Here is a 60,948-nt window from a genome sequence, read left to right as displayed (position 1 = left end):
ATAGACACACAAGTCCAGGAAGCACAGAGTCCCAAACAAGATGGATGCAAAGAGGCCCACTCCAAGATATAATGAAAATGCCAAAGGTTAAAGATAAAGAAAGAGTCTTAAAAGTAGGAAGAGAAAAAAAAGTTAGTTACCTACAGGGGAGTTCCCATAAGACTGTCAGCTGATTTCTCAAAAGAAATCTTGCAGGCTAGAAGGGATTGGTAAGAAATATTCAAAGTCATGAAAAGTGAAGACCTATAGCCAAGATTGCTCTAGGCAGAAAAGATATTATTTAGAATTGAAGGGCAGATAAAGAGCTTCCCAGACAAGAAAAAACTAAGGGAGTTTATCATCACAACCATTATTATATGAAATGTTAAAGAGACTTAATTTAAGAAAAAGAGGAAGATAAAAACTATGAACATTAAAATGGCAATAAATACATATCTATCAACAACTGAATCTGAAAAACAAACTAAGCAAACAAGAAGAACAGAGACAGAATCATGGAGACAGAACATTTCGATGATTGCCAGATCAGGGTGGGACGGGAATGAGTGAAGAGATGGGGGTATTAAGAAGTACAAATAAGTAGTTACATATTTGAATAGCCATGGTGATATAAAATACAACATAGAAAATGGAGTAGCCAAAGAACTTATATGCATGACCCATGGACATGAACAAAGGTGTAGGGATTGCCTAAAGGAGTGGAGGGTGCTGGGTGGAGGGAGGCAAAAGGGAAAAAATTGGGGTAACTAATAGCATAATCAATAAATATAATAAAAAAATAGAATTGTTTCCCAGTTTTTAGGTTAACCTGTTTATAATAAAGTAAATTTTATGGATATGCATATATGTACATGGAAAACCTAAAAATCTCAAATATGAGCATTAAACTACATCAATGAGTATGTGGTATTTGTATATATTTCCTTGTAATTTGGCATATTTAATTAGTGAAAGGAAAAATATGAGTGAAAAATACTCAGTATTATGGACCTGTCCTATCATGTAATCATTCCTTTTTCATGGATACTGAGGTAGTTTTTAGTTCCCAATCAAACCCTCAGAGCTTCAGGAAAAAGCTCAATTTTATGAACTTACAACATTAGGAAATACAGCATTCCTTCATTTTCTACATGACAAACTAATTTTAAGTTTGCCTTCCCATCTTGCCAGAGGGGAAATAAGTGCCAATGTGTCCCTTGTAGACCTGTTCTCACTTGACTTCGATTATAGTTTGTAGATTTTCCAGATGCGGGAGGACATGGTGATTACAGAGAAGAGGTCATATTTGTCAGTAAAATGCTTTCGTTCAATAGGATTCAGCAGATGTGTCCACTGCCTAATGCCCATGATGCTTCCAGAGTCCGTATGGTGCTTGGAAATAATCCTTTACCCAGTGAAGTGAGTACAGAAAATAACCACTGCCCATAACACAGGGTAAAACCTTTATTTGGGTTTCCAAGTGGTCTCTCCTCCCCCCTGCATTAGTCTTGTCCTGAAGAGGATGACTTCATTATTTATCATCCTTTAAATTGCACTGATCCTGCCTCTAAAGAAAAGAGGTCTGGACCCAGTTCTGAGAGAATGATGTCATCTTCCTTCTGAAAGTGAGCTTTGCATCATGTGGAGCAGAGCCAAAAATCTTCAATGAGGCACATCTGGGATCCTGAAGTGTCTTTTTCCTGTGATTGGGACTCAGAAAAGGTTGTACCTTTCTCCGAAAATTTTAGGGACTGTAGGAGTTGCCCTAAAGGCTTGGGGTTTCTAATTGACAGTGACCAGAGGGGAGGAAGGAGGGGGATAATAGGGAAAAAAGGGGAAGGGTCTAGTCAAGGAATGTGTATAAAGGACCCATGGACAAAGACAGAGGCGGCGGGAGGATTGAATGTGGGTGTGGGTGGGTAGGGCAGGGAAAGTAGTGGTGGGAAAATGAGGACAATTGTTTGAACAATAATAAAAGATAAAAAAATAAAAGATAAAAAAATAAATGAGGCCAAGGGAATGAGATGGTTCTCCAGTTGACGTTGTGTGGTGTGTGACTCAGTGTATCTCTTTTTGAGGGTCTCATTCTGCAATCAGAACCTGGCGGCACTCATCCCATCATTGCATAATGTAAGATATGTCCATCTGATCCAGATCCTGTGATTGATGTCTTTTGTGTTCAGAATGATGCTGAGAATAGTCTTTCAGCTGTAGTACTTCTATGGCAGTCTGTTCTTTGTGATTCTGGCATTTGTCTTGGCTTTGGGGTAAGACAATAGTGTGAATATTGAGGAGGCCCCCTCCTGGAGATAGTGATACTGGCAAGTAGTTTGCAAGTGTCAGAGTAAAGGGAGAGTTCTGTCTGCCCTGCCTAGCCTGCATGGGCCGCACCATTGTGACACAAGGGACAAAGGACACAAGGGACAGGAGGAAGAAAAATGATGAGACCAGCCTGGAAGAGTGGATAGGTTGATTTGGTGCTGCTGAATTGTCAGACCTGGTGTCCCATTTGGGCCATCTACCAAGGAGTTCACAGGCTTACTTCTGCTGTGCTGTGAGTATAGAGATCTTTGGTTCTGAAACCACATGTATGCGAGGAAAAGGGGGAGACATGGACATCATAAGACAAGCAATTCTGGCTGTTTCTCATACTGTGTAAGACAAAGGAAGTATTAATATAGGCCTTAATATCAGCATGGTTATATATATGTAAATATACAAACCAATTGAGGTCATATCACACTCAACAATAGATTAATTGAAACTGACTAAAAAAGTGCACGTTTCAGAATACTTTTAATTACAGTAATGCATTAACAAACAAGTTCTCTTGACCAGGGTGACATTTTCCTCTTCTTTGATGATCTATGCATAAGAATAGAATATAAGAATCTTACATATACCTGTATAAATCTGAACAGGGTTAGTAAGTCTTTGAGGGTTTCTATGCTGATAAACCTATGAATGTGCTTCCTAGTATGAGCATTTAACATATATTAATTAAACCACTATTCCCATAATTTAGGTAGAAGGAGCTCAATGGGGATGATTTTGTTTCTCAACTAAAGACATTTGACATGTTTATAGATTTTTGGGGGGTGTCACAAATGGTGGGAGGGTAAGTGGGTAGGGGTATCTAGTTGGTAGAGGCCAGTAATGCTGAAAAATATTCTACTAGGCTCAGGATTGCCCAATATAGTAGAATTCTATGACCCAACATGACAACAGTGTTGTGGTATAAAAAATCTGACAGTGTTTTCAAAATAGGTATCAACTTTCACATTTTCCCATGTTTTTGCTGCTGGTGATTTTAAATGGACATACCACTGACAATCTGATGTGAAAATTCTTCCTTTTGTCTTTACCATGCCATGCCTTTGCCCCTTGATGACTGATAATTCAAATTAGATCAACTCTTCCAGCAACCTTTGAGGGGGCAATACCATAGAAATTTAGTGCTATAGACAGAACATACTTGAATTATTACATCCTGAATACCTGTTTGTTTAGCCAGTACTTTCCTGGTTGTAGTATCAGGGAATTGGTTCCTCTCCATGGCTTGAACTAGGATGTTTGATTGAGACCTTGTGATGGATATCTGGTTTTATCTGGCTTCTTTTGGTAAGTGTTCTAAAGAATAAAACAGGAACAAAAGGCAACTTCTAGGACAGTGTTCACATTTGAACTGGACACTCAAATTTGAGAAGATAAGGCGGTCAGCTGACCATACTTACTCCCTCTGAATCCCCTGGGATGACAACCATGTTTAGAGCAGCAGGGCCAAAGGCCCAGAGCTTTGCTTGCTGAGGTTCAAGCCAACTGTGGGACCACATTTATGTTTCCGACACTAGGGTGCCTAGAACAAATTGGAACTAGGTCCTAAGATAAGGATTTTTGTTGGAGAATTTGGACACAGCATGAGGAATCATTTTTACTCTCAATGGGACCCACTGAAGAAATGCACTTGGATCTGTGGGCTGTTACCTTGACTGGGAGGCTGTTGCTGGCGCTGTTCTTGGGCTTGGTCTTTTTTTAAGGACCATTCAGATCCCAATTTTCTCTGTTTTGCTATGTGTGGTTTTTTTTTTAAAGAACTTATTATTTATTTATTTTTAGACAGAAGGGCTGTATAATTCCCCTGTGAAGCCATCGATCCAGGACTTTTATTTTTTGGGAGGTTTTTTAATTTTATTTTTTATTACTGCTTTGATTTCATTCATCTGTCCAGATTTTCTCTTTCTTTTTGGTTCAGTTTTGGAAGATCGTTTGTTCTAGGAATTTTTTCTGGGGCAGGCCCTGGGTGAGGAGTGGCTGAATTTGACCTGTGACTCCAGTCAGGCTCTCCTGTTCCCTCCTACCCCTGACTCTGGGGCACCTTTCAGAGTCAATGTTGGTTGCCTCAAGAAGTTTAGGAGGGTAAGGCAGCTATGGCTTCAAGGTTAAATCTGATTCACATTCAAGGCAGGAACAAAATAATCCACAATCCTAGACATTGTAATCCATTGGTCTTCTTTTGAGATATGTGTAATCACTTTATATAATGGCAATAAAATAAATGGAAAAAAATCAAACTTATTTTTAAAGAAAGTTAAAATAAAATATTTTCTGGTTTTCTAAACTTACTAGACCCTCGTTAAAAACAAACAAAAACCTGTAATTACTCTGTAAATAGAATAAAATGGAAGCAGTTAATTTCATGCATGAAAATAATCTACAGGTATAGAACATTATAGAAGAAGTATAATCCCATGCACTTTTCATTTTAAATGTTACATAATCACTTATTAGCAATGAAAATAAAATAGGAAAGTTATATTAGTAGAGAGAAGAGGAGCATCTTGCTATGACTGATTCTATAGTTGTAGGCTCAGTGAAAGATGGGGTCAACTAGGAGGCGACTCACTTCTGTTTTTAAGCTGTGTAGACAGCTTTTAGTGTAAAAACATATCTTGTGGTTGCTGGAAGATGGGGGTGAAGTTCAGAGCCAGGTAAGGCCCTCTGTGGAGAATGTTCTGTTCACCAAAAAGGGATTCTTTGGAGTGTAATCTCATAGGGTGATCTGATCATAAATTCCTCACTGGGCAGGTCAAGGTGGGTAGCCATGCACCAGGCATATAAAATTTTTTAAAGTTAATAAATTTTTATTTAAGGAATTTCACATGTTCTGAGTCCTTGGTTCCTCATGAGTTTGAATCTTATAATTCCTTTTTTGCTCAATCCAGTTAGTTGCCATGACAGTTGGTCCTATATAACAGAAATAGAGATGATCATGTGATGACAAACTATTTGGTCACTAGCAACCTAGAAGGCTTAGCTAGACAAAGGACATCTGGAAGATTCCAGAAATCTAAGACAGCTATTTCAAAATCTCACTGATTACCAATGGCTATTACAAAATTACATATAACTTGTGTTATATTTATATTGGACAGTGCTGATCTAGGCAATGAAAATAAGCAAGGGTTTGTAAAATGTTCCCAATAGACTGAATGCTAGCAATGTAGCAGAAAGAAAACCTAGTGAGAAAATGTTTTGTGGTCATGTCCGTGGCAAATGAGAAACTGTATTCTAAAAGCTTTGGTAATGAACACCAGGCATATAACTTCTTTAGTAAAAGGTTTCTCTTTGCCTTAAGCAAGCCCTGTCCATTGTTCCTGTGCATCCAGGTTAACACACACTTAAAATGCCCCCTTTCAGAGTTCTCCTTCTAATACCTAACCACCCTTTCAGGTCCCTCCTTCTAATGTGACCACCCTTAAGAGAGCATGTAATCTTGTTAACTACCTATAATCCATCCTCCCACCTTTGTGGACTCTTCCTCAAGTCCCTCCCTAGTTCCAAAGGCATAAAAGAAACTTCAGAACTGTCACTCTCAAGAGTATTTGAGATCTTGCTTCCCAGCAATTGTCATCAGTTTGTTTCAAATACACTCCTATAATTCTCTGCAGATGTTGAATGTTTCTTTTTTTAAAAGATTATTTATTTATTTACCTTTAGAGGGGAAGGGGAGAGGGAGAGAAACATCAATGTATGGTTGCCTTTTGTGCATCCCCTGCTGGGAGTTGGCCTGCAGGGAACCGGCCTGCAACCCAGGCATGTGCCCTGACTGGGAATCGAACCGCGATCCTCTGGTTCGCAGGCCTGTGCTCAATCCACTGAGCTACACCAGCCAGGGCGATGTTGAATGTTTCTTATGTTGAAAATTCTTAGCTATTTTTTCCCTGAATTTCTAGAATGGAGTGAGACCAGAGAGTCTTCTCTGGAACTGCCCTTTATGCCTCTAAAACATGTGATGTTTGACAAGGCAGGGTGGAGGACCAGAGCATGGGCCAGTGGAATTGCGATCCATGACTTGTTGAATCAAAGGACAGTCCTAGCTGCTACCGTACCAGGACACACTCTTGATCTTGCAAAAGCTCTGCTGTGTCAGGATGGGGCTGACCTACCGGCAGGAACTTTTCCTAGAGTCCTGATCCTTGGGAGGACTCTGGATCCCGATGCTGCTGTTTCCTTGGGAATCTGTACATCCAAAGGATGCCCTGGTGGTCCTCTCTGGCCTCTGGCAAATGTCCTATTGGCAGTATCAGGGACATAAAGATGTTTTTCAAACCTTTACATTCTTCCTCATTTTTCGTATCTCAGGTATGATTTTTTAAAAATTAATTCTATTTTAATTGTTTAAGTATAGTTTTCTGCCTTTTACACCCATCCCAGCCCACCCCTCATAGCCCTCCCTCCCTCCCTCCTGTTTCCACCCCCTCCTTGTTATTGTCCATGTGACCTTTATACTTGCTCCTTGATTTTTTTCTTAAGCTATGGAAATGTCTCTTAGCCAGGAGATCTCTGAGCTTATTGCCATGAGCTTTTCTCTAAATAGGCTTTGATAATAATGTGGGATTCTTTCACATTTTCCAGAAAGAATTTTGGCTTCTATTATATTTTGTAGGTATCTAATTCTTTGCATTCCTTGCTGGTCTTCATGTCTGATTTCTTTCTTTCTTTCTTTGTTTTTTAAGATTTTATTTATTTTGAGAGGGGGAAGGGAGGGAGGGAGGGAGGAAGAGAGGGAGAGAAACATCAATCTGTGGTTGCCTTTTGTGTGCCACCTACTGGGGACCTGGTCTGCAACCCAGGCATGTGCCCTGACTGGGAGTCAAACCGGTGACCCTTTGATTCACAGGCTGGCACTCAATCCACTGAGCCACACCAGCCAGGGCCTTGTCTTGTTTTGAAGAATTTTCCTCTGCCTTTCCTTGAAGGGTACATTTTCTCTAAATCAGGTATCTGGTGAAAAAAAATTTTTTTCCTCATATAGTTCAAGGAGGACTTGACGTCTCCACTGAAACTGTGGCACCTCCCTTTTAAATGGTGCTTTTATCTGACTGCAGTGAAACCTGCCCAGTTTGGAGATGCTTCATATTCCTCCTTTCAGTTCCTATGAGATTGGTTTCTTTTTTCCTTCAAGAATTTTTAAATAAGCACTTAACTCAACCACATCAGTCATTGTCTTTAAAACTCCCTTTGTTTCATCTTTCACATGGGCTCTGTTTTTGGGTGAATTTATTACATCCAATTCTAAGCTCCCATCATCCATGTGTTTTCTCCAGGAGTAGAAGTCTGGTCTTTCATATTCCACAATGTTAATCTGAAAGTTTGATCTGGCTTTTTTCTTGGAGTTTTGTAATATTCTTTTATTCTGTATGTAAATGTATTCTCTCTTGTTCACTCATTTTTTCTTTTTTAATTTTTAAATATATTTTATTAATTATGCTATTATAGTTGTCCCATTTTTCCCCCTTCACTCCCCTCCACCCTGCACACCCCCTCCCACCCACACTCCCCCCACTTTAGTTCATGTCCATGGGTTGTACATATAAATTCGTTGGCTTCTACATTTCCTATACTATTCTTACCCTCCCCCTTTCTATTTTCTACCTACTTTCTATGCTACGTATTCTCTTGTCGCGGTCCAGCCACAGCTCATCTAAGGGTCCCTCAGGTGAGAGTAGGCGTCGGCGCTGGGTAACAGGCAACTACACAGCTCAAAGGCAGGTGAAGCACTGTTCCGTTTATTGCAAGTACAAGCTGATTTTTTATATTTTCATTTTTGGCATAGATTAACATTTACAGGTGTACAGCATGATCAGTTAAGCAGAAAAAAATCAATACAAAGGTAACCAGGAAAAGTACGAAAGTTCCCATAGTTTCAGTTATGTTAAACAAAAGTTATTTTGACCAGGAAAACCATTAATCAGACAATTTGAAATAGTTCTATGTATACAGTTTAAATGTCTTATTGTTTATTAAAGTTCTCAGAAATTGTCATGGGCAACAGGTACGCTAAAACCAGCAGAGGTCAGGAAATTCATTATAAGCCTTTGTAATATCTAACTTAGCTATCTATCTTGCTGTCTAAAATGTTTTTTGTGTACTGAGGACTAACTCCTTGGTAGTAGTTTCAAGTGCTTAGTTTGTAATAGCTAACCAGCTTCTTCTGTTTTTATGCCTGTCTAATTCTAATTGATATATATTCCTATTCAAGGTAAAGGAGGGGCTGTTACTCTAACAACTCTTTGACAAACAGGGACTATTTTCTAAAGGGGTTTTTGCTATTCTATGAGGCAGTTCTGTGGGAATACATATTTTTCCCCGAACTGTTCTTTCTTGGGTGGCTTTCACAGGAACAAATAAGTAAAGTACGATGCCTTAATTCAGCCAGGGTGATATTGCTTAGGACTTGAGCCAACTGTTGTTTTTTTCTCTGAGAGTGGTCATTAATTCTAGGAGATTCCAAATTATCAGAAGTGCAAAGGTTAGAATACTAAGAAAGAGTAAGAATAAAAGCAACACCATATATACACTAATGCCACGTCCGTCCTGCTGGAAAACGCTTCTGTGAAGCCGTCATCTCCAAGTCGTGACTGTGTCAACCGACATGGTTAGAAAACGCTTCTGTGAAGCCTTTGTCCCGAAGCCGTGACTGTGTCAGCCGACCTGGTTAGCATTGGACGTGGCATTCTCTGAACCTTTTTCCCCTCTTCCCCATTCCCACTCCTCTGTTGCTAACCCTCCATGTGATCTCCATTTCTGTGCTTCTCTTCCTGTTCTAGTTGTTTGCTTAGGTGGCTTTTGTTTTTGTTTTAGGTGTGGTTGTTAATAACTGAGTTTGTTGTCATTTTACTCTTCATGTTTTTTATCTTCTTTTTCTTAGATAAGCCCCTTTAACATTTCATATAATAAGGGCTTGATGATGATGAACTCCTTTAACTTGATCTTATCTGAGAAGCACTTTATCTGTCCTTCCATTCTAAATGAAAGCTTTGCAGGATAGAACAACCTTGGATGTAGGTCCTTGCCTTTCATGAGTTGGAATACTTCTTTCCAGCCCCTTCTTGCCCATAAGGTCTCTTTTGAGAAATCAGCTGACAGTCTGATGGGAACTTCTTTGTAGGTAACTGTCTCCTTATCTCTTGCTGCTTCTAGGATTCTCTTCATTTTAATCTTGGGTAATGTAATTATGATGTACCTTGGTGTGTTCCTCCTTGGGTCCACCTTCTTTGGGACTCTCTGAGCTTCCTGGACTTCCTGGAAGTCTAGTTCCTTTGCCAAATTGGGGAAGTTCTCCTTTATCATTTGTTCAAGTAAAATTTCCACTTGTTGCTACTCCTCTTCCCCTTCTGGTACCCCTATAATTCGGATATTGGAACGTTTAAAGATGTCTTGGGGGTTCCTAAGCCTCTCCTCATTTTTTTGAATTCCTGTTTCTTCATTCTTTTCTGGTTGGGTGTCTCTTTCTTCCTTCTGGTTCACACCATTGATTTGAGTCTTGTTTCCTTCCCATCACTATTGGTTTCCTGTACATTTTCCTTTATTTCACTTAGTGTAGCCTTCACTTTTTCATCTAATTTGTGACCAAATTCAACCAATTCTGTGAGCATCCTGATCACCAGTGTTTTTTTAAAATACATTTTATTGATTGTGCCATTACAGTTGTCCTATTCCCCCCTTCATTCCCCTCCACCCTGCACACCCCTTCCCCACCATTTCCTCCCAACCCCCCTTTAGTTAATGTCCATGTGTTACAAGTTCTTTAGATTCTGTATTTCCCATAGTATTCTTGCCCTCCCCCTGTCTATTTTCTACCTACCATCTATGCTATTTTCTGTACCTTCTCCATCCTTCTCCTCCCACTCCCCTGTTGCTAACCCTCCATGTGATCTCCATTTCTATGTTTCCACTCCCAATCTAGCTGTCCTCTTAGTTTGCTTTTGTTTTGGGTGTGGTTGTTAATAACTGTGAGTTTGCTGTCCTTTCACTGTTCATATTTTTTACCTTCTTTTTCTTAGATAAGTCCCTTTAACATTTCATATACTAAGGGCTTGGTGATGATGAACTCCTTGAACTTGACCTTATCTGAGAAGCACTTTATCTGCCCTTCCATTCTAAATGAAAGCTCTGCTGGATAGAGCAATCTTAGATGTAGGTCTTTGGATTTCATGCCTTGGAATATTTCTGTCCAGCCCCTTTTTACCTGTAAGGTCTCTTTTGAGAAATCAGCTGACAGTCTGATGGGAACTCCTTTGTAGGTGACTATCCCCTTATCTCTTGCTGCTTCTAGGATTCTCTCCTTCATTTTAATCTTGACCAATGTAATTATGATGTGCTTACTGTGTAAGCTTCCTGGATTTCCTGGAAGTCTATTTCCTTTGCCAGATTAGGGAAGTTCTCCTTTATTATTTGTTCAAATAAGTTTTCCACTCGTGGCTGTTCCTCTTCCCTTTCTGGTACCCCTATAATTCGGATGTTGGAATGTTTAAAGATGTCCTGGAGGTTCCTAAGCCTCTCCTCATTTTTTGAATTCCTGTTTCTTCCTTCTTTTCTGTTTGGTTGTTTCTTTCTTCCTTCTGGTCCACTCCCATGATTTGAGTCCCAGTTTCCTTTCCATCACTACTGATTTCCTGTGCATTTCCCTTCATTTCAATTAGTTTAGCCTTCATATGTTCCTCTAATTTGTGGCTAAAATCAACCAATTCTGTGAGCATCCTGATCACCAGTATTTTGAACTGTGCATCTGAAAGGTTGGCTATTTCTTGGCCACTTAGAATTATAGGCTCTGGGGCTTTGAGCTGTCCTTGAGTCATAATGTTTGGTCTGTTTGCACCTGTTATGTATGAGGGGTGGAGCCTTAGGTGTTCACCAGGGCTGGGTGACCCAGTAGCTGGGTTGTCATGCTGTATGTGGGGGCGGTGTCAGAGAGGGAAAAAAATGGTGCTTTGCTCCGCTCCGCTCTCTCTCAGATTTCTGTCCCCTCTGCTGCTTCCCACAAGCAAATTTGGCCCCTCTGGTGCTGGTTCCCGGGTGTGTGGGCCCGTGTACTCTCTAGGACCCTGTGGGTCTCTCCAACGAACTCTCTGTGGGCCTGGGAGCCTCTCCCGGCCCCTCAACACTGAGAAAGTCTTTCTGGTTAGTGCTTTCAGGCTCTAATTTCTGTTGCTGGGGCCCTAGCCTGAGCCGTCTGTCATTCGCTACTTTGCTTGGTTTATCTGTGTGCAAATGTGTGACCACAGTCAGCCAGCTGCCCTGCACCCTCACTGGGTCCGCCCGTCGCCACCCCATGCCTGGGATCCACCAACTGCCTCTGCCTCCACCTCTGCTTCTGGGTCGGTGGGATGGACAATCTTTCCTGCCCCACCCAGCTCCGCCGCTGACTCCGCCCCTCTTACCAGTCTGGCTGAGTGGTTCATTGTTGTCGGACTTCCATACAGTTCAATTTCCACTGTTTTGGCTGCATCTTTGTTTCTCAAACTTCACTGTCTATAAATTTAGTTGTGGGAGGGGGCACAGTGTTTTCCCCTATGCCTCCATCTTGGCTGGAAGTCCTCTTGTTTTGGTCACTGTGACTTTTTATTAAATCTCGAAATCAAACAGGTTAAGTTCCCCAACTTTGTTCTTCCTTTTCAAAACCAGTTGGATATAAAACAGGCATTCTCAATCTTGTCTCTGTTGATATTTTGTACAGGATCACTCTCGATGGGAGCTCTCTTGACCATGTAGGATGTTTAGCAGCATCCTGTTCTCTATCTAGTAGGTGCCAGTTGCATCCTTTCCTACCATTACAATTAAAAATGTCTCTAGAAGTCAGCATCATGGCTGTATAAGATGTCTCTTATTTTAGTCCTTCCAAACAATAAAATTTTGGCTCACATCCATGGGCAAAAGTGCCTTTGTGGGAGCTGTGGGATCCAGCACCATATGCTAAGGGACTCAGGAGAAGTCTCACACAACTGTGCATCAGGTAATAGGCAGACTGATTGTGGTCCTGGTTGTGGACATTGCAGTGGCCTGTGAACCAGCCCCAGTCCCTCTTGGCTGTAGTCCAGGCACCTCTGCAAACACTGATGAGAGAGCCTTTGCGGAAGTCCAAGATTCCAGAACAGAAGTTCCAGCACACCATTGGAACAAAAGATGGAAAAATTATAGGTTTGGATGCACTGGAGTGGATAAGAATAGCTTGACTCATATCACTCCTTTACTCATATCACTCCTTCCCCAAAGCAGCACAGTTTAGGGCCAAGAGATATTTTTTAGTCCTGTGATTTCTCCCACAGGGAAAAAGAAGGGTGTATGAGCGAGCACCTGCTTCTCCAGCTGTGGGAATGTTGCCAAAGAGGCTCATTCTCTCCTGCCCCATCTAGAGGGCAAAATCATAAGCCAAGTGACTGGGAGGTTGAAAGAATCTGGGAGAGAGACAGATGGGACTCTCAGAGGGCATTAAAGTGATGTGGGTCTTATAACTACATCCCAGACTCCATCGACAGGCCTGATCATGAGCTGCTAGGAACACCTCACTGAAGACCCCACCCCCACCTGGCCCAGGTGGACCCCCAGTGCTCTGCATGCCTTGCCCACACACACTATGTACAGCAGTTTTAGGTTTATGGAAAAATTGAGCATAAAGTACAAAGAGTTTTTATAAGCACACAGTTTATAACATACAGTTTATAACACACAGTTTATAATTGACATCTTGCATTAGAGTGGCACATTTCTTAAAAATGATGAGCAAATATTGACACATGATCAATAATGAGTCCACTAGCTCCCCCACGTTCCTTTCCTTGCACTGTGGCCTGGAATCTCTTTGAAGGCAGTAATCTGGAGACAATTGTAGGGCTGACCTTGTTTGTTTCCTGTTTCACAGAACCACTGTCCTTTATTGCTTGTTTTCCACTGTCTTTCATGCCACTGTGTGCTTATTTTGTCATTTTTTTTCCTGGTGGGTGGGAAAATGGTTCTCTTTTATTCCATCACAGCCAGATGTTAAGGCCCTGTTCCATAACAGGATTATTCTGTTAGCATATTTTGAGATCTACCATTAGGTGGCAGTATGATACAGCAAAGATGCTGTTTAGCAAAGGCACTGCACAAAGAATTTCTATGTTCTTTTAAAAGATATATGAAGTTATATATTTGGGGAAGATGGCATCCCCCAAACTGAATGGTCTACTACAGTGGCTTGGAAAAGTGAATTTCATAACCAGAAGGGGAAACTGGAGAATGGAGCATGTTAATGCAACCCTGGACCTGATCAAGGGCAGCATGACTGACTGTACAACAAAGAAGACTTTTGATCCATGTGTTATCATTAGGGCCAAAGACCTAATAAAACTATTAATAAGGAGTGTTTCATTTGAATAGTATGGAATCTTCAGGATGATTTTGTATGTGACATCATTAAAATATGTTCGTTAAAACCTTAATCATTGTATTTTCTCAACTCTTGTTTAATAATTAGGTTTTTTAAAAAATGATTTTTAATTTGTTTTTAGAGAGAAGGGAAGAGAAGGGGAAAGAGAGGAAGAGAAACATCAATGTGTGGTTGCCTCTGACTGGGAATCAAACCGGAGACCCTTTGGTTCGCAGCCCATGCTCAGTCCATTGAGCTACATCAGCCAGGGCTAATCATTAAAATTTTAATATTATAAATGGGATGAAGAGTCTCCATAGTATGTAGAACTATTTCTCAAACCTCATTTAAGCCTCTGAAAGGCCCAATGACTGAAATTGTGTTTCCCTGAAACACAATGTAAGTTTGTTCAGCGTACCAATGCTTTCCATGTAGATCCTTTGGGACCAGTAAGCCATTGTCTTCTTTTTACAAATTGTCTTTATTTCTTACTAAAGAACCTGTTTTAATGATGTCACATGTAACATAATCTGGAAGAATTTATATTGTTCAAATGAAATACTCCTCTTGTGCACTGTTGGTGGGAATGCAGATTGGTGTAGCCACTGTGGAAAGCAGTATGTAGTTTCCTCAAAAATTAAAAATGGAACTGCCTTATGGCTCAGTGATTCCACTTCTGAGAATGTGTGTGAAAGAATGTATGCACCCTTATGTTCACTGCAGTGTTATTTACAATGGCCACGATTTGGAAGCAGCCCAAGTGCTCAATAGAGGAGTGGTTAAAAAATTTTCACAATGGAATGCTACTTGGCTGCAAAAGGAAGGAAATCTTACCCTTTGCAACAGTGTAAGTGGACCTAGAGGGTATTATGCTCAATGAAATAAGCCAGAGAAAGACAAATATCATGTGATTTCACCTATATTTGGAATCTAAAGAACAAAATAAATGAACAAACAAGATAAAAACAGACTCACAGATACAAACAAACTGACAGCTGTCAGAAAGGTGGGGGTAGGGGAGCTGGGTGAAAAAGGTGAAAAGATTAAGCAGAAAATGGTGATTACCAGAGCGAGAGGTAGGAGAGGATAAAGGGGAGATAAATGGTGATAGAAGGAGGCCTAAATTGGGGTGGTGAGCACAATATGGTATACAGATGATGAGTTGTAGAATTGTACCCCTGAAACCTATATAATTTTGTTAACCAATGTCACCCCAATAAATTCAATAAGAGAAAAAAGCCAAAAAACAGTAAATAATAAATAAATAAAATATGTATCAAATGATGTTTCATTTTTCATATGCTTTTTCCTAAGGAGGAACATAAAGAATCTTCTGAAACTAAAATTGATATGTCTGCTATCAAGAAAATGATTAATAAAGCAAAGAATAAGAAACTGGGAGCTCTCAAAGCTGAAGAAGTTAAGCTTAAAGTGGAAGCAGAAGAAAAGAAAAAACAAGTAATACACACACGCACAAACTGCCCGCTCCTTGCTGAACTAGAACTTATTAAGCTATCTTCTTTTGTTAAGTATTTTGAGATACTAGGGCATTAGTTGCCTAATGTGTAAGAAGAAATACTCCAATTACTTTTCTCTGAGTTTCTTTTGTTCTTTATAAAAGTGTTTGTGTACATATATACTGTAGTTCTTTATGAATTATTATATTCTTCATGTGTTTTTTGAAAAAATTTGTACTAGAGAGTGGTATACATGTCTTTCAGTACATTGCACCTATTCTATTCCAGGCAGGCAGGCTTTGTCTAGCATGATTTTAGGAGTAACTGTTTAGGTTGTTCATGTAAAGATTTATGAAATGTGGCTATTGTAGATAATTATCCATCAAATTGAATGTCTGATGCCATTGGTTAGTCTTTAAATACAAGTATGTCCCAGCATTTAGTTTTGAGGAAAATAAGTGCAGATTTTTTTTGTGCTCTATTTACTGATAATAACAGCAGAAATAATGTATTTGGTATTAGTTTGGGCACATCAGTCTATTTTGTTGAGTTCCACTTTATTACAATATATGTTAATGTGGAATTTTTACTTCAGTGTAAAATTTATGAAGATGTTTTTGTCTAAAATAATAATGCTATGGATTGAAGTGATTTATGAAATTTTTCTAACCTAGGACCCTGTAGTAGGAATAATAGAGTCATTAGGGTAATTTTTCCATCTTTAAATGAATTTTAGTGTATTTATGAGGATACTGACTAGTATTCATGTGTGTCTGGTACGTAAGACCTATACAGAGAAGAGTGATAACATGTGTCCTCTGCCTCAGAGGGCTCCCTTCCTTGCCGGGAGAAACAGATGTGGACCCCCAGTGACAACACAAGGAGTATTTTCTGTAACTCTGTTGGGGGTGTTCAGGGGGAGTCTTGGGGACAGCTTTACAGAGTAGGTGATGATTTATCAATATTTGAAAGATGTGTAGAAATTTTCCACTCGAGGAAGGGACCAATAACAGTTTATCAGGTAGATAAACTGTTATATATAGTTCAACAGTGCAAATATCAGGTAGAAAGAGACAAAAAGGCACCCAAAATGTATGGTTACCAGGAATAAGAAGAATGGCAGGAAACAAGGGTAAGAAAGGGATTGGGGCCACATTGTGAAGGGCCAAATTTGCCACAGTAAGAATTTGGACAATACTTTGTAGCCAGTGAAGATGAAATGAGTGTTTTCAATTAAGTAATTGATGTGATTAAAATATTTTAGAGCCTCAAAACTATTTTGACCACATAGGCTTTATAACAAAATGCTATCCTAGTAACTATCCAATATATTTACATCTGGTTATTTATAAGTTATACATATGTAGTACTATTCAAATAGATTATGTAGATTACAAAATTATGAAGTTTGTGGTAATAAAGAAACAGTGTTGACAAGTTTGAATTTTTTGCAGATCATATGCCACGTTTGATTAGATGACTGTTCTGCATCATAATGGAGCCAGTTTGAGTGGAATAGAAAATATTTTAGTCTTGGTATTTTCTTGTTAAAGAAATGTGAGCATCTCTGTAAACCTCCTCTATTTCTTTAAGCCCTTAGTCCTTCAAATGAATGTGCCTTCTTCACTCAGTATACTGAGTTTCCTAAGTGTAGCCTGGAGTATCAAACAGTTGGCTTCACTTTTGCAGATACATTTATTGTGTGAATTTATAAACCACTATTTCTAAATTACATTGACTAATTGAAAGATATTATATAAATTCAACAAAGGGTTGTCTCCTAATATTGAATGAAGTATTAAAATAGGTATCTTTAATGTAATGGTTATAAATAACATGTTTAGACCATTTGCAGCTAATTTTTCCTTCCCAAATTGCATTTTGGCCTTGTTAATTTGTTGATCGGAAAATCACATCCTTTTTCTTACCTCTAAGTGTGGTGGTGATTATCAGCAGTTCAGTGGGATATTTCAGGATTCACACTTCTTGAATTCTATCTTCTAGACAATGTTGAAAATGTGCTTTTTTTCCCGTTGCGAAATATCAGAAGTGGCCAGTGTTTAGGCGAATACCTTTCATAAGCTGAAACAGGATCAAGCTACCATGTGTATAAAGATGAGGTCACTGAATCTAATGGGAGTCTTATCAAAGCAGACCCAGTGAAACCTGTTGTGAGTTGAATGTTTTTATTGGCATGCTGATTTCTTACCTGGCCTTCAAACATCTCTTACTGGAATACTTCATGTTCTCACGGTGTCCTCAATATAGGGGCTTTACTGATCTTCATGGGTTCTGGATGGCTTGATGAGCTGATCCACTCTCTTTGTGCACATTAATAAATTTTCCTGCTCTGTCACTTCCTACCTCACAATTAACTGTATTTTCTCCATGGTATTTACCGGTATTTGAAGTGCTCTTATTCTCTTATGCTATGTTTGCTTCCTCTTTCTTTTCACAAAAATGCAAAAGTACATGAGTTCAGAGGCCTTGTTTTGCTTGCTCATCATCCTGTCACCAGTGCCAAGACAGAGCCTGGTGCAAATTGTGTAATCAATACAAAATCATTTATTATGTGAATAGATGAACATGTACCTGATACTATGTTTATCAGGTACATATGTGATGATGTTTATTGTCACCATCATCAATATCATTAAGCATAGAGTGAATAATACAGAGATGTACAGTTTAAAATATGTAAAAAGGATAGATCTCATATTGTATTCTTACCCCCCCCCATAAAAGCAACAAACAAACCCCACAAAAGAACACAGGAAAAGTTTTGCAGGTAATGGACATGTTCAATATCTTGGTTGTGGTGATGGTATCATGGGTATATATATGCATATATCCAAATTCATCAAAATATGTACGTTAAATGTGTGCAGTTTTAAAAATATATCAATTATATCTCAATAAGGTTTTCTTTTTAAAAAGAAAGATTTGTTAAGCAGGACCATAGTGTTGTGCAACCCCAGCGGGCTCTGTGCGTATGTCAAAATTCAGGCCCTGCACAAATCAGACTGAAGCCAGGAGGGACCTGAGTAAATGTAAACTCATCATTAGAGTTGCTCCTAGATAATACATCAATGGGTTCCTGTATGTTTGGAGCCATAAGGAGGGTCCCTGGAGTAGTTCACTAAACAACCCCTTGGGGTGAAGGTACCATGGAGTCCTTAGTACAAACACTGCTTTATGATAAACAGCATTCTAGGGAAAGAGCTCAGCAGCCCTTTCTTTCTCAAAGATTCATAATCCCAGTAAGCAACTTTTTTTCATAGAAACAAATATATGCACAAAGTCATTGTTCAATCAAATTCGGATTAAGTGCAATCTAACACTAATTTACAGAGATAATTAAATTTAATTGACTGATTTGGGTAGGATAAAATGGAAATAATTGTTGGATGTGGTATTTAAATTTCATTACCTGAATTTCTTAGTGCTTCTTTTCACATGGGAAGTGTATTTGCAAATATGACATAACAGAACGCTTTTCAAAAGGCTTTTACTTGCATTTTCTCTGTGAGGGGTATTGCTGTTCTGTTCAAGGACTGGTGACTTGGGAGGGCATAATGAGATGACTGTGCCTCAACCTCAGGAGTGTCTCCAGCTACTGACTTTTTTTCTTTCCCTTAGGCTGAGTGAGGTGAATATAGGATATCTTGCAGCTGAATAATCTGGATTGCTTTTAGGCAAGAATTTTTGTGATGTTATAAAAATTGAGATCTAAAAGGAAACTTAACCTTCAGTTCATTCTTTTGATGTATTTTGCCTGAAGCATGGCGCTAGGACTTGTTATCTCAAATAGGCAATATAAAAATATCTTTCTAATTCACGCCTACAGTTGAAACATCCTCATGGACTGAAATTACTGTGATCTATCAGAATTTACTATGTTGTGGAAATAAAATAAAATCACATGTCAGGCAAGGAATGATGACAACAATAGACCAGCTTATTATGAAGCGTAAAAGGAAAATGAAAATATGTGTCAAAATCAGAGAAGCCACAGAGCTGGTGTTCATCCTTGTTGGTGTGGTTTGTTTTTCCATGGGAAAGGCCAAACTTTTGCAATCAGTGGCAATAGTTAGTTTAAATGCATGTCTTTTATGTTGTTGTTGAGGTTTGCCATAAAACTATCATTTTAAAGTATACATTTCAGTGGTTTTGAGTGCATGTATCAATCCAAAAAGATGAAACTATTAATGTAGTTTCTGTCTCTGTGGATTTGCCTATTCTGGAAATTTCATATAAACTGAGTCATATAATTTTTCTCTTTTGTGTCTGAGTATTTTCACTTAGCAAAACTTTTCAAGATTCATCTTTGTTACAGCAAGTATCAGTAGTTCATTCTCTTTTATGGATGAATCATATCTCATTATATGGCTGTACCATATTTTAATTTTTTTTATTTTTTTGATATTTCCAATAGGTTTATTAATTCTTTTTTTTAATTTTTAAAAATTATATTTTATTGATTATGCTATTACAGTTGTCCCAGGTTTTATCCCTTTCCCCCTTCCACCCAGCACCCCTGACTCCCTCAGACAATCCTCACATCATTGTTCATGTCCATGGGTCATGGGTGTAAGTTCTTTGGCCACTCCATTTTGTATACTATACTTTACATTCCCATGGCTATTCTGTAACTACCTATTTGTAATTCTTTTTTTTTTAAATATATTTTATCGATTATACCATTACAGTTGTTCTATTCCCCCCCTTCAATCCCCTCCACCCACACCCTCCCTCCCCCACCATTCTCCCCCCCTTAGTTTATAACCACGTGTCTCAAGTTCTTTGGATTCTATATTTCCCCCACTATTCTCGCCCTCCCCCCTATCTATTTTCTACCATCTATGCTATTTTCTGTGCCTTCTCCCCTTTTCTCCCCCTCCCACCCCCCTGTTTCTAACCCTCCATGTGTTCTTCATTTCTATGGTTCCACTCCTGATAATCACTTTAAATGTAAAAGGCCTGAATGATCCGATGAAAAAACACAGGACACCTGAATGGATAAAATCAAACCCACATATATTCTGTCTACAAGAGACCCATCTCGTAATGAAAGATACACAGAGACTGAAAGTAAAGGGATAGAAAAAGGAAGGAAGGAAGGAAGGAAGGAAGGAAGGAAGGAAGGAAGGAAAGCTAAAGAGACCAAAAAAAAGTATAGTGATGGAAAAAATGTTTCATGCAGAGAGAAAAAAATAACTGGGCTAGAAATACTTTATCTGACAAAACTGACTTTAAAACACAGGCTATAGTAAGAAACAAAGAAGGACACTATATGATGATAAAGGGGACAATCCAACAAGACAGTATCTTCTGTAAACACACGCCCAATATAAGGGCACCTAAGTATGTAAAGCAAACCCTGATGCACATACAGGGAGAGATCAACAGTAACGTGGTCGNACTTTGTTCCTCTAATTTGTGACTATAATCAACCAGTTCTGTGAGCATCCTGATAAATAGTGTCCTGAATTGTGCTTCTGAGAGGCTGGCAATTTCTCGGTTGCTTAGAGTTATTGGCTCTGGGACTTTGAGTTCTTCTTGTGCCATCTTTCGGGTTGTTCGTGCCTGTTCCATAGCAGGATCAGAGCCCTAAAGTGTTCACTAGAACAGGGCAACTAAGTTGCTGGGTTGTGACGCTGTATGTGGGGGCGGGGTCAAAGAGGGACTATGGCGTCCTGTCCACCGCCTGCCACCATGGCCCTCACCGGTGCCGCAGTTGCTGCAGTCACCGGGCCCACGCGTTTCGTCCCACTGCACTCGAGTGTGCCACCACCGTCAGCCCTCGCCCCCTGGGGCCTGCATGGTCTGTTTCACTGTGCGCGAATATGCGCCCGCGGTTTGCCCTGCACCCCAACTGGTTCCCGTCTGCCTGTGCGCCTGGGTCGGGGGCCGGTCCTGCCCTGACCCTGCTCACTGCTGGCTCCGCCCCTCTTACCATCCCCGTTGAAAGGTTAGATGTAGTCGGATTTCTGTATAATCCAATTTTCTGTCCTTTGGTTGTGTCTTTGTTTCTCCAACCCTTTGTTGTATTCAAACTTGGTTGTGGGAGAAGGCACAGTGTTTCCACCTATGCCTCCATCTTGGCAGAAGTCCCTGTACCATATTTTATTTATCCATTTACAAGTTGAGAATTTGCTTTGTTTCCAGTTTTTGGCTATTATGAATAATGCTGCTATGAACACTTGTGTTCAAGTTTTTTTGTGAACATATGTTTTAATTTCTGGAGTATATACCTAGGAATGAAATTGCTGAGTCATGTGATAACTATGTTTAACTTTGTGAGGAATAGCCAAACTGCTTCCCACAGCAGCTGTGCAATTTTTCATCCTCATCAGCCATGTATGAAGATTCCAATTTCTTCACATCCTTGTCAACACTTGTTACTTTTCATTTTTTTTAAGATTATAGCCATTTTAGTGGGTGTGAAGTGGTACCATATGTGTTTTTTTTATAAAACAATTTTATTTATTTATTTAAGGGAGAGGGGAAAGGGGGGAGAAAGAGAGGAAGAGAAACATTAATGTGAGAAACACCGATTGGTTCCTCTTGCATGCACCCCAGCTGGGGACTGAACCTTCAATCCATACACGTGCCCTGACTGGGAGTTAAACCAGTAACCTTTCACTTTGCAGTATGGTGCCCAACTGACTGAGCCAACCAGTTAGGGCTCATGTGGTTTTGATTTTCATTTCCCTAGTGAATGATGCTGAGCATCTTCTTATGTGCTTATTTTATCTATCTATCTATCTATCTATCTATCATCTATCTATCATCTATCTATGGAAATGTCTATCTGAATCCCTTCCCACTTTTAAATTTGTGTTATTTATCTTTTTATTTTGAACTGTAATAGGTCTTTATATATTTTGGGTACTATATTCTTATTGGCTCTATGATTTGCAGATATCTTCTCCCGTTCTGTGGGTTGTATTTCTTTGTCCTCTCTGGTACCAGGTATGCAGGCTGTTGGTGTCTAAGGCTGGTGATGAGATGGCGAATGATACTAGGGTAAACTAAAACACCACAGACCTTGCTGCTTTTATGAATTTTAAGTCATTTTTATTTCTTGAATAAATGCTCCTTTGATTACTACATTTCTTTGGTTAATATCTGGAGCTCTGACAAAGGTGACTCTGATAAATTTTTGCCAGTTTTTTTCCCATTGCTTTTATGTAGAGGTAAATTGTTGGAGGTTCTTATTCTGACATTTTCACTGATATCACCTCAATTTCATGTTGTATTACAGTGAGATGACTGCTTTGCCTTTGGTTTTTTTCCTGTAGCCTGTCCAGTCATAGAAAGCTTCCCTTAAGTCCAGTGTCACAGACTTTCTCATTGGATATCATCCTCTTCTACTTTTATAATTTATAAATTGGCTAATGGATTGATTCACACATGAGAAAACTGGCACCCCTTGTGAAGTAAAGCAAATTGCTTGGCTTATCCCTTTAGCTGGTAGTTGATCCTGGAGCAGAATTGAAGTTTTCTCACTGTAGATTAGAGCTGTAACAGAAATACCTAGCATGAATTCTTGTTTGCAGTTTTCCTAAGTTTTATCACCTGGCCTTCTGTACATCATTTTCTTTTCTTCTTCTTTTTTTTTTTTTGCCTGGGCAGATGGGCCAGTTCCTGTGACACTTTGAAAATGATGAGATATCATAAGGCCCATCCACAGTCCCACATATATTCTTACGGATTTGCTGTTAACTTTGGTATGATCTGAGGATTAAAAAGATCCCTAGTTTCCAAGAAGCAGCCAGGAGTCTGAACTGTGTGAAACCTATGTGGTAGCAGACACACTTCTGTCTAACTTTCCCTGGCCTTTACTGCATCATGCTTAGTCAGGCAGCCTCAAGACCAGCTTCTGTATAGTCAAAGAGAAAACAATGGTTTCAAAATAAAAATTTGTGCTGAAATGTAGTTACACAAATGCTATACATCGGAAGCCCTTGTTTTTAAGGTCCTAAGGAGCTATTTTCTGATTGGTGTTTGTATTAGTTTGCTAGGGCTGCTATTCAAAGTACCATAGACTGAGAGACTTAAACAACAGAAATTAATTTTCTCAGATTTCAGGAGCCTAAAACTCTGAGATCAAGGTGTTGGAAGTGTTGGTTTATTCCAAGGGGTCTTTCCTTTGCTTGTAAATGACCATCTTCTCCCTGTGTATTCCCACTGTCTTCTTTTTGTAACCATCTGTGTCCTAATTTCCTCTTCTTATGAAGACATCAGTCATATTGGATTTTGGTCTACCATAATGACCTCATTTTAACTTAATTACTTCTTTAAAGCCCATGTCTCCAAATAGAGCCACATTCTGAGATTCTGGGGGTTAGGACTTCAGCACATGCATTTGAAATCTATAAATCATTTTTTTCATAAAAAATAAATAGGGTACTAGTAAAGTAAGTAACATACTTTCTCAACTCAGACTTGTCACAGATACTAACTATTAGAGCCAATTGTTAAATATTCAGGAAGTTTGCAAGCCTGTTGGTAAATTGTTGGTAGCCTGAAATTGGCCATCACTGGAGTAGCTGAACCATGGAAATCAGCAAAACCTGCATTGCTGATTTTGATCACTCACCCTCCTGCTTAAAGCTGGTTTTCAAATATATCACTGCTTAGATGCTACATACATTTTTGTAGATTAGGTCATCTTGAGGAAAACTAGCTTCTTTTGAAGGAATGAGAGCTAGGATTGGTGAGAGTTGGTAGCAAGAATATATTTAGTTCTGGCTGGTGTGGCTCAGTGGATTGAGCATCTGCCTGCAAACTGATACATTGTTGGTTCAATTCCCAGTCAGGGCACATGTCTGGGTTGCAGGCCTTGTCCTCAGCTGGAGATGTGTGTAAGGCAACCAATCGATGCTTCTCTCACACATTGATGTTTCTCTCCCTCTCTTTCTCCCTCCCTTCCCTTCTCTCTAAAAATAAATAAAAATCCTAAAAAAGAAAGAATATATTCATTTGAAAATTAAAAATCACATGTGAAGACTCTGATTCCAGATACAATATGTAAAGAGCTTGAAATTCTTCATCCCATCTTTGCTATAAGAAGCAAATTAATCAAGTGGAAAAATCCATGACTTTTCTTAGATCCACCAGAAAATAGAGATCACAGGGAAAATCACAACCCCCTAAAACTGGATAACCAGATGAATACAGAGAATCACAGCCAATAACAGCTTAAAGGAAGTAGAAGCTACTGGAGCCAGTAACTGGTAGGAACACTGAGACAGTAATTGACAAATTACTTAGAGGCTGAGTATGGAGTAGCTCAGGGAGCCTGGCACACTTCTGTGTGTTTTACCTCCTGGCACCCAACCAGGTTCTCACAGTGAAGATTGTAAAGAAGTTCTCTGGTGGTTCATGAAGGAAGAGTAAAAGTGATCATTTTGAAATATACCCAGAGCATTTTTTTTACAAGGTTTGTCCTGAAGGGAAACTACTTTACTTAGAGCCTTCCTTGTTTCTCTTGAGGGCAGGCAGTTAGATAACTCCAGACTCCTTGTAGTCTTCTCATTACACACAAAGTGAGAAAACAAAGCTAAGAAATGCTTCTGTTAGTCTCAGCCCAGGAACTTAGACCCCCAAAACACACAAAAAAATTGTCATAAGATTATAGAATTTTTCCTTCTCCCCAACACCACCACATCAACAGGGCTCCAGTATGATAACAGTGGATTACAACCGATAGAGCTTCATGACACCCACCCTGTTAAGGAAGGAGCTTTTAGGAAAATACAAAATAGTAAGGAAGGAGAAGTAAAAAACATAACAAAACAAGGAAACCAGAGGAAACTGAAGCCTCTGACACATACAGCTACAGCAAACATTAAACCCAGACCAGCTCCTAGGTAGGTTAATCTCAAATCTCACTCTAAAAGCCTGATTACCTCAGTTCTAATTACCAAATACATCATATTCTATTTCAACAACAACAACAAAATTACAAGGCATACCAAAAGGCAAGACAAATCAGAGCCTGAATGGAGAAAGCAAGGATCAGAACCAGACTCACGTATGACACAGATTTTGGAATTATCAGATAGGAAATTAAAAACAACTATAATTAATACGTTATGGGATCTGATGGGAAAAGAAGACACATGCAACAACAGATGGGAAATGGAATTCCTTTGAGGAGCACATGACTGAGGAAAGAATCAGAGCTTGAAATAACAGAAACTTCCCAAACTGAAATATAAAGGAAAAAAAATGAAAAAATGGAGCAAAATATCCCAGAAATTTCCAGAAATGTGGGATAGTTACAAAAGGGGCACTATACAAATAATCAGAATAACAGAAAAAAAAGGGGAGAAGGAAGAAGATGGAGGCAGAGTAGGACAAAGGATTTCGCTTCCCTTCATGTGCCAGAGAAAAACCGGGCTGCTCTGCAGAGGAGCACAGGGAACATCCAACAGGGACCCAGCATATAGGAAGGCAGGACCCCAGAAAGTATAGTGGATACTGAATGACCAGAGGTTGAGGAGAGGAGAGGACTGCAGATCAACAAGGTACAAGGGAACAGCACAGAGGCTGCAGGCCCTCCACCGGGCTGCACCAGGGCCCTGACAGGGCCGCCTTGATCTCTGAGAGCCAAGGGCGGGCAATAACAACCCTGGGAAAGAACTAGTCACCAGCACCCTCTCTAACCAGCAGGGCACAGATTGGAAAACACCAGGAGAGATCGGTTTGCCTGTAGTGGCAGAGAGAGGAGTGGGCATTGGGAAGCAAACCAGAGAGCTCTGATAACCCGTGAAGTCAGGCTGTGGTTGCCAGTTTGGGGAACTGAGTGGCCCTGGCATTCCCAGTAGCCTGAGCCGGCGCTCCCACAGTCTCAGGGAGCTTCAGGATACTGGCAGTGCCCCTAGAAGAGCACCAGTCACCAGCTCCCTCCCTACCCAGCCGGGCGCAGACTGAGAAGCACCGGGAGTCCAGTTGTGGTTACCGGCTTGGAGATCTAGGAGTGTCCGGGCATTCCCGGTAGCGTGCATTCCCGGTAGTGCTCATTCCCGATAGCAGGGGACTTGAGCCGGCGCTCCCACAGCCTTGGGGGAGCTGCAGGCTACTGGCAGGGCCCCTGAAAGAGCGCCAGTTGCCAGCTCCATCCCTACCCAGCTGGGCTCAGACTGAGAAGCACAGGGAGTCAGGCTGTGGCTGCCAGCTTGGAAGAATTGTGAGTTGCCCTGTGTGTGCAGCCACAGCACTGGGAAAGGTCCAAGCCCAAGCCTGCGAGACCAGGAAAGCCTGGCTGGGAGTGCGCGCCCTCACGCCAGGCCAGAGCTGGGAAGCCTGGGGAAAAATCTGCTCTCAGCGGGGCACGGGAGAGCGGCACCATTCTGGATCTTGGGAGGGCACTGGTGAGATGAGCTAAGTTCACCGAGATGAGAGAAAGGCCACACTAATAGCCCCTCAGGCTGTTGCAGCTAGTGAGACCAGAAGAAAAGGTTTGACCAGCTGGAAGCCAACAAGAGGAGTAGGTGGAAGTGGAAAACACCAAGATACCTGCAGGAGACTGCACCACTGAATCTCACAGGCATCCTACCACAGAAGTTCACACCATAAACCCAGGGAACCAGAACAGATCACTTTAAGAAGCTGAGGCCAACAAGAAGAGTATCACAAACAATGGGAAGACAAAGAAACAATCTCCAAATGAAAGAAAAAGAGGAAGTCTCAGAAAGAATGTTAGATGAAATAGAGGCAAGCCAACTATCAGATATTGAATTCAAAGCACTGGTTATCAGGAAATTCAAAGAGCTGACCACGAACTAACAGAAACTACAGGGGAGCTACAATGAACTCTCTACAAACTATACCAACAAGAAAAAGGAAATAGAAACCATCAGTAAAAGCCAAGAAGAAATGAAGAATACAATTTCTGAACTGAAGAACACAGTAGAAGGTATGAAGAATAGAATCGATATGGCGGAAGATCGCATAAGTGAGATAGAAGACAGGATAGAAAGAATCTCCCAGACAGACCAAATAATGGAAAAGAGAATCAGAAAAAATGAGGAGAATTTAAGAGAAATGCAAGACAACATGAAACGTAATAATATCCGAATAATAGGAATACCAGAAGGAGAGGAAGAAGAACAAGGGATAGAAAACCTCCTTGAAAGAGTAATTACGGAAAATTTTCCTAAGTTGAGGAGAGAGAAAGTCACACGGATTCAGGAATCGCAGAGAGTCCCAAACAGGTGGAACCCAAAGAGGCCTACTGCAAGACACATCATCATTAAAATGGCAAACCTCCAAGACAAAGAGAAAATCCTAAAGGCAGCAAGGGAGAAAAAGGAAGTAACATACAAGGGGGTCCCAATAAGGTTGGCTACTGACTTCTCAATGGAAACATTCCAAGCAAGAAGAGAATGGCAAGAAATATTCCAAGTAATGAGAAACAGAGGCCTACAACCAAGGCTACTGTACCCAGCAAGGCTCTCAATCAAGATAGAAGGCCAAATAAAGAGCTTCCAAGACAAAAGAAGTCTAAAAGAATACGCCTCCACCAAACCAGCTCTACAAGAATTACTAAAAGGGCTGCTTTAAGGAAAGGAAGGAAAAGAGAGAGACAGAGAGGAACACAGGTACATAAATGGCAATGAATAAGTACCTTTCAATAATAACCTTAAACGTAAATGGATTAAATGCACCAATTAAAAGACATAGAATAGCTGAATGGATAAGAAAGCATGACCCACACATATGCTGCCTACAAGAGACCCACCTCAGGTCAAAAGACCACCACAGACTAAAAGTGAAAGGATGGAAACAAATTTTCCAAGCAAATGGACAAGAAAAAAAAGCCGGGGTAGCAATTCTCATATCAGACAAAATAGACTTCAAAAAAAGGGCCATAAAGAGAGACCCAGAAGGTCACTTCATAATACTCAAGGGAAGAATCCACCAAGAAGACATTAACATCATAAATATATATGCACCCAACACAGGAGCACCCAAATATATAAAGAAAATCCTAGAGGACCTCAAGAAAGATATTGACAGCAACACAATTATAGTAGGGGATTTTAACACCCCACTGTCAAAAATGGACAGATCTTCCAAACAAAATATCAACAAAGATATAGCAGCATTAAACGACACTCTAGAAGAAATGGACCTAATTGATATATATAGAGCCATCCATCCCAAAGAAACTAAATACACTTTCTTTTCAAACGCACATGGAACATTTTCAAAGATAGATCACATGATAGGACACAAAACCAGTCTCAACAACTTCAGGAAAATAGAAATCATACCAAGCATCTTCTCTGATCACAAGGGACTGAAATTGGAAACCAACCCCACAGGAAAAAACCCAAAACACCCAAAATCATGGAGACTGAATGGTAGGCTATTGAACAATGAATGGGTCAAGATTGAAATTAGGGAGGAAATCAAAAAACTCCTTGAAACAAATGAAAATGAACTCACCACAACCCAAAATTTATGGGACACAGTGAAGGCAGTCCTGAGAGGGAAGTTCATAGCGATACAGGCTCACCTAAAGAGGATAGAAACATTTCAAACAAACAACCTAACCCAACGCCTGCAAGAACTCGAGGAACAACAACAAAGACAGCCCAGAGCAAGTAGAAGGAAGGAAATAACCAAGATCAAAGCAGAATTAAATGACATAGAGACTAAAAGCACAATTCTAAAGATCAATGAATCCAGGAGTTGGTTTTTTGAAAAGATAAACAAAATAGACAAACCTTTAAGTAGGCTCATTAAGAAAAGAAGAGAGAGGACACAAATAAACACAATCAGAAATGAAAGAGGAGAGATTACAACTGATACCACAGAAATAGAAAGGATTGTAAGAAATTACTATGCGGAACTGTATGCCAAGAAATTTGAAAACCTGGGTGAAATGGACAAATTTCTAGAAAAATATAATCTTCCAAAACTCAATGAAAAAGAAGCAGAAAACCTGAACAGGCCAATAACAGCAAATGAAATTGAAGAAGTAATCAAAAAACTCCCATCACACAAAAGCCCTGGGCCAGATGGTTTCACAGGAGAATTCTACAAAGCTTTTAAGGAAGAGCTAACCCCTATTCTTCACAGACTATTCCAAAAAATCCAAAAGGAGGGAAAACTCCCCAACTCTTTCTATGAAGCCAGCATCACCCTAATCCCAAAGCCAGATAGAGACACAACAAAGAAAGAAAATTACAGACCAATATCACTGATGAACATAGATGCTAAAATCCTCAACAAAATATTGGCAAATCGCATCCAACAATACATCAAAAAGATCATACACCATGACCAAGTGGGATTCATCCCGGGGATGCAAGGATGGTTCAATATACGCAAATCAATAAATGTAATACACGAAATAAACAAAAGCAAAGACAAAAACCACATGGTCATATCAATAGATGCGGAAAAAGCTTTTGATAAGGTACAACACCCATTTATGATAAAGGTACTCAGCAAGGTGGGAATAGAGGGAACATTCCTCAATATAATAAAGGCCATATATGAAAGACCTACAGCCAACATCATACTCAATGGGCAAAAACTAAAAGCTTTTCCACTAAGATCAGGTACAAGACAAGGTTGCCCACTTTCACCACTTCTATTCAATATAGTATTAGAAGTTCTAGCTGCAGCGATCAGACAAGAAAAGGAAATAAAAGGCATCCAAATCGGAAAGGAGGAAACAAAACTGGCATTGTTTGCAGATGACATGATAGTGTACATGGAAAACCCTATAGCCTCTACCAAAAAACTGCTGGAACTAATAAATGAATTTGGCATAACAGCGGGATACAAAGTTAATATCCAGAAATCAAAGGCATTTTTGTATACCAACAATGAAGCAGCAGAAGCAGAAATCAGGAAAAAAATCCCATTCGATATAGCAAAAAGAAAAATAAAATATCTGGGAATAAACCTAACCAAGGAGGTAAAAGACCTGTATGCAGAAAACTACACAACACTGAAGAAAGAAATCAAGGAAGACACAAATAAATGGAAACATATACCGTGTTCATGGATTGGAAGAATTAACATCATCAAAATGTCCATACTACCCAAAGCAATTTACAGATTCAATGCAATACCTATTAAAGTACCAATGGCGTATTTCACAGACATAGAACAAACACTTCAAAAATTTATATGGAACCAGAAAAGACCCCGAATAGCTGCTGCAATTTTGAGAAAGAAGAACAAAGTAGGAGGGATCACAATACCTGATATCAAACTGTATTACAAGGCCACTGTAATCAAAACAGCCTGGTACTGGCACAAAAACAGGCACATAGACCAATGGAATAGAACAGAGAGCCCAGAAATAAACCCAACTCTCTACAGTCAATTAATATTCGACAAAGGGGGCAATAACATAAAATGGAGTAAAGACAGCCTTTTCAACAAATGGTGTTGGGAGAACTGGACAGCTACATGCAAAAAAATGAAACTTGAGCACCAACTTACACCATACACCAAAATAAATTCAAGGTGGATAAAAGACTTAAATATAAGCCGTGAAACCATTAAAACCCTAGAGGAGAGCCTTGGCAAGAAAATCTCAGATATTCCACGCAGCAATATTTTTACTGATACGTCCCCTAGAGCAAGGAACATAAAGGAAAGAATAAACAAATGGGATCTCATCAAAATTAAAAGCTTCTGCATGGCTAAGGAAAACAGTATCAAGATACAAAGAGAAGCAACAGCTTGGGAAAACATATTTGCCAATGATACCTCAGATAAGGGTTTAATCTCCAAAATATACAAAGAACTCATTCGGCTCCACTCAAAGAAGACAAGCAACCCAATCAAAAAATGGGCAGAGGACTTGAACAGACATTTCTCCAAGGAGGACATACAGAGAATCCAGAGACACATGAAAAGATGCTCGATATCACTAGCTATCAGAGAGATGCAAATTAAAACCGCAATGAGATACCACTTAACACCAGTCAGATTGGCTATCATAAACAAAGAAACAAACAACAAGTGCTGGAGAGGTTGTGGGGAAAAGGGGACTCTAGTTCACTGTTGGTGGGATTGCAGACTGGTACAACCACTATGGAAAACAGTATGGAATTTTCTAAGAAAACTAAAAATGAACGTACCTTTTGACCCAGCAATTCCACTCTTGGGAGTATATCCTAAGAACCCTGAAACACCAATCCAAAAGAACCTATGCACCCCGATGTTCATAGCAGCACAATTTACGATAGCCAAGAGTTGGAAGCAGCCTAGATGCCCATCGGTAAATGACTGGATCAAAAAACTATGGTACATTTACACAATGGAATTCTATGCTGCAGAAAGGAAGAAGGAACTACTACCCTTTGCAACATCATGGATGGAACTGGAAAGCATTATGCTGAGTGAAATAAGCCAGGCAGTGAAAGACAAATACCATATGATATCACCGTTAATAGGGATCTAAACAAAACAAACAAGCAAGCGAAATATGACCAATGACAGTCAAATACGGAACAGGCTGATAGGGTCCAGAGGGGAGAGGGGAGAGAATCATAGGGGAAAAGGGGATGGACTCACGTGAACAAGTATAAAGGACACATGCACAATAACCAAGGGTGGGGGGCGGAAATGGGAGGGAGGCTGGGAGCATGGGTTGGGGGGCTGGCAGGGTTGGGAATATAAGACAGAAAACTGTACTTGAACAAGAATTAAATAAAAAAATTATTTGAAAAAAGTGAGCAAGGAGCAGAAGAAATGAAGTAACAATGCTGAAAAATTTCCAAATTGATGACAGGCACCAAATGACAGAACCAAGAATCTTAGATAACACAAGCAGGATAAATATCAAAAAATCTACATCTACAGACATCAAGTTCAAACTACAGAAAATAAAAGAGAAAGAGAAAGAAGTAAAGAGGGTGGGAGATTTTAGCTATAGAGGAACTTATATAAAAATTACGTTGGACTTCTCAGAAATCATGCAAACAAGACGAGAGTATAGTGAAAATTTTTTTAAAACACCACCAACCTAGAATTCTGTAGCCAGGTAAATTATCCTTCAAAAGTGAAAGAGACATAAAGACACTCTTGGGCAAAAACAAACAAACAAATAAAAAAAGTGAGGAAAATTATTGACAGTAGACTTGACTTATAAGAAATGCTAAAAAGTTCTCTAGAGAATAATAATGATATAGGTCAGAAACTCAGCTATATATACAGAAGGGAAGAGGATCAGAGAAGGAATAAATGAAGGTGAATTGAGATCTTTCATTTTTCTTATTCTTAATTGATCTAATAGGTAACTATTTGTTCAAGTAGTAGCAACAATGTATTGGATGATTATAAGCATAGATAAATAAAATGAGAGACAGCAATATTGTAAGAAATGGGAGGGAAAAACTGGGAATATTCTGTTACAAGATAACTGCACTATTCATGAAGTAGCATTGTATTTGAAAGTATATTTAGTTGTAAATAAATGTGAATTAGTTGTAAATAAATATTGCAGCACTTAGGAAAAAAATTTAAGTGTAATTGTTATATTAAGAGGGCAGAGAGAATAGAATCATATAAAATGCTCAATTAGAATCAGAGAGGCAGAAAAAGAAGGGAAGATTAAAACAAAGGGGCAAGAAAAGTTCAACCAAAAGAAAAGTTATAGCATGATAGATTTTAATTCAACTGTCAATAATTACTTTAAGTGTGCATGATCTAAATATACAGATTAAATGACTGTCAGAGTGGGTAAAAGGGAGGGCCCAACTACATATTGTATAAAGAAAGCCCTTTAAATATAAAGACACAGGTTGATAAAGAGTAAGGGATGTAGAAAGTTATACCATCCTAACATGAATCAAAACAAAACTGCAATAACTATATTGGTTTTAGGCAAAGTATATTTCAGAAAAAGAAAAATGATCAGGGATAAAGAAAGATATTACATAATAAAAACAGAGTCAATTCTTTAAGAATTCTTCTTTTCAAATACAATTTTAAAAGACTTGATTTATTTTTTTTAGAGAGAGGGGAAAGAGAGGGAGCGCAACACTGATTGGTTGCTTCTTGAATACACCCCAAACTCACAATCCAAGCATGTGCCCTGACTGGGAATCAAACAGGTAACCTTTCGCTTTGTAGGACAACTCTCAACCAACTGAGCCACATTGGTCAGGGCTCTCCAAGAATTCCTTTTTTAAAAAGATTTTATTTATTTTTAGAGAGAGAAGGGAGAGAGAAAGAGAAAGAGGGAGACAAACATCAGTGTGCAAGAGACACATCAATTGGTTGCCCTTTTGCACATCCCCAACCAGGGACCCAGCCTGCAACCCTGGCTTGTGCCCCAGCTGGGAATCAAACTGGTGATCTGTTGGTTCGCAGGCCAGCACTCAATCCACTGAACCACACCAGCCAGGGCAAGAATTCTTAACAATCCCTGATATGCATTTTCCTAATAATAGAGTAGAAAAATTCAAAGTAAGAAACCGATAGAACTGATCACTATACCTCTTATGAACAATAAAAGGATAATAAAGGAGTATTATATAGAACTCTGTGCTCAAAAATTTATAAGTTACATAAAATGAACTAATTGGACAGAAATGACCAAAGCCCAAATAAGAAGAAATAGATAATCTGAATAGGACTGTATCTATTAAAGATTTTGAGTCAATTTTTAACACAGTTCCAAAAATAAAGACACCTGTTCTAGGTGATTTCACTGATGGATTTTTACCACACATTTAAGGAAGAAATGATATCTAATCTCTACAATCTTTTCCAGAAAAAAAATCAGAGGGGACATTTTCTAACACATTGAAGGAGACTAGCATGCATTAACACCCAAAACCATATAAAGACATTATAAGAAAGGAAAAAACATCACACCAATATATTTTCTGAACATACACACAAAAGTCCTCAACAAAATATTAGCAAATTGAATCTAACAATGAATAAAAAATTATTCACCATGACCAAGTAAGATTTATTCCACATATGCATGGCTAATATTAAAAGAAACTTACAACACCAAAAGCTGATGAGGATGTGCAATAACAGGAACTCTTATTCATTGTTGGTGAGAATGCAAAATGGTGCAATCATTTTGGAAGAAAGTTTGACAGTTTCTTAAAAAGCTAAACATAGTTTTACCATATAATCTAGCAATCACAGTCCTTGGTAATTAACAAAATGAGTTGAAAATGTACACACACACACACACACACATCTGTACATAAATGTTTATACCAGTTTTATTCATAATTGCCCAAACTGGAAGCAATGAAGATGTTCATCAGTAGGGAATGGATAAACAAACTCATACATCTATACAATGGAATATTATTCAGTGAGAAAAAGAAATGAATTATCAAACCACAAAATGATATGAAGACTCTTAAATGCATATTGGTAAATGAAAAAAGCCAGTCTGAAATAGATTTGCATTTTGTTATTTTATTACACTTCACTCTGGAAAACTATGGAGACATAAAAAACTATACAGACAGTAAAAAAAGATCAGCAGTTACAGGGGTTTGGGGGAAGGAGAAAGGATGAAGATGGAAAGCATAGGGATTTTTAGAGCAGTGACACTATTCTCTATGATACTCTAACGGTGGATTTGTGAAATTTGTCAAAACCCATTGATTGTAAAGAAATGTAGAACATTATTGTAAACCATGGGCTTTAGTTAATAATAATATAATACTGTTTCATAAATTTAACAAGTGTACCCCCCTATACAAGTAGTTAATAGTAGAGGAAACTGGGGGAGAAGAAGAGTATTTGAGAACTTCGTATTATCTGCTCAATTTTCCTGTAAACCTAAGACTGCTCTAAAAGTAAACTCAATTATAAAAAACAAAACTATTAAAAAATGTGTCTGATGTCAGTTTTCCTATAGTATACTCAGAAATATTTCACTGAAACAAATTTAGTTTTGAGATAATCAGTTTGTCCAAAAGAGGGTGCTAAAGACTTACAAAGATATCTTTTTTGGTTATTCAAAAGACAGTTAAATAATAGAATTAATAGAGTGAAAAAACAGAAGGCCCTAATGTAAGTCAACATGCATGACACTTCTCTACATCTTGCCTTTGCCTCCTGTTCACCTTCCTCAGGACTCAGATCCATTGCCCTTGCTCTTCGGTGCCATTTCTTTGCTGCGTTTGAGGGTGTAATTCACCTTGACGATGTGTAGCAGTGACTTGGATTCCAAAGAGACCTGCAGAAAGCTGGGCTGGCACAAATACATTTGGACCCTATTTTAAGACCCCATAGACAGAGAGGCTTATATAAATTAGATTTAAATGGGAATTTTACAAGTTTGTAGCTTTTTTCCAATTTATAATACTTGCAGTGAATTATAAATGTAGAGACACTTTTCTCTTATTACTGTTGGGTCTTCCAATAACAGTAAGTAGCCTTTAAGACTTCAATCTTCAATTTCTCTGTTCTTAGAACACTGTAATCTGTAACTAAATGCAAGGACACAATTTATTGTTTAAGTTATCCTTTGGTGAATAATTTTGTCAAGGAGAAAATCTCCATTAGGGTAATAATATTATGAGTAAACTAAGTTTGTTTTTTGTTATGTTGCTTTTTATATTTTTAAAACATCTTTTTTTTGTTGGTTGTAAAAGTGTAAAAAAGTGATGTAAAAATAGATTTATAAAATAATTAATTCACAAAATCCAAAGTGACTTTGTTACTTAATCTCACTTGCAGAGATAAGACTATTAACGATTTGTTATTCAGCTTTCTAAACATTTCCATGTATGTCTAGAATGTAAGTGGCTTACAGCAACCACTTACACCTCTGGTGATGTAGTTTCCATCCCTACCCATGAGTGCTTGTTCTGTACAACATCATTTCTTCTTCACGGTGGATGTCTATGATTCCATTTTATGGATGTATTTTATCCCCACATATTTAGCCAATACTCTATGTATGCAATTCAGTTTAGTTCTTTCTTTTTGTTTTGTGCTACTAAGAGTATTGATTTAATTAAGAAGCCCTTATAAACACGTTTATATATTTGTGTTATTATCTCTGTTCAGTTAATTCTCAATTGAAATTCCAAGTTAAACATACATTTTCATTTTGATAGGTCTTACCATCCACTGCCTGATAAATGTTATAAATGTAAAGACCTACACACATGAGTGTTCCTCTAGAGTTTTTTTTAAAAGCAGGAACAGCTACATATGAGAATGAACCCTTTGAGTTCAGTGCTCTCCAGGATGGACACATCCCATGGCCAGGTAGCATCTAGAATAGTGTTTCTCTTTTGGTAAATGTTATAAAATAATTTCCCCAGCATCACTGATAATTTTTCTTTTAGGTATTTCTATTTTAATGGAGATAGCCTTTGATTAATGGCTGAAAATATTTCTTGAAGCTCTCAGAGCCAGCTACATGTTATGGTTCAGCTCCACTCTGGTGATTTGGTGATTTGAGTTTTTTTTATCTTGAGTTGTTGTCTATGGTGCCCTGTTAGTGGCTGCATCTTTAATTTCAGCAGAAGGGGATGTAGGGGATCCGCACCCCAGGCATCTGCCCTGACTGAGAATTGAATTGGTGACCTTTAGGTCCGTAGGCTGGCGCTCAACCCACTGAGCCACACCAGCCAGGGCAATAGCTTAAATTTATGAGTGTGTTGGTGAACCACATGAAAACATCTGTCTAAACAAAAGCTAAATATGTTCCCAGCTACCACAACCTTACATCCTTTTACCTGGATTTCAAAAGTGCCCATGGTCACTCCACCAGCACTTTAACAAAGGGAAGTAAAAGGCAGGGAAATCAGTGGAAAGAGACAGAAGTCACTTAGTGATGAATAAAATAATTTACATTTGCAAACATTATAACACTGAACCACGTGGACAAATTGCTGAAGTCCTCTCAAACAAGTGGCCCTGAAAGACGATGTCATTAGTTTCATGGTAAATCAATTCTGAGGATGAGGAAAGTGGAAGAACATGGAATTCTGTGTGAGTCAGTTTTTTTACGTGAAGGCAGCAGAAATCCTGGATCATTTGAGAACAGCCTTTGAAAATAAAGAGAGGCTCGTTCCTGGAGGATCAAGAAGGGTTCTCTCAGGCTTCCTGGCCCTTTTTTGTTTCTCAATTGCACAAAAATAAGGGAAAACATATCTATCCTATAAATTTTCTTAGCCCTCGATCTATAAAGAGGTAATCCTAGTGAGCATGATTCTGTATGCGGATGCATACAGAGAAGTTTCGATTTAGACCTGATCTTGATAGAATTGTAGTAGGGATGACATATTTCTCTTAACTCTTTAGTGACTAAGATGTGCCATCTTTGTGTTCAGTGCTTTGGGGTTCACAGACAGATGGCCAAAGAGATAATGAGAATTTTAGAGCAAGAAGAAACAAAGACAAATCCCTCATGTCACAGATGAGGATACTGAAGGCCCAAGAAATTTACAATCTTATTTAAGAGGGTAGAAAAATAAAACTTCAAATAATTACATGGTAATGTGCAAGAGTAGAGGAGTAAGTGCTCTTTTTATGTGGATTATACAGCTGGAGCGATCCAAAGAGAGGAGAGATCTATTGCAGTAGAAATGGGAAGAGATAAGAGCCTTGCATGTGCTGAGGGTATAAAGTGTGTAAGGGGCTTTATCTGTGTGACCTTAGGTCTAATACTTTTCCAGGAGATTAAAAATAGGGGAAAGTGGTTTATTGAACTGAGGAGGTCCAAAAACTGCTCAAAAATAGAAATTATAGCTTGTCTGGAATATGGTGGTAGGAGCATTGGGAAGCCCATTTAGACAGAGGAGAAGCAAATCAGTGAGGGTGAGAATGGACCTTGATAACCAGCAATGGTAAGCAACCACTAGATTGACAGGTTAAAATTGTATTTTAGAAAGAATAGCTCAGTAATTATGAATTATACTGCAACCATTGATTACTGCACCCTTGAAATGCTTCAGATTCTGCAATATGAGGATTAGTTATTATTATTTTTAAAGATTTTATTAATTTATTTTTAGAGGGGAAGGGAAGGAGAGAGGGAGAGAAATATTAGTGTATGGTTGCCTCTCGTGTGTCCCCTGCTGGGAACTGGCCTGCAACCCAGGCATGTGCCCTGACTGGGAATCGAACCACGATTGTGTGGTTCGCAGGCTCGTGCTCAATCCACTGAGCTACACCAGCCAGGGCTGAGGGTTAGTTATTGATTCTCTTTTTTAGCATGCTTGAATATTGGAGGAATCTTTTAAAATTTTCTATGCTTTAATATATATGAAATATCTGTCATTGTGGCAGAGTAACTTAATGTATTTTTTTAACAGATACCCTCAGATTATGATAATTTAAACAGATAAAGTATGACTAAGAACATAGACGAATATAATTAAGAATGCTGATTAATGGACTGTATTTAGACATTTATGGACTCTATAAAAATACATCATTTTATTTATTTTTTTAATATATTTTATTGATTATACCATTACAGTTGTTCTATTCCCCCCTTCATTCTCCTCCACCCGCACACTCCCTCCCCCACCATTCTCCCCCCCTTAGTTTATAACCACGTGTCTCAAGTTCTTTAGATTCTGTATTTCCCCCACTATTCTCGCCCTCCCCCCTATCTATTTTCTACCTACCATCTATGCTATTTTCTGTGCCTTCTCCCCCCTTCTCCCCCTCCCACCCCCCTGTTTCTAACCCTCCATGTGTTCTTCATTTCTATGGTTCCACTTCTGATCTAGCTGTCCTCTTGGTTTGCTTTTGTTTTAGGTGTGGTTGTTAATAACTGTGTGTTTGCTGTCCTTTCACTGTTCATATTTTTCATCTTCTTTTTCTTATATAAGTCCCTTTAGCATTTCATATACTAAGGGCTTGGTGATGATGAACTCCTTGAACTTGACCTTACCTGAGAAGCACTTTATCTGCCCTTCCATTCTAAATGAAAGTTTTGCTGGATAGAGCAATCTTGGCCGTAGGTCTTTGGATTTCATGACTTGGAATACTTCTTTCCAGCCCCTTCTTGCCTGTGGTCCTTTTTGAGAAATCAGCTTACAGTCTGATGGGTACTCCTTTGTAGGTGACTGTCCCCTTATCCCTTGATGCTTCTAGGATTCTCTCCTTCATTTTGGTCTTGGCTAATGTAATTATGATGTGCCTTGGTGTGTTCCTTCTCGGGTCCAACTTCTTTGGGACTCTCTGAGCTTCCTGGATTTCCTGGAAGTCTATTTCCTTTGCCAGACTGGGGAAGTTCTCCTTTATTATTTGTTCAAATACGTTTTCCACTCGTGGCTGTTTCTTTCCCCCTTCTGGTACCCCTCTAATTCGGATGTTGGAATGTTTAAAGATGTCCTGGAAGTTCCTAAGCCTCTCCTCATTTTTTTGAATTCTCATTTCTTCATTCCTTTCTGGTCGGATGTTTTGTTCTTCCTTCTGGTCCATTCCATTGATTTGAGTCCCCGTTTCCTTTCCATCACTATTGGTTTCCTGTGCATCTCCCTTCATTTCAGTTAGTTTAGCCTTCATATGTTCCTCTAATTTGTGACTATAATCAACCAGTTCTGTGAGCATCCTGATAAATAGTGTCTTAAATTGGGCTTCTGAGAGGCTGGCAATCTGTTGGTCACTTAGAGTTATTGGCTCTGGGACTTTGAGTTCTTCTTGCACCGTCTTTTGGGCTGTTCGTGCCTGTTCCATAGCAGGATCAGAGCCCTTAAGTGTTCACTAGAGCAGAGCAACTAAGTTGCTGGGTTGTGACGTTGTATGTGGGGGCGGGGTCAAAGAGGGACAATGGCTTCCCATCTCCCGCAGCCGCCACCGTCACCAGGCCCACGCGTTTCGTTCCACTGCACACGAGTGTGCCACCGCTGTCAGCCCTCCACCACTGGGTTCGCCCCCTGGGGCCTGCGTGGTCCGCCTCACTGTGCGCGAATGTGTGACCGTGGTCAGTCTGCCCCACACCCCGACTGGTTCCGGGCTGCCTGAGTGCCCAGGTCGGGGGATCTGTCCTGCCCGACCCAGCTCCGCTGCTGTCTCCTCCTCTCTTACCGTCCCCATTGAACGGTTCGTAGTTGTCGGACTTCTGTATAATTCCATTTTCTGGTCTTTGGGTGTGTCATTGTTCTCCAAACCTTTGTTGTGTTCAAACTTGGTTGTGGGAGAAGGCACGGTGTTTCCACCTATGCCTCCATCTTGGCGGAAGTTCCTTTATTTATGTTTTATTTATCTTTAGAGGGGAAGGGAAGGAGAGAGGGAGAGAATATCAATGCATGGTTGCCTCTCATGTGTCCCCTGCTGGGAACTGGCCTGCAGCCCAGGCATGTGCCCTGACTGGGAATTGAACCGAGATCCTTTGGTTCACAGGCCCATGCTCAATCCACTGAGCTTCACCAGCCAGTGCAACTTAAATGTATTTTAGTTAACAATAATAATGTATAGCTTCACCCTCAAGAACAAGAATAATAGCCTAATATGTATTGAGCATCTTCTATGTGCCAAACACTGTGCCGAGCTTTCTACTTCCACTATTGCATGAAGCGTGGAGAGGATATGTGGCCCATATGGAGTCACACAGCTAGCAAGTGCCAAGGCCTGGACCTGAATTAATATCTTCCTAATTTCACAGCCTAATGTTCTTAAACTTAAGCCTATGTAATAGTACCCCTGCCTTCATGTTGCTAAATGATTTAGGAAAGTTATGCTTACAAGTGCTCAAACATTTTGAGAGTATCACGTTATTTAACTTGCTTAGTGTCTAACTAGTACATTTTACAATTTTCTGATATTCTTCTATGAAAGTTTGTCAGTAGTACATTACTATTTTACAGATTACTTATTGGCCTAATTCACATGCATTGGAAATTCACATCACTATGTGGTGTTGTATTTGTGTCATGGCTTTATGATTTCCATATTTATTAGGTTAGGATATAATGCTGCTGCCACTTGTTCATCCACCTGTCTGTCCACTTACCCACCCATTCATCTGTCCATCCATATTTACTGAATGCCTTTTGGGAGCTAGGTACTGATTAGTACATGTGTTGTCACCTTTTTGTCAGTATTGTTTCCACTATCTAATGAAACAAAAAAAGTCCCCAGATCTCAGAAGTTTTCCACTTACACCCTATATTTATGTGAATCTCCTCGAAGCTGTGACTTTCCACCTCTGAAGACCTCCATCCAGTCTTCCACTGGATCTTTTGTGTTTAATTGGCCATGTGGTGAAGGGGGAGGGAGTTGATGATTGAACATCTAGCACCTAGCAAACATCTGAGCCCAGAAGTGACACACACTAGCTCACATTCTGTCCGTGAGAACCAGTCATATCACTCCTGTTATGGGCACCTCTTTCCACCAACAACTTTAGACTGTGAAAGAGAAGCATAGATTTCTGTTGGTCAGCCCATAGTCTTTGTTTGGTCACTGTCAGTGCCAAACAATATATATGGATGTGTTTGGTAAGCTGTGAAATGCTTTTTAATTTTTTGGTATTGTTATTTTACAAATATGAATGAATTAAAGTAGAAAATAAATTTATTGGAACTGAGTTAACACATGGTAGAAGAATACCTGTAATACATCACCTTATCTTTTTTCAAACTCGTTAGATTATCAGGACTCTCTGGGATCTATGTCCATGGCCAAACTCCACTGAAGGCCACCCTTGCAGAGATGGGGGAAGGGGAAGTGTGACCTCTGTCAAATACCTCTTATTTACTCTATTTTTAAAGGAGCCAAGGAAATTCACACTTTCCTTGTAAGTGTAAGGAGGACAGGGGCTGGGGTATGAAATTTAAATTTCCATGTTTTCTTTCTTTTTTTAAAAAATATATTTTATTGATTATACCATTACAGTTGTTCTATTCCCCGCCTTCATTCTCCTCCACCCTACACACCCCTCATCCACCATTCCCCCCTTTAGTTTATGACCACGTGTCTCAAGTTCTTTAGATTCTATATTTCCCCTACTATTCTTGCCCTCCCCCTATCTATTGTCTAGCTACTGTCTATGCTACTTATTTTCTGTACCTTCTCCCCCCTTCTCCTCCTCCACTCCCCTGTTGCTAACCCTCCATGTGATCTCCATTTCTATGGTTCTGCTCCTGATCTAGCTGTCCTCTTAGTTTGCTTTTGTTTGAGGTGTGGTTGTTAATAACTGTGAGTTTGCTGTTCTTTCACTGTTCGTATTTTTTATCTTCTTTTTCTTATATAAGTCCCTTTAACATTTCACATAATAACAGCTTGGTGATGATGAACTCCTTGAACTTGAACTTATCTAAGAAGCACTTTATCTGCCCTTCCATTCTAAATGAAAGTTTTGCTGGATAGAGCAATCTTGGCTGTAGGTCTTTGGATTTCATGACTTGGAATACTTCTTTCCAGCCCCTTCTTGCCTGGAAGGTCTCTTTTGAGAAATCCGCTGACAGTCTGATGGAAAGTCCTTTGTAGGTGACTGTCTCCTTATCTCTTGCTGCTTCTAGGATTCTCTCTTTCATTTTGGTCTTGGCTAATGTAATGATGATGTGCCTTGGTGTGTTCCTTCTTGGGTCCAACTTCTTTGGGACTCTCTGAGCTTCCTGGATTTCCTGGAAGTCTATTTCCTTTGCCAAACTGGGGAAGTCCTTTTTTATTATTTGTTCAAATAAGTTTTCCAGTTGTTGCTCTTCCTCTTCCCCTTCTGGTACCCCTCTAATTTGGATGTTGGAATGTTTAAAGATGTCCTGGAGGTTTCTAAGCCTCTCATTTTTTTGAAATCTTGTTACTTCACATTTTTCTGTTTGTCCATTTCTTCCTTCCTTCTGGTCCACTCCCTTGATTTGAGTCCCAGTTTCCTTTCCATCACTATTGGTTTCCTGTGCATTTCCCTTCATTTCAATTAGTTTAGCCTTCATATGTTCCTCTAATTTGTGACTATAATCTACCAGTTCTGTGAGCATCCTGATTACCAGTGTCTTGAACTGTGCATCTGAGAGGTTCGCTGTTTCTTGGTTGCTTAGAGTTATTGGCTCTGTGGGGTTGAGTTCTTGAGCCATATTTTGGACTGTTCGTGCTTGTTACATATGAGGAGCAGAGTCCTAGGTGTTCATCAGGGCCAGGCCACTTAGTCACTGGGTTTTGATGCTGTATGTCGGGGTGGGGGTCAAAGAGGAGCAATGGTGGTCCCCTCTGCTGCTTCCCACTGCTGGGGCCTGCGCAGTCTGTCTCACTGCGTGCGAATGTGTGACTTTGGTCAGCCCACCACCGTGCACCCCCACTGGGTCCGCCCATTGCCACCCCACGCCTGGGATCTGTCCACAGCTGCCTGCATGCCTGGGGTTGGGGGATCTTTCCTGCCCGACCCTGCTCCACTGCTGGCTCCGCCCCTCTTACTGGTCCAGTTGAATAGTTTGTTGTTGTCGGACTTCCGTATAGTTCAATTTTCTGTTCTTTGGCTGAGTCTTTGTTTACTAAACCTTTGTTGTATTCAAACTTGGTTGTGGGAGAAGGCACAGTGTTTCCACCTATGCCTCCATCTTGGCGGAAGTTCCATGTTTTCAAATTGCAATGCAAAGCAGTGTTTCAATGCAAATGCCAGCGAGTTTAGTATGAGTCCCTCATCCATTTTATGAACTCAGATCAATTTTGTTTTTCTGAAACTCAGGGTTTTTAAACTACTGAGTTAAACTCAGTAGTTTAACTCTTACATTTCTGACCCACAGAAAACAATGGTTCCTCCTAGCTTTAACATTCTCAAATTATATTAAATATATCAAATGGGTATGCTTATTACAGAGAAGTTTTTTCTATCTTAAGTAAAATGATAAATTGGGAATGTAAATTTTGTGATTGCTTAAGAAGCATTCTGGTTCTGTACCTTCTTCTGGATCAACTCCACATACACTGCCCTGGAGTTTTAGTGAAACTTGGTTGGAGAAAATATTACCTTTTCTTATCTCTTTAGATTAGTGGCATGTTCATTTCAGCTGCCATTTCAGTGAACTGGTGTAATCTTGTACTGGACACTAAGATGCCTGGGCCTGTGGGCCCAGAAGTGGTAAGGTGAGATGCGCTGATGGAATGGCTAATGAGATTGAGAATAGAAAAAAAGGAAAAAAGTGAATGAAGTTGACTATATGGTTTTGGAGATAACAGTTGGCTTATCCCTATTATCAAAACCCAAATATTGATAATATTAACATTACCAATATACTATGAACAAAACCACTCAACAGATTTTGGCCTTGTCCTCAGAGAACTTACATCTCAGAGATCACAAAAATAGCCTAATTTAACTATTAAGAGACATTAAAAATAATGTGCTAATTGTGTATTATTTAAATACAAAATTTAAATGGTTATGCTATAATTAGTGGGCAGAATGTTCACTGATCAGTTATTGGCACTCTAATTTAAATCTTAATATAAAAATTTTTGTTCTGATGTTTCAATATATAATCAGAGTTTATAATCATTATTATGTATGTTAATATATTTATGAACATTTTAAGAATAATTCACATATATTGTATATTTTGATAATTATTAGTGATCCTTTTAGGTTGTTAGTGCCTGATAAGAGATACTAACATGTTAATTGTTTATGCTATTTATCTCCCAAATAGTAAAAAAAAAAAAACCCAACAGTGAGTTTTAATTGTATATAGCAGTCTGTTGTAGCACACTGTTAATATATGTTTTCCTCAAGCTCTAAGGACTATCTTACACTCTCAACAATGTGAGTTAGCTCATATTTTTCCTTATTTTATGGGGCTGTGAGTGATACAATGCTCTTGGCTTATGGGTGCCCTACCATTTTATACAGACGGTGTGGTTTTCTAGCTGATGTTGTTAAGAGATGTTTACCACAACAGTGACTTTTCTCCAATTTATTGTGTGTCCTAGTGAACATTTTTAACCCCAAAAGACTGGCAAAATTGTGCAAATGATAGAAGTAAACTTGCCCCCAAAGGAACAAAAGATATTATCATGCACATTCAGTAGAGGATATGATGGCCAAGATATTAGGGACTAGTGGAAATCTTTATGGGGGTCATAATAAACATCAGGATTAGGAATAGGTCATAATTTGGACAGGCACCTGGAAGAATCTATGACAAGAGGCATGACATATTTCCAGGTAACTTGAGTGGGTCTTTGTTAATGGCCCACCCTATAAGGGCATCTCCGTGGGGTGCAAAAACTACCATGGTAGGACTAGGAGTAGAGCCGGGACTGAATCTGAAAGAAGTGCTGAGCCTGTGAGAGAGAGCTTGGCACAGTCCAGTGCTCATTCTAGCCTCTCATATTCAATCTTTATAAAGAAGGAAACATGTCCCTCCAGGAGTCCTGTAATGAGTGTGTTTACAGACTAAAATTGAGTGGTAATAGTCCCCCTTCCCCAATAAGAGGAGCCGAGAGAGATGATTTTACAGTATTTTCTTTCATCATAGTAACACAGGCTTGTCTCTAGCTTCCTGACACAGAAAATTGCATTTTGTAACCCATTTGTCAGTTCTTAGAGATTTTAAGATAATTAAAGAACATTATAGCAGGTGACAGCTGTTGCCGAATGCCATGTTGCTAGTTCTTCTGCTTGCTGGACGCCCATGAATCTCAGATGATGATAGCTTGGTGCTCCAGGTTTAATTAGCTGGTTGTTTTGAATCTGTCTGGGCTTTCAGGTGTGGAGTTAGCAGGCTTGCAGCTTGTTGAATCTGGGCTGTGCTCATCACTAACTGGAAGACTTGGGTCTGACTGACTCATAGAAGGTACCCTGGCCCTTGTCAGACAAGAGCAACAAAGGGATTAGGATGCAGCTTTCTAGATGAGGCTGCTGAGAGAAATGTTGATTGGTTTCTTGATGTTCTTGCACTAAAGCATGCTTCTGACTTTGAAATTTATTTTCTGATTAAATCTTCAAGGTCATCTCTTCTATTATACAGCATGGCAATTGTAATCCAGTCAGATTTATTTCTAAGTTAGTTTACCAAAAATTTCCTGACCTGCAGGAGAGAGATCTAAATGGTCTTGACTCTGGCTTTCAGTAGTATAGAATATTTTCTTCCTGTTCCTGGAGGATTTGAATGCCATCGCACCACTTCGGAGAAAATATAAACCCAGCTGGAAGCTCTCTGCTTCCTTTCTCTTTTAGTCTCCCTAGGTGGGAGTGAGTTTCTATGTATCTCCACAGTTTGTTCATAAAAATGTATATTAAACCCCCGTGTGATTTTATTTATTTATTCTTTAATATAATTTTTACTCATTTTTATTTTTAAAATATATTTTATTGATTATGCCATTACAATTGTCCCATTTCCCCCTTTATTCCCCTCCACCCTGCACATCCATCCCCCCACGTTCCCCCACTTTAGTTCACGTCCATGTTTCACAAGTTCTTTAGCTTCTACATTTCCCATACTATTCTTGCCCTCCCCATGTCTATTTTCTACCTACCATCCATGCTATCTATTCTCTGTAGCTTCTTTTCCCTTCTCCTCCCGCTCCCCTCCATGTTGCTAACCCTCCATGTGGTCTCCATTTCTGTGGCTCTGCTCCTGATCTAGCTGTCTGCTTCATTTGCTTTTGTTTTAGGTGTGGTTGTTAATAACTGCGAATTTGCTGTCCTTTCACTGTTCATATTTTTTATCTTCTGTTTCTTAGATAAGTCCCTTTAACATTTCATATAATAAGGGCTTGGTGATGATGAACTCCTTGAACTTGACCTTATCTGAGAAGCACTTTATCTCCCCTTCCATTCTAAATGAAAGCTTTGCAGGATAGAACAACCTTGGATGGAGGTCCTTGCCTTTCATGAGTTGGAATACTTCTTTTTAGCCCGTTCTTGCTTGTAAGGCCTCTTTTGAGAAATCAGCTGACAGTCTGATGGAAAGTCCTTTGTAGGTGACTGTCCCCTTATCTTTTGCTGCTTCTAGAATTCTCTCCTTGGTTTTAATATTGGGTAATGTAATTATGATGTGCCTTGGTGTGTTCCTTCTTGGGTCCACCTTCTTTGGGACTCTCTTAGCTTCTTGGACTTCCTGGAAGTCTGTTTCCTTTGCCACATTGGGGAAGTTCTCCTTTATTATTTGTTCAAATAAGTTTTCCACTCATGGCTGTTCCTCTTCCCCTTCTGGTACCCCTATAATTCAGATATTGGAACGTTTAAAGATGTCCTGGAGGTTCCTAAGCCTCTTCCCATTTTTTTGAATTCTTGTTTCTTCATTCTTTTCTGTTTGGTTGTTTCTTCCTTCCTTCTGGTCCACTCCATTGATTTGAGTCCCAGTTTTCTTTCCATCATTATTGGTTCCCTGTGCATTTTGCTTAATTTCATTTAGTGTAGCCTTCATTTTTTCATCTAAGTTGTGACTAAAATCAACCAGTTCTGTGACCATCCTGATCACCAGTGTTTTGAACAGTGCATCTGATAGGCTGGCTATCTCTTGGTCACTTAGAAGTATTGGCTCTGGTGCTTTGAACTGTTCTTCTGTTTGAGCCATAATGTTTTGGCCTGTTCATGCTGTTATGTATGAGGGGTGGAGGGTTAGGTGTTCACCGGGGCAGGCAACCCAGCTGCTAGGTTGTGACTGGGGGTGGGGTCAGAGAGGGAGCAATAGCTCTTGTGGCACTCTCTCTCAGATTTTGGTCATCTCTGTCTCTTCCCACAAGCAAATTGGGCCCTTCTGGTGCTGGTTCTTGGGTGTGCAGGCTTGTGTGTGTTCTAGGACCCTATGGGTCTCTCCAGTATACTCTCCTGTGAGGCTGGGTGCCTCTCCCGGTACCTCAACCCCTGAAAGTTTTTCCAGTTGGTGCTTTCAGGCTTTATTTCTCATTGCTGGAGCTCTGGCTTGAGTGGTCTGTCTCACTGACCGTTTTAAACCTGCCTGGTTTATCTGCGTGTGAATGTGTGTCTGCAGTCAGCTAGCGGCCTTGGGTGCCTCACTGGGTTTGCTCATTTCCTCCCTGCACCCAAGGCCCATAACCACCGCGTCTTCCTGTCAGGACCCATCTCCACTGGCTGCCAACTCTGCCCCTCTTACCAGTCTGGATGAATGGTTTGTTGTTGTCAGACTTTGGTACAGTTCAATTTCTGTCTGTTTTGGTTGTGTTTTTTTTCCCTAAATCTTTGTTGTCCTTAAATCTGGTTGTGTGAGGGGGTACAGTATTTCCACTTACAGCTCCATTTTGGCTGAAAGTGTCTATTATTTTATTAAAAATATTTTATTTATTTTTAGAGTGAGGGGAAAAGAAGTAGAAAGAAAGGGAGAGAAATGTTGATCAACTGACCCTCACACACCCCTAATTGGGGACCTGGCCCACAGCTCAGGCCTGGGCTCTGACTGGTAGTTGAACCAATGACCTTTTGGTTTGTAGACTGGCACTAAACCCACTGAGCCCCACCAGCCAAGGACCATGTAATCTTAAATTTATTTCACAAATCATACTTGTTTTTTACTAACCTTAAAGCAAAAAAGAGGTTTCAGGAATAATTTTTTGGATCAACCTTAACTCAGAAAAAATTCATATTCAACAACATACTCTGAATCATTAAAATTAATAAGTAAAAGTGCATCTATTTCTACTTTAGAACTGTCATAAATGCCTTCTGGTTGTAGAAACTACTTTGAGTCCCCCAGTCCAGACACATTCTTTCACACTTTTTGTTATACAAAATTATGCCCTTAAATCCTTTTTTTATTTGTATACAGGTTAAATTCCTTCTTATTTTTCAAGTTCTGGCACAGAGGCTACATCTTCTAAATTCAAATCTGCTTAGCAGACCTCAGGCCCTCTTCCTTCAGTCCTGCTTCCTCTGGTCTTTGCATGCATGTACACTGAGAATCAAAACCATCTCGGCAGCTTACCATTTCATTAACATGACTTTATTATTCCATTGTCTTCAACATAACTCTAGTATTTTGTGAGACTACTTCCCAGGAAGATACAAGTTTTATACTACTCACCTTTTTATTCTAAGGACTTCCAGAGCCCCAACAATTCATTTATAGAAAGCATCAATAGACCGTTTATACCAGAGTCTTTGAACCTCTTTCCTGAAAATTCTTACATTGCTATGTCTACTAATCTTAAACTACTATGTCCTGATCCTTACCCAATAATAATTAAGCCTTTACATTGAAGGACCTGTCTTAAAGCAGTCTTTGAATTCTCAACAAACATCCCAACTTTGTCCTTCCTTTTCCAGGACATTACTAAAATTCCATAGACCTGGTGTTTGCCCTTACCCTGGTAAGCAATTGCCTGAGCTTTGTTATATCAACAGATAGCTTGATGATAGTTTGGGGGAACTAGTATTTGACAAGATTATAAACCAAGTTACTTTATCTTTTTTAAAAATTTTATTTATTTATCTTTAGAGGGGAAAGGAAAGAGGGAGAGAAACATCAATGTATGGTTGCCTTTGGTGCGTCCCCTGCTGGGAGTTGGCCTGCAGGGAACTGGCCTGCAACCCAGGCATGTGCCCTGACTGGGAACCAGACCGTGATCCTCTGGTTTGCAGGCCTGTGCTCAATCCACTGAGCTACACCAGCCAGGCCCCAAGTTACTTTATGTTATGTTTGATAAAATACAAGGGTTCAGTTTACTGTGAACTCTTGAGGACAATGATTACTTCTTCACTACCCTGCCTNTATCTTTTTTAAAAATTTTATTTATTTATCTTTAGAGGGGAAAGGAAAGAGGGAGAGAAACATCAATGTATGGTTGCCTTTGGTGCGTCCCCTGCTGGGAGTTGGCCTGCAGGGAACTGGCCTGCAACCCAGGCATATGCCCTGACTGGGAACCAGACCGTGATACTCTGGTTTGCAGGCCTGTGCTCAATCCACTGAGCTACACCAGCCAGGCCCCAAGTTACTTTATCTTATGTTTGATAAAATACAAGGGTTCAGTTTACTGTGAACTCTTGAGGACAATGATTACTTCTTCACTACCCTGCCTGTCCTCGGGTCTTATGTCTAACACAGCATGAGAAAGAAATATGCATCTTTTTGAAAAGTAGACTTAGTGAATGGAGAGGAAGTTAAAGTCTTGGTTCCCAAAAAACATCTTGCTTGACCAGAATTAAGCTTTCCTGGTGCTTTTCCAAGTCATCCTCAGCCTGGTTTAATGATCCCCATGCTCTGGCCCACGTCCATCCATCCGACTGTATTTGCTGCACACTCTAATAGAGCTGCTTTCCTCATTGGTCCAGGCTCTTATGCACCTGTAGGTATTCATATATTCTGTTCCCTGTGCCAGGAATGCCTTTTTCCTTGCCTGGTGCTAAACTTTGCCCAAAACTAAGGCTGAATTAGTTCTAAATTTAGCATGTAGTCTTTTCCAACTTTTTCATTACATTCTATTCTCTCTTTCCTTTCAACTTTTATAATAGTTGTATAGTCAGCATCTCACTATTTTTTGCATGATTCCTTCATAACTGAATTTTATTGTTTTTTTAAAAGATTTTATTTATTTATTTCCAGAGAGAGGGGGAGGGAGGAAGAAAGAGAGAGAGAAACATTAATGTGCGAGAGATACATTGATTGGTTGCCTCTCACATTCCCCCAACCAGGGACCTGGCCTGCAACCCAGGCATGGGCACTGACCAGGAATGGAACTAGTGACCTTTGGGTTTGCAGACTGGCATTAAATCCACTAAACCACACCAGCCAGGGCTTATTCTATTATTTTTGCTGACTTGAATTAAGGCAAAAGACCCTAGATTCATCCATTCACTTATTTATTCAACTAATGTTTTAGAAACCCACTATGACAATATAGTATGATACATACTAGGGATGTAGGAATATTAAGACAGAGTGAGCATATGCATTTTATGGACCTCTAAGTTTTTAAACACAGGGTAAAGTGAAGCATTAATGTGTGGTTAGTTCTTTTAGTTTCTTGGTGTCCCTCCAGAACTTTTTTACATTCATCAAAGCATTCACAGACCTATAGGGAAGCTGGCTCAATATTTTACCGTTTTATTGCATATTCTATCAATTATGCTTTAAAAGAAAGTCACAGTAGAGAAACCTGACATCAGTTCTCAACTATTACTATAATTGCTAACAAATTTTGATTATCTGGAGTAAGAAACAAGGACAAAAATAAGACATTAAATCAACCTAAATGTATATAATCTGTTATAAGACTTTGAACCTTGGCTGGTGGGGGTTGCTGAGAGAACAAGGAAAAGGAAAGGGGTAGTTAGTGGACAAACTGAAGGTCGAAGTGTCTTCAAATTAAGTAGCCAAGTTTCCAAAACATTGCCCACGAGGAAAAGGATGAAGAGAGCATAGTCCTAGCCAACTATGGCATTCCGTGGGCTGCTTTGTTCAGATCTCTAGGTGATGGAAATACTTGTAGTAAATGGATGGTGCAAACAGATTTCTCAGGGGCACGTCTTCTGTGAAACAGTGGCTGATGTTACAGGTACAAATTCTGGTCCTTTAGAGAAGGGAGCGGGCAAGGATGGGAGAAGGAGTTGGCTGGGTGGGTTGTTGACAATCTATCCACATGAGAGCAAGAGTGAGGAGGACTCTAGAACATCCAGGCAGGACAGAATACCAGTCAGGAAAAGAAGGTAGAGCTGTATTCCTTAGAGGAAATTGATTTGGAGGGGATGGAGGGAATACTCAGTAAGTGTGCTGTATTCAGGCTTTTCTTGTATTGGGGGAAGCAAGACTATTGGTAACCTCACAGGCATGGTGCTGGTGCACATTTATGTTTATGTATACATCAGGCTCCCCAGAACTGGCTGTCTTTGAGTAGGGCAGAAATAGAGTGGCATGTCAAGGGCTTTTCGTACCTAGGAGCAGTGCTGAAGGAAGTAGATGCAGTTGGGTCAGCTGGCACTGACATTCAGAACAACAGTTCTGTCCCTTTCAATTTTTTCTCCATGGACACTACTCGAATAGCTTACATTGATGTCTTTCTTCTCACTTGGAAGGTAGAGAAATTAATTAGCTGCGAAATACCTCAAGGCAGATACAAAGATCAAATATGAGGAAAAAGTAAGATTCATAAATGCATATGGGTGGCCAATTCCTAAATGTTCAAGGCAAAAATAATCACAGGAATTATTTTTAAAATGATATGGTGTATTAATAAAAGATCAGGTGGTTTCACCAGAATTGGGATTAGTCTCTATGTGGGCCTCCTCCCCCACCCACTTACAAAGAGAGTTATTTAAGGAAAAATAATACACAGTGAAGATCAATATACAATCATTGAAGAAGAAATTATTGGAGGAAAAACAGTGTGAATTAAAGTATTCAGAAGAAAATCAGTATAACAATTTGCCTACCATTGTATATGAACCTATTAAAACATAATTTGCAACCTTCATCTGCTAGAATATTGTTTCTTCTCAGAAACAGGTATTGGCATAAATTCAGACACATTAACTATGTTCCAAGTAGTGTTAATTTATTTTTTCTCATATTCTCAATTACTACAGTATATTCATTTTGATTAAAAAACCCAGAGCACAGCTTAATTTTAGCAATTAATTTAATTTAAAAGAACTATTTATTGAATTCTACTAAATTGTATTTTTTCCCACAGAGTATTGCCATATAGTGTTGAATCGTCAAACTTTGCTTGCTATTATTTCTAGCCTTTTCTCTCTAGGACTTTTTCACTCTTTGATCTGAAGGAAGCAATTGCTCTTCAATTTTCTTATTAAACTTCTTTTTACCTACAACTAATCAGAACACAGTCGTTCTAGCAGTAGATTTATGTAGAAGACAGATACTAATTCAGTCACTGAGAAACTAAACTGATGAATCACTTCTTAATCCTGATAAGGTCTTTTTTTTAAATTATAAGAGAAAGCTTATTTAGAAAGTTGCAGAGGTAGAAGTGAACCAGCTGGCTGCATAGGTTCAGGAAACAAGTTACAGAAGCAAAAGAGGGGCCTTGGAGCTCAGGAGAGGGAAAGGCAGAGGTAAGGTGCCTGCAGGAAAGAAACAGGACTGGGAAAGGTGAAGGCGTGCTCCGGAGAGGGAAAGCAGCTAAAGTATTTGTTTTAACATGTGTTGACCATGTCTGTAAATTTTTAAATTCTTGAGTTCATGTATGTTGTCCATGTTTGCACTATCTCTTTTCCTTTAGTGGAGATAGACTCTGATCAGGGGAAATAGAAGGTATCCTTGGAGAGACTGTGTTCTAGGTACAAAGTAGAAAACTGGCCTTCAAAAGCCCTTCCTTCTATTTTTGGAAGATGGTTATGAGATCTCAGAAAGAGTAAGAGCTCTTGTGACTTAATTTCTCCAATCCTTTAGATAGGGCTTTGACATGTATCAAAGTCCATCTTTCACCAATAGAAATTTGAAGATAATTTGCAAGAGTTAATTGACAATTTCTGTAGAAATTGTTCTTAAATTTTGATGAAGATTTTCTATTTTAAAATTGTACCTTGTTCTCAGATAATAAAATTGGGACCTTGAAGTGGGCTTGAATGCTAAGCTTATTTTTATAGGATAAAAAAAAAACGACATAGTCTACATTTACTATAACTGTAAAAATAAAATTTTGTTCAAGAGAATATTTTTCTGTGCCTAAAATGGAAAAAAAGGCTTTTCAAAATGACTAGTAGAATAATTATTACCTTTTTTGTGCTCGTATCACTGGAGTGCTGTGTAGGGGTGACTTTCCTCACAGTCCCCCCCCCCCGCCCTGTGTGCCACGGATGAGAGTAAACATGACAGAGGCATGATGTGATCTGCTTGGGGAGGAAAGGTATCCAGTTTCCCAGAGGAAAAAGGTGTTGAGCCCCTTCCTCCAAGGGCTTTTATTGGGTTGTACTACGCAGGAATACAGGGCATCAAGGATCAAACAGTAGATAACATTTCAAATAAATTTGAGGGCTTAGTGTGAGTCAGTGTCTGTCAGGAAAGGGGGTTGCAGAGCTTTGGGGAGACATACTCATTTCCTCTTCGACCCTCATCATATGGATGAAAGCACTCTTAGCAGAGCAGATTTCACAGGTTTATCAGGAAGTCTTTGTGGTGCCAGATTGTTCCCCAGGACACACTGTAGGCAAAGAGCTGCACCTCTCCCCATCAGGTGTTCAGGCTTAAGGGGATTAGAGCCAGGAAGCGCTTCTCCCAGAGAACGTGGGGACTCAGGCTTTGTCAAAGCCGGGGGTGAGAGTCCATTGCTCTCTCTTTGTTGCAGCCCCCGAGTCCTTCCATGATGGCCACCCGTGTGATTGAGTCTGGCTTAGGTTGCCTCTCCTCTGAGGGGTATTATCCATCTGACCATGCTTTGGGGGCCGGGAGGAAACTGAGGCAGCATTTGCTACCAGAGACAAGCTTTGTCTCCTGTAGCTTGCATTCCAGAGGTCCTTAGCCACAGGGGGTAGAGTCACAATTCCTAGAACCAGGCAGAGTGGTCCACAACAGTGCTGCTGTGGTATAAAAGAAAAAAAAAACATGGCAAATGCAATAACCATTTATGCTTCTGATAATCAATCTAACAAAAATTTTACTGTTAGAGTAAGCTGCTTTAACATCAATTTTATTTCCATTGCTCTTATTATAACAACAGAGCATGCATTAAATAAAACACTAAGTTTGGCATATTCTCAGTTCATTATCTGGATGATGAAAAATGACTCTTCTAACACCACTGAGTCATAATCGTGGACAGGAATAGAAGTGTATCCTTGCTTCTAGTTACTGGAGGATACCATGTGCTCCCTTTGCTCCAGGACTTTGGAGTGTAAAAGAAGAGTGTGGACTACTGCTAGGTTAGTCTTAGAGTAGATTTATCCATTGGTATGAAAATGGATTAGGTGACCTGCCAAACGAAATCCATTGCAATGTTGGTATCCTATGACTCTAGCCTTTTTTGGAAATTAATTCATAAATTTGATTCCTGTGCCTTAGGACTTTATTCTCTATAGTGGACACAGAGATAAGAACACCTAAGAGTTCACCTAGGTAACCTACTATGTTTTCATCAATGCCTGGGTACTTGTGCTGCTGCTTTGAACAACACCCAAGGAAAAAAAAGTCTTGTCTATGTTGGTCTATTGCCATAGTTTTTGTGTACTGCAAGCATGGCTGCTTTGCTACTCTGAGTATAATGAGAGCAGAGAAAGGCTTAAACCTCTATCTGTGGTGGTGGGAGGCAGGAACGGAGAGCCAGGACTTTGACCGTGGCACAAGCAGTAGCTATAAAACCCTCAATCATTCTCTCCTTGTCCTGATTAAATTGAGTGTTGATGGGTTGATTAAGGTCCCTTCTAAACTTCAAGGACATCTGCTGCCACCAAATGTTAGAGTCTCAAAAACATTATGAAGTAATAGAAAGTAGAAAAGTTAAACTCTTTTTATTTCATATCTGTGAAAAACAAGCAAATTTTAAGTTTTTTTCCTCCTACCTCTAAACATCATTAAATGCTATCTTGAAAAGGGCTTTTATTCATTTGATACCATTATTAGGATACAATGTGGGGTCATTTATCAATAGGTCAGGTCAATAAATTAAAGTTTTACTCCTCCTTACCTCATAAAGTCAATAACTGATAGCACTGAAGTGGTATGGTGGAAGGAGAGAGACTTTTAAAGGAGGTGGATTGTTTAGACTCTGTCTGCCACTTACTAAATGGAAGGAAGACCTTGTGGAGTTAGTCATCCTGAGTCTCAGTTTTCTCAATTATAAAATAAGGATACTAGACTTTCGCCAAGATGGAGGCATAGGTGGAAACACTGTGCCTTCTCCCACAACCAAGTTTGAATACAACAAAGGTTTGGAGAAACAAAGACACAACCAAAGGACAGAAAATTGAATTATACGGAAGTCCGACTACATCTAACCTTTCAACGGACGGTAAGAGGGGAGGAGCCAGCAGTGAGCAGGGTCGGGCAGGACAGGGCCCCCGACCCAGGCGTGCAGGCAGACAGGAACCAGTTGGGGTGCGGGGCAGACCGGGGGCGCATATTCGCAGACAGTGAGACAGACCATGCAGGCCCCAGGGGGCGAGGGCTGATGGCGGTGGCACACTCGCGTGCAGTGGGACGAAACGCGTGGGCCCGGTGATGGCAGCAATTGCGGCACCAGTGAGGGCCATGGTGGCAGGCGGTGGACAGGACGCCATAGTCCCTCTTTGACCCCGCCCCCACATACAGCGTCACAACCCAGCGACTTAGTTGCCCTGTTCTAGTGAACACTTTAGGGCTCTGATCCTGCTATGGAACAGGCACGAACAACCTGAAAGATGGCGCAAGAAGAACTCAAAGTCCCAGAGCCAATAACTCTAAGCGACCGAGAAATTGCCAGCCTTTCAGAAGCACAATACAAGACACTATTTATCAGGATGCTCACAGAACTGGTTGATTATAGTCACAAATTAGAGGAACAAAGTCACAAATTAGAGGAACGTGTGAGGGCTGGACTGATTGAAATGAAGGGAGATGCACAGGAAACCAATAGTGATGGAAAGGAAACGGGGACTCAAATCAATGGAATGGACCAGAAGGAAGAACAAAACATCCCACCAGAAAGGAATGAAGAAATGAGAATTCAAAAAAATGAGGAGAGGCTTAGGAACCTCCAGGACATCTTTAAACGTTCCAACATCCGAATTATAGGGGTACCAGAAGGGGGAAAGAAACAGCCACGAGTGGAAAACGTATTTGAACAAATAATAAAGGAGAACTTCCCCAGTCTGGCAAAGGAAATAGACTTCCAGGAAATCCAGGAAGCTCAGAGAGTGCCAAAGAAGTTGGACCCAAGAAGGAACACACCAAGGCACATCATAATTACATTAGCCAAGACCAAAATGAAGGAGAGAATCCTAGAAGCAGCAAGGGATAAGGGGACAGTCACCTACAAAGGAGTACCCATCAGACTGTCAGCGGATTTCTCAAAAGAGACCTTACAGGCAAGAAGGGGCTGGAAAGAAGTATTCCAAGTCATGAAATCCAAAGACCTACAGCCAAGATTGCTTTATCCAGCAAAACTTTCATTTAGAATGGAAGGACAGATAAAGTGCTTCTCAGATAAGATCAAGTTCAAGGAGGTCATCATCACCAAGCCCTTATTATATGAAATGCTAAAGGGACTTATATAAGAAAAAGAAGATGAAAAATATGAACAGTGAAAGGACAGCAAACACACAGTTATTAACAACCACACCTAAAACAAAAGCAAACCAAGAGGACAGCTAGATCAGAAGTGGAACCATAGAAATGAAGAACACATGGAGGGTTAGAAACAGGGGGGTGGGAGGGGGAGAAGGGGGGAGAAGGCACAGAAAATAGCATAGATGGTAGGTAGAAAATAGATAGGGGGGAGGGCAAGAATAGTGGGGGAAATATAGAATCCAAAGAACTTGAGACACGTGGTTATAAACTAAGTGGGGGAGAATGGTGGGGGAGGGAGGGTGAGGGTGGAGGGGAATGAAGGGGGGAATAGAACAACTGTAATGGTATAATCAATAAAATATATTTAAAAAAATAAAAAAATAAAAGAGGGAGATTAAGAAAAAAAAAGGATACTAGTACATAATTTATAGTGTTGTTATACCTGACACACAGGCAGTAGTTAATGGTATAGAATAGAATTACAGGGATTTGACCTCAGACAATTGAGAGATTGTGTTAAAAAGTTTGTGTGCAGTTATGGCTCCTGAGTTGGAGGCTGCAGCTTGAAGCCAGCGAGTATGCAGTTAGGAGGAAAGAGGGGCAAGCAGTGGGCAAGGATAAGCACAAACTAGAATTGCAGGGATGGTCTGAAGCCCTTGTAGATGAAATGGAACCCACATGCTCCTTTTGCTGCTTCCAAGTCTCCAACTTGAATGGAGTGGATGGCCTATATAAGGGCAGTTGGCACTCTTCATCACAGAGCAAAAGAGGCACCTAGCTTAGGAGGGGAAGAAACAGGAGGGAATCTGATAGTATCTGGAGGACTTTGGACTGGTTGTTATAAAATTTCTTTGTGGTTCACATATATCTAGAACTATACAGGAAAGGGGATTCTGAAAAAGAGTGTCAGTGAGCTAAGTCGACATGGAACAAAGTCACCACAGTATCTATTGTTACTAAAAATTCTTTCCAGAAGTTCTCTTCTTTCAATCACTCAGTGCATTCTAATACCTAGTATGCAGTTACCACTTCAATTCTTGTAATACTCAAAGCTCCCATAGTGAAATTCTCTTTTCTTAAATATATCTTTGTATCAGTGGTTCACAAACAAGGCCATTTTGCCCCTAGACCAAGTCTGGAGATATTTGGAACTGATGGGGGAGAGTCCTGATGGGGGAGATTGCTACTGGCATCTACTGGTCAGGGATGCTAAATGTCCTAAAATGCATAGACAGCCCTCCCACAATAATTATTCAGCCCCAAATGTCAATAGTGTTAAGACTGAGAAACCCTGGTGTACAGTGACCTTTTCCTTCAACCCTATGGTTTCTGAGGAAGAAGTACTCCTGGCCTAAAGTCAATTCTTTTACCTTTGCTTTTTGTTCACATCACTCCTAACCCTTCAAGAACCCCATTTTCTCACTTCTCCCTACATTTTACCTCACAGGTTTAACAGAGTAAACAGATTAAAACAATCACAATTGCTTTCCCCTTAGATCTTGAAAATTACCATGCATTTACTATATCTTTCTTTAATTTTTTAATGTATTGATTTTTAGAGAGAGAAGAAGGAGTGGAGAGAGAGGAAGCAGAAGAGAGAGGGAGATTTATCCTACTTATTTATGCATTCATTCATTGCTTCTTTTTAAAAATATATTTTATTGATTATGCTGTTATGGTTGTCCTGATTTGTCCTCCTTTTCTTCCTCTGCCCAGTACTCCCATTCCCTTCAGCAATTCATTCCCTTAGTTCATGGCCATGGGTCACACATATGAGTTCTTTGGCTACCCCATTTTTTATACTGTTCTTAACATTCCCCTCTCTATTTTGTACCTACCAGTTTGTACTTCTTAATCCCTGCATCTTTTCACCTGTTCTCTCCCTTCTCCCTCCTAGCTGATAACCCTCCAGATGATCTCCATATCTATGATTCTGTTCTTGTTCTTCTTGTTTGCTTTGTTTTTTAGAGCCAATTGTTGACAGATATGTACTTATCGCCATTTTATTGTTCATAGTTTTGATATTTTTCTTATATAGTTCCCATTAACATTTCATATAACAATGGCTTGGTGCTGGTGAACTCCTTTAGTTTTACCTTGTCTGGGACGCACTTTACCTGCCCTTCAATTCTAAGATCAGATAGCTTTGGATAGAGTAATCTAGGTTGTAGTCTTTGCTTTTTATCACTTGGAATACTTCTTGCTAGTCCCTTCTAGCCTACAAAGTTTCTTTTGAGAAATCAGCTGACCTTCTTGTGGAAACTCCTTTGTAGGCAACTCTGCTTTTCTCTTGCTGCTTTTACGATTCTCTCTTTATATTTAAACTTTGGCATTTAAATTATAATGTGTCTTGGTGTGGTCCTCTTTGGGTACATCTTGTTTGGGATTGTCTGTGCTTCCTGGAATTGTATGTGTATTTCCTTTACAAAATTTAGGAAGTTTTTTTTCATTATTTAAAAAACATATTTATTTATTTTTAATTTATTTTATTGATTATGCCATTACAATTGTCCCATTTCCCCCCTTTATTCCCCTCCACCCTGCACACCCCTCCCCCACATTCCCCCCCTTTAGTTCATGTCCATATGTCTTAAGTTCTTTAGCGTCTATATTTCCCACACTACTCTTGCCCTCCCCCTATTTTCTCCCCACGGTCTATGCTACTTATTCTCTGTACCTTCTTCCTCTCTCTCCTCCTCCCACCCCCCTGATGCTAACCCTCCATGTGATCTCCATTTCTGTGGCTCTGCTCCTAATCTGGCTGTCTGCTTAGTTTGCTTTTGTTTTAGGTGTGGTTGTTAATAACTGTGAGTTTGCTGTCCTTTCACTTGTTCATATTTTTTATCTTCTTTTTCTTAGATAAGTCCCTTTAACATTTCATATAATAAGGGCTTGGTGATGATGAACTCCTTGAACTTGACCTTATCTGAGAAGCACTTTATCTGCCCTTCCATTCTAAATGAAAGCTTTGCTGGATAGAGCAATCTTGGATGTAGGTTCTTGTCTTTCATGAATACTTTAATGAAAGTATTCATGGAATCTTTTTTGGAATACTTCTTTCTAGCCCCTTCTTGCCTGTAAGGTCTCTTTTGAGAAATCAGCTGACAGTTTGATGGGCACTCCTTTATAGGTGACTGTCCCCTTATCTCTTGCTGCTTTTAGAATTCTCTCCTTCATTTTAATCTTGGGTGATGTAATTATGATGTGCCTTGGTGTGTTCCTCCTTGAATTCAGTTCACCTTCTTTGGGACTCTCTTAGCTTCCTGGACTTCCTGGAAGTCTATCTTCCTTGCCAGATTGGGGAAGTTCTCCTTTATTATTTGTGCAAATAAATTTTCCACTTGTTGCTCTTCCTCTCCCCCTTCTGGTACCCCTATAATTCAGATGTTGGAAAGTTTAAAGATGTCCTGGAGGTTCCTAAGCCTCTCCTCATTTATTTGAATTCTTGTTTTTTCATTCTTTTCTGTTTGGTTGTTTCTTCCTTCCTTCAGGTCTTCCTTCCATTGATTTTAGTCCCAGTTTTCTTTCCATCATTATTGGTTCCCTGTGCATTTTGCTTCATTTCACTTAGTGTAGCCTTCATTTGTTCATCTAATTTGCAACTAAAATCAACCAGTTCTGTGAGCACTCTGATCACCAGTGTTTTGAACTGTGCATGTGTTAGGTTGGCTATCTCTTGGTCACTTAGAAGTATTGGCTCTGGTGCTTTGAACTGTTCTTCTGTTTGAGCCATAATATTTTGGTCTGTTTGTGCTTGTTATATATATATGAG

The 60,948-nt window shown here is 39.7% G+C and overlaps 1 protein-coding gene and 1 non-coding gene across 2 annotated transcripts; both read right to left on the bottom strand.

Annotated features, from left to right (window-relative positions):
- Nucleotides 1-2,037: 2,037 nt before the first annotated feature.
- On the bottom strand, nucleotides 2,038-2,579 carry DUXB (double homeobox B). Its single transcript, XM_037063747.1, is given in 2 exon segments — nucleotides 2,038-2,239; nucleotides 2,371-2,579. Coding segments are annotated over 2 exon segments (399 nt in total). The 5' UTR covers nucleotides 2,568-2,579.
- A 2,869-nt stretch (nucleotides 2,580-5,448) lies between these two features.
- On the bottom strand, nucleotides 5,449-5,569 carry LOC118999289 (small nucleolar RNA SNORA32). Its single transcript, XR_005069078.1, has one exon. It is a non-coding gene; the product is annotated as a small nucleolar RNA SNORA32 (small nucleolar RNA).
- Nucleotides 5,570-60,948: the final 55,379 nt, after the last annotated feature.

The sequence above is a fragment of the Sturnira hondurensis genome, unplaced genomic scaffold (assembly GCF_014824575.4).
Source record: "Sturnira hondurensis isolate 20B ecotype Veracruz unplaced genomic scaffold, ASM1482457v3 Scaffold0014745, whole genome shotgun sequence".
Classification (NCBI taxonomy): domain Eukaryota; kingdom Metazoa; phylum Chordata; class Mammalia; order Chiroptera; family Phyllostomidae; genus Sturnira; species Sturnira hondurensis.
This window is presented reverse-complemented; position numbering and strand designations above follow the sequence as displayed.